This window comes from Microcebus murinus, chromosome 19 (assembly GCF_040939455.1).
Source record: "Microcebus murinus isolate Inina chromosome 19, M.murinus_Inina_mat1.0, whole genome shotgun sequence".
NCBI classification, from domain to species: domain Eukaryota; kingdom Metazoa; phylum Chordata; class Mammalia; order Primates; family Cheirogaleidae; genus Microcebus; species Microcebus murinus.
Genome location: NC_134122.1, coordinates 38,347,607 through 38,408,910, shown reverse-complemented (window position 1 = coordinate 38,408,910; position 61,304 = coordinate 38,347,607). Strand labels below are relative to the sequence as shown.

The following is a 61,304-nucleotide window of genomic DNA, read 5'->3' as shown; positions in this document are numbered from 1 at the left end:
CTATATTTGTAAATGTCTTCTGCAACATTCAAATGTGCAAATGTTTTTACTGCAACAGTCTAGAGCTGAGTAGCATGATAAAATGCCCTCATTCTTTCTAGCAGAAAATCCAATCTTTCTCTCCTAGCCCTCAGGGTTTCCTCACCACCTGCCCCTCCTGTTCTTCTCTACATAATTCTCATTCTTGAGCCTTTAATTTCAGGTAAATTCATTGTCTCTCACTTTGGGGAGTTTCTCATATCTCCTTTTTACCTCTCCAAACCAGCTCATATCTCTGAAGTCCCAATTTTTCCACGAAGCTATTCCTTTCTCTTCTGAACTTCTAAACAATTTATTAGGATGCAAACAAATTAGTCATAAACAAATTTGATGTATGTTACACTTCCAGGGAAGATTTACTTAACAAAATTGCAATGCATCAGGTTAAAGAAAGTAGGTTAAACACATGTATTTACCTCTGTTCTTGCCCCACCCACAATAAAATGCCAGTAAGAGGAGGAATTTTTTTCTAATGTCACAAACCTACAAGAACAGTGAGAATGGGAGAGAATACAATAGGAACAAAAATTTTTAAGCCAGGTAATGATGGAACCATGGTAACTGATTTACTAGAACTGAGGAAATGGAATCTTGAGCTCACATTAGAAAAAAATGAGAAGTCAACATATTTTCTTTGCAGAAGCCACAAAAGACACAGAAATTGGCACCGTCAGGCAGGAGACTGGAAGAGCCTTCTGTAGGGAATACGTTCAACCCAAGAGGAAAGACCTGAAGACAGTGACATCAGGAGCTCCCTGGGAAACCACCAGCTGGTGACCCTCCAGCACAGGCCATGGTGCATAAACCCACCCGCAGTGGAAACCATTCGATCAGCTTTTTAATGGCTCCACACTGAAGTATAAGCAGACACCCAAGATTGACCAGATGTTTGAGGAAAGTAGCCAATATAAAAGACAGAGGTCAAGGCCAGGCTCAGTGGCTCACGCCTGTAATCCTAGCATTCTGGGAGGCCGAGGTGGGAGGATCACTTGGGGTCAGGAGTTTGAGACAAGCCCGAGCAAGAGCAAGACCCTGTCTCTACTAAAAAATAGAAAAGAAATTAGCGAGGCAACTAAAAATAGAAAAAATTTAGCTGGGTGCAGTGGCATGCGCCTGTAGTCCCAGCTACTTGGGAGGCTGAGGCAGGAGGATCACTTGAGCCCAGGTGTTTGAGGTTGCTGTGAGCTAGGCTGACACCATGGCACTCTAGCCAGGGCAACAGGTCGAAACCCTGTCTCCAAAAAAAGAAAAAGGCAGAGGCCAAATGGATAAATGGATAAACAAAATGTGGTCTATCCATACAATGGAATATTATTCAGCCATGAAAAAGAAGGAAATCCTATTATATGCTACAATGTGGATGAACCTTCAGAACATTAATAAGCCAATTCACAAAAAGATAAATACTGGGTATTCTACTTATATGAGGTCCCAAAAGTAGCCAAATTCATAGAGACAGAAAGTAGAATGGTGGCTGCCAAGGTCTGAAGGGAGAAGGGAATGGGGCGTTGTTGTTTAATGGGTACAGAGTTTCAGTTTTGCAAGACGAGAAGAGTTCTGGAGATCGGTTGCATAACAATGTGAAAGTACTTAACGCTACTGAACTGTATACTTAAAAATGATTAAGGTGTGGTGGCTCACACCTGTAATCCTAACACTTTGGGAGGCTAAGGCAGGAGGACATCTTGAGGCCAGGAGTTCAAAACCAACCCAAGCAATGTGGAGAGATCTTACCTTTACGGAAAGTAGAAAAAAATTATCCAGGCCAAGGCAGGAGGAGCCCTTGAGCCCAGGAATTTGAAGTTGTAGTGAGCTATGACGATTCCACTGCACTCCAGGCTGGGTGACAGAACGAGACCCTGTCCCTCCCCCCCAAAAAAGGTTAATATGGTCAATTTGTTTTTGTTTTTTTTTTTTTTTTTTTTTCGAGACAGAGTCTCGCTTTGTTGCCCAGGCTAGAGTGAGTGCCGTGACGTCAGCCTAGCTCACAGCAACCTCAAACTCCTGGCTCAAGCAATCCTCCTGCCTCAGCCTCCCAAGTAGCTGGGACTACAGGCATTCGCCACCATGCCCGGCTAATTTTTTGTATATATTAGTTGGCCAATTAATTTGTTTCTATTTATAGTAGAGACGGGGTCTCGCTCTTGCTCAGGCTGGTTTCGAACTCCTGACCTTGAGCAATCCGCCCGCCTCGGCCTCCCAGAGAGCTAGGATTACAGGCGTGAGCCACCGCGCCCGGCCGGTCAATTTGTTTTTACCACCATTAAAAGTTAAACACAGACAGAGACAGGCCAGGACACACAGAAAGAAGAAGCTTGGCACTGAATACGTAGATTGAGTCCATTCTTATAAAGTCCCAAGATGGCAGAACTAAACTGGATGCTTAGAAATGTATATGTCGAGGTGGGGGAAGGAGACTATAAAGTATGGCAACAAGGTGACCATCACAACAGTCCCCATGGTCATTACCCTTCTCAGGGAGGGGCAGGATTGGGATTGGGCTTCTGGAGATGCTGACAATCTTCTTTCTTGACCTAGGTGATAGCAGCTCTTCACTTTCCACTATTTTGTTAGATTATACATATGCATTTTATACATAATACTACAATAAGAAAAGAAATAAAAACCTCAGGGAGGGCCGGGCGCGGTGGCTCACGCCTGTAATCCTAGCTCTCTGGGAGGCAGAGGCGGGCAGATTGCTTGAGGTCAGGAGTTTGGAACTACCCTGAGCAAGAGCGAGACCCTGTCTCTACTATAAATAGAAAGAAATTAATTGGTCAACTAATATATATAGAAAAAAAATTAGCCGGGCATGGTGGCACATGCCTGTCGTCCCAGCTACTCGGGAGGCTGAGGCAGGAGGATCGCTTGAGCCTAGGAGTTTGACGTTGCTGTGAGCTAGGCTGACGTCACGGCACTCACTTTAGCCTGGGCAACAAAGTGAGAGTCTGTCTCAAAAAAAAAAAAAACCTCAGGGAATGTATTTCCAGAATGAAGGGGTCCGACACAGTGAATGAAAACAGATCTAGGCCGGGCGTGGTGGCTCACGCCTGTAATCCTAGCACTCTGGGAGGCCGAAGTGGGAGGATCGCTCAAGGTCAGGATTTCGAGACCAGCCTGAGCAAGAGCGAGACCCCGTCTCTACTAAAAACAGAAAGAAATTATCTGGACAACTAAAAAAAAAAATGTATATATATATATATATATGTATATATATATATACATATATATATATATATATATATATATATAAAAAATTAGCCAGGCATGGTGGCACATGCCTGTAGTCCCAGCTACTCGGGAGCCTGAGGCAGAAGGATCGCTTGAGCCCAACACTTTGAGGTTGCTGTGAGCTAGGCTGACACCATGGCACTCTAGCCGGGGCAACAGAGTGAGACTGTCTCAAAAAAAAAAAAAGAAAGAGAAGGAAAGAAAACAGATCTAAACCAAGATCTTCAGAACACTGAAGATCCCCACGTGCTTCTGGAGAGCAGTCACGAACTATAACGGGACTGGATTTCTCAGTGGTGACCATGGGAACCAGAAGACAGAGCTGTGCATCCAAAATACTGAAGACAAATGATTTCCAATCTTTTTTTTTTGTGGGGGGGCCAGAGTCTCGTTCTGCCCCTGGGCTAGAGTACCATGGCGTTGCCATTGCAACCTCAAACTCCTGGCTCAAGTGATCCTCCTGCCTCAGCCTCCGGAGTAGCTGGCACTACAGGCACGTGCCACTGTGCCTGGCTAATTTTTTTATTTTTTGTAGAGATGGGGTCTTGCCCTTGCTCAGGCTGGTCTCAAACTCCTGTGCTCAAGCAATCCTCCCACCTTAACCTCCCAGAGTGCTACGATTACAGGCATAAACCACCGTGCCCAGCCTATTTCCAGTCTTGAGTTCTCTACCCAAACTATTAAGTGTCCAAGTAAAATAAAATAAAGACATTTTCAGACATACAAAGCCTCAAAAATCTACTCTTTACTGGAAAATGTACCCACCAAAACAAGGGATAAAGCAGGAAAGAGGAAGATATGGGATCTAGGAAACTAGGGATCCAATGCAAGAAAGTCATGAAGGAAACCCCCAGTAGATGACAAAGGGAGACCCCAAGAAGACAGCTGAGCAAGGGGCCAGGAGAATGGCCACTCCAGATGGAAACAAGCCCAACAGGTAGAGAGAGAGGTGTCTTTAAGAAAATAAAAACAATAGGAAACCTAAAGTGTTTGAATGCAATGAGGGATTGAAGGTAGAATTTAGGACTGAATTAGTGTTACTTACCAAGCAAACAAAGCAACAAAAACACGAAATAGTTAACTCAGTGGGGTAGAGGGGGGAAGGGAGAAACAGAAGGTCTAGGAAAGAAGAAGTAATCATAGTAACTACACGGTTCAGCTGTGGATAGCATTTTCACAGAGTGACGAAAACTCTGAATATCTATGTAACCAAAACTGTGACATAGTAACATGGGAAGAATGAAGACAAGAAGTGTATACACACATGCGAATGCACACACACACACACACACACACAGATACCTATGTATGTCTCAGAAGGGAGGTGAAAGAGAGTTTAAGCCTCAACTTTCAAAATGATAATAGATAATGCCTAAAACCAAAAAATCAGGAAGTAGCAATATGAGCATGCTCTTTAGAGATATGGAGGCAAATATCAAAGAATTAGCTAGACAGGTTGAACGTAGTTGCCTCTGGGGGACAGGAAATGGGTTTGGGGGGAGCCCCAGTTTTCATAATGAGCCTTATTGATTTCCTAAAGATGTGCTTTAGAGAAAGGATAAGTAAAAAACCCACTGGAGAATTTTCCCACTTTCTGTATGTCTGTATTCTTACAAGAAGCATATATTTATTTATTTATTTTATTTATTTATTTTTTGAGACAGAGTCTCACTCTGTTGCCCTGGCTAGAGTGCCGTGGCGTCAGCCTGGCTCATAGCAACCTCAAACTCCTGGGCTCTAGTGATCCTCCTGTCTCAGCCTCCTGAGTAGCTGGGACTACAGGCATGCGCCACCATGCCCGGCTAATTTTTTCTATATATTTTTAGTTGGCCAATTAATTTCTTTCTATTTTTCTTTAGTAGAGACAGGGTCTTGCTCTTGCTCAGGCTGGTTTCAAACTCCTGACCTTGAGCGATCTTCCCACTTCGGCCTCCCAGAGTGCTAGGATTACAGGCCTGAGCCACCGCACCCAGTCCATATATTTATTTTTTATGCAGAGATATTTCAATTCATCAAAAGAAGAAATTGGCTGAAAATAAATATCTCTGGACACTGGTTTGGCAACCTTCCAGGAATGCATACTTTACTTTTATAAACAATTATTTGCAGGCTGTGGTAGTTTTAATATGTGACCATACATTTTTTTTGCCTTTTTTGTTTGTTTTGGGGTTTTTTTGTTTGTTTTATTAATATTTAACTTATAATTCTGTGGATAGGCTAGATAATTCTTCTGGACCATAAATTCTTTGACACTCCTCCCATCAAGGTGTGGGGTCTATGTCACCTCCCCTAGAATCTGGACTGGCCTGTGACTGCTTCCGTAAATAGAGTGTGGTGGAAACGATGTTATGTGACTTCCCCAGCTAGGTCATAAAAGACCCGGCAGTTTTCACTTTGCTGGCTGGAACACTCGTTCCTAGAGTCTGGAACTTCCATATGAGAAGTGTGGGTAAGAACACACATAGGCTCTGTGGCTGACAGTCCCATCTAAGCCTGAGCCTGCCCTCCTGAAAACCAAGCCTAGGCAATAGGCATGTGAGTGAAGAAGCCACCTAGGGAAGGGCTCCTGTAGCCCCAGCTGTCCCCTTCCCATCAGTTAAGAGTCAATCCAGGCTGTTCAGGTCATCCCAGCTGAGACTTAGACATCATGGGGCAGAGTATAGCTTTTCCTACTACTCCCTTTCCAAATCCCACCCACAGAATCAATGAGCATTTGTGTGTGTGCGCGCACACACACACACACACACACACACACACACACACGGGTTGTTTTATTTTTTTTTTTTATTTTTATTTATTTATTTATTTTTTTTTTAAAAAGCTACCAGTTTCATACACGGGTTGTTTTATGCCACTAAAGTTTGGGATGGTTTGTTACACAGTAATAGACAACTGAAGTAAAAGCTAAGGGAAAAAGCAGTATGTAATTTTGTATTAATGTCCTCAGGGTGAACAAGACAATGCCTGTGACTATTTGGATGCTAAATTAATCATAGGATGCTAAACTGATGATGCATAAATTAATCATTGGATGCTAAATTAATGAACGATTATCTCATTGCATGTACTAAATATTTATCTATTTCCAACATTGATTTAATATGTATACTTTCATTTATCATTTCAAGACTATCCAATCCCCACCACCACCAAAAAAACTCATCATTCCTTCATCCCTTTTGGATCCTGATGAAGATGCAATAGGAAGAGCATTTAAAGGAGCCAAAGTGGCTGCACAGGAAATTCTGTGATAAAAGGCGTAAGAGGAGCAACCTAACCCAGGGATAAACACAAAAGACTGGTATAAACATTTAAGCACAGTGTCAGGATGGCTGTAACTCGGAATGAGCTGAGATTACAAAACACGCTAGAGACAAAAAAGGCTTTTATAGCTATATTTGGAGCAAGAAAAGAAGGAAGAAATAGGCCTGTTGCTTAGGGTAGATGGTGTAATACAAACAGATGACCAAGAGAAAGCAGAACCTCTCCATTTTCATCTAGTTTGTGTTTTCTATAAAGAGAATGACAATCAAGATTAAATTGCTTTAAGGATGTAGTTAAGAGGAAATTGAAGCCCCAAAGAAGTGTAGAATGGTAAGAGGACGCTAAATCAACTGAAATGCTCAAGACCCCAGATTTGGGTGCAGTCAATTCCTGCACCATTAATATACCAACATAGACTAATCTCAAAAATGTTATACTAAGTGTAAAAAGTCAAACACGAACACTACATACCGTATGATTCCATTTATATGTAACCCTAGAAAAGCAAAACTAGAGTGACAAAAAGGAGATCGTTGTTGCCTGGATATAGATATAGATATAGCCTGCCTAGAAAGGGGCTTTTTGGTTTGAAGAAATTGTTCTATATCCCAATGGTGATGATTGTTACATAATTATATATAATTATCAAAATTCATCAAGCTGTGTCCTTTGACGGGTGGATTTTGTTGAATATAATTATTTCTTGATTTTTTTTTTTTTTTTTTTGAGACAGAGTCTCGCTTTGTTGCCCAGGCTAGAGTGAGTGCTGTGGTGTCGGCCTAGCTCACAGCAACCTCAAACTCCTGGCTCAAGCAATCCTTCTGCCTCAGCCTCCCAAGTAGCTGGGACTACAGGCACGAGCCACCATGCCCGGCTAATTTTTTCTATATATATTAGTTGGCCATACTGTTTCTGGATACTCTCAAAAAAAAAATAAATAAATAAAAAATATATTAGTTAGCCAATTAATTTCTTTCTATTTCTAGTAGAGACGGGGTCTCACTCTTGCTCAGGCTGATTTCGAACTCCTGACCTTGAGCAATCCGCGGATTACAGGCCTTGATTTTTTTTTTTTTTTTTTTTTTTTTGAGACAGAGTCTCACTTTTGTTGCCCAGGCTAGAGTGAGTGCCGTGGCGTCAGCCTAGCTCACAGCAACCTCAATCTCCTGGGCTCAAGCAATCCTCCTGCCTCAGCCTCCCGAGTAGCTGGGACTACAGGCATGCGCCACCATGCCCGGCTAATTTTTTTTTTTGTATATATATTTTTAGTTGGTCAATTAATTTCTTTCTATTTTTAGTAGAGATGGGGTCTCGCTCAGGATGGTTTCGAACTCCCAACCTCGAGCAATCCGCCCGCCTCGGCCTCCCAGAGTGCTAGGATTACAGGCGTGAGCCACCGCGCCCGGCCCTGATTTTTTTTTTAATAATAAAAATTTGGAGGCCGGGCGCGGTGGCTCACGCCTGTAATCCTAGCACTTTGGGAGGCTGAGGCGGGCGGATTGCTCAAGGTCAGAAGTTCGAAACCAGCCTGAGCGAGACCCCGTCTCTACCAAAAATAGAAATAAATTAATTGACCAACTAAAAATATATATACAAAAAATTAGCCGGGCATGGTGGCTCATGCCTGTAGTCCCAGCTACTCGGGAGGCTGAGGCAGGAGGATCGCTGAGCCCCGGAGATTGAGGTTGCTGTGAGCCAGGCTGATGCCACGGCACTCACTCTAGCCTGGGCAACAAAGTGAGACTCTGTCTCAAAAAAAAAAAATAAAAAAAAAAATAAAAAAAAAAAATTTGGACTGGGCACGGTGGCTCACGCCTGCAATCCCAGCACTCTGTGAGGCTGAGGCGGGCGGATTGTTTGAGCTCAGGAGTTTGAGGTTGCTGTGAGCTAGGCTGACACCACAGCACTCTAGCCTGAGCAACAGAGTGAGACTCTGTCTCAAAATAATAATAATAATAATAATTTGATGTCAATTTAAGAAGACATCTCTTTTTTTTTTTTTTTTTTTTTTTTTTTTTTTTTTTTGAGACAGAGTCTCACTTTGTTGCCCAGGCTAGAGTGAGTGCCATGGCGTCAGCCTAGCTCACAGCAACCTCAGACTCCTGGGCTCAAGCGATCCTTCTGTCTCAGCCTCCCAAGTAGCTGGGACTACAGGCATGTGCCACCATGCCCGGCTAATTTTTTCTATATATATTAGTTGGCCAATTAGTTTCTTTCTATTTATAGTAGAGACGGGGTCTCACTCTTGCTCAGGCTGGTTTTGAACTCCCGACCTCGAGCAATCCGCCCGCCTCGGCCTCCCAGAGAGCTAGGATTACAGGCGTGAGCCACCGCGCCCGGCCAAGAAGACATCTCTAATGATAAGAGACAGTGTGGTCATTCTTTAAAAAATTAATTAATTAATTAAACGAAAAGACATATACCATCTATATATCCTTTTAAGTTTTAAGGCTTCCACATTCAAAATTTCCAAAACTTTACTAGACTACTAACTTTGTGAAGTAGACGGAATCAGTTTTATATTCTCAAATCTGCAATTGAGAAAACTGAAGCTGAGGAATGTTATGTCACCTACTCAGGTTCAAATACAAAAGTATTTAAATCTCAACATTCCTATGAAGTGAATGCTGCATCTTTTTTTTTAGATGAAAAAATCAAGGAAGAAGTTAACTGATTAAGTGGTAAAAGGATTCAAACTCAGGCAGTCTGATTCCACAGGCTGTATTGTTTTTTCAAATTAAAAGAAAGCAAAATGCGGGCGCTGTGGCTCACGCCTGTAATCCTAGCTCTTGGGAGGCCGAGGCGGGCGGATTGCTCAAGGTCAGGAGTTCAAAACCAGCCTGAGCAAGAGCGAGACCCCGTCTCTACTATAAATAGAAAGAAATTAATTGGCCAACTGATATATATATAAAAAAAAAATTAGCCGGGCATGGTGGCGCATGCCTGTAGTCCCAGCTACTTGGGAGGCTGAGGCAGAAGGATTGCTTGAGCCAGGAGATTGAGGTTGCTGTGAGCTAGGCTGACGCCACGGCACTCACTCTAGCCTGGACAACAAAGCGAGACTCTGTCTCAAAAAAAAAAAAAAAAAAAGAAAGCAAAATGACAAGAGCCAAGCAATATACAGCTTCACGCTGAATGTGGCCTTGGGCCACCCATTTACAGCCTTTGCTCTGGAGCCAGACAGACATGGGTTTGAGTCTCTGACACTTGCCGAGTATGTAGTCTCAAGCAAGTCACCCAACCTTCCCATCCCAAACTTTCCCACTCCTGTGAAAAAAGATGACTTCTATTTCACATGGCCATCGTAAAAATCAAATGAGATCATGTGTCCCCCAAAAATCTAGCACTTGGGAAGCATTCGGCTTTCTCCTCCAATGTAGCTATTGCTTATATAGCACATAAGTACTCCATGAATGTATTATTTTGTTTTTAGAGATGGGGTCTTGCTCTGTTACCCAGACCCTGGAGCACAATGGTGCGATCATAGCTCACTGCAGCCTTGAACTCCTGAGTTCAAGCGATCTTCCCCCCTCAGCCTCTCAAGTAGTTGGAACTATAGTTGCTGGCTACCATGCCTGGCTAATTTTTAAATTTTTTGTAGAGATGAGGTCTTACTATGTTGCTTAGGCTGGTCTCGAACTCCTGGGCTCAAGTGATCCTCCCACTTCAGCCTCCCAAAGTGCTGGCGTTACAGGGATGAGCCAATAAATGTATTTTGAAAATTGACAGTGATATACCTTACCTCCACAGTTCTGGGAAGTGAATTCACAGAAGCAGAAAAAGAAGGGATCTTGCAGGCCCCACACTTAAAATCACTGCACTTTCTCACTTCACAAATGAATGTATAATGACAAATTGTGGTAAGTTCCATGAAAGAAAGAACACCAGGAGGGAGGCTTATGAACAGCATGTAGTGTAGACTGGAGGATCAGGGAAAGGCTCTGTGTAGAAATGAATAAAGTATTGGAACACTACCAGGGAAGAGTACTCCTACCATACTCCCACATCTAGAAAATGGTATTCTATTTTGCACACTGCATTTTAACAGGGACACAGTCAACCCCGGGCTCATCCAGAAAATAGTGTCCCAAATGATGAAGGATGTGGAGACTGTGCCATAAATATTCAACTTATTCATTCCACTAATATTTATAAGGTGCAAACCCTCTTGACACTGAAGAGGGTTTAAAAGGGAAGACACCAGCATCATGGGCTTCAGAAAATGGTACAGGCTGGGCGTGGTGGCTCTTATCTGTAATCCCAGCACTTTAAGAGGCTGAGGTGGGAGGATCACTTAAGGTCAGGAGTTCAAGACCAGCCTGGGCAACATAGCAAGACTCCATCTCTGCAAAAAAATTTTTAAACTAGGCTGGGCATGGTGGCTCACACCTGTAAGCCTAGCACTCTGGGAGGCCGAGATGGGAGGATCACTTAAGCTCAGGAGTTCACGATCAGCCTGAGCAAGAGTGAGACCCCGTCTCTACTAAAAGAAAAACAGAAAGAAATTAGCTGGAAAACTAAAAACATATGTAAAAAAATTAACCAGGCATGGTGGCGCATGCCTGTAGTCCCAGCTACTTGGGAGGCTGAGGGCAGGAGGATCACTTGAGCCCAGGAGTTTGAGGTTGCTGTGAGCTAGGCTGACGCCACAGCACTCTAGCCCTGGCAACAGAGTGAGACTCTGTCTCAAAAAAAAAAAAGAATGCTTATACCAGAGAGAGATATTTGGGCATCTCAAATATTCTATAATATATGAAGAAAGTTCCCAAGAAACGATAAAGAGGGTTTTTTGTTTTTCTTTTAAAAAAGAAACAGTCAGGGCCAGGCGGTGGCTCACGCCTGTAATCCTAGCATTGTGGAGGCTGATGCGAGTGGATCGCTTAAGGTCCGGAGTTCGAAACCAGCCTGAGCGAGACCCTGTCTTTACTAAAAATAGAAAGAAACTAATGGACCAACTAAAAAATATATATATATAAAAAAATTAGCCGGGCATGGTGGCGCATGCCTGTAGTCCCAGCTACTTCAGAGGCTGAGGCAGAAAGATTGCTTGAGCCCAGGAGTTTGAGGTTGCTGTGAGCTAGGCTGACGCCACGGCACTCACTCTAGCCTGAGCAACAAAGTGAGACTCTGTCTCAAAAAAAAAAAAAAACAGTCAGTACTTAAATCTTGATAATTTTTTTAATGTGTTCTGAGCCCTCATCCTGCACACACACTGGCTGGTTGAGTTAGTTGACATGGGAATGTTCATTTGTGCTCTTCGATGTGCCGGACCTTGAAATCACAGAAAGATAAGAAATGATTTAATATTTAGTCTGAGTAGCTCCAAAGGACAGAGCTCAACCAAATAGGAGCTATTAGAAAAACTTTAAGAATGCAGTGGGCTGTGAGGTAGGTAATGAGCTACCAGGCAGGGAAAATGATTCCCATCCAGGCCTCTATGGAAATACCAACCTCAGCCACTAGAGGGGAACCTCAGTCGCACTCTCTAAATGAGCCTCCGCAGCAAGAGGTGGCAGGCTCCTCCCCGCACACAGCCGTCCTGTGCCGGGAAACACTCCCACTCAAGAAACCTGGCTCCATGATGAACTTTTGTGGTGTATTCTCTGAGTCACTATCATCTCCCACAGTTGCAAAATGATCTGGCAAAAGCCCCTCAAAGGCTTTTACACTTACTGAGTAACATCTAAACTCCTTGCCAGAATCCATGGCCTTCCTCCATCTGGCCCCAACCTACCCCTCCAGCCTCAACCCCCTTCACCATTTCCACTGCAGCCACACGGGACAGGTCACGCTCCTGCCTCCACGCCTTGGCTCCTGTGCCCTTCCCTTGATGGCTTTCCTGGATCACAGCCTTCTGCAGCCCTCCTGCTTTTTCAACGACTCAAACACCACCTCCATTACTCTCTCCTCACTTCTCTAAGAAAGATTGATCTTGCCCACCCCTGAGCTCACACACCATATAGTAAGTCCTTCTATCTTGTATTAAATTGAATTACGCAAGTGCATCTTGTCTCTTCGATAGATTAGAACCTCCACGAGAGGCCAGCAGGTCATTTGCCTTGGGTAACACAGCCAGGAAGTGGCAAAGATGGGATTCCAAACCAGGCACTCTGGCTCCAGAGAGTTCTTGCTCTTAACCACGAATTCATACTCTGAAATACCCTGTCTTCAGCCACAGTGCCTAGCTCAGAGCTTGGCACATGGTGCCATTCAGTGGTTTGTCAAATGAATAACTAAAAATATCATTGATCTAATGAACACCTCCTGAACCTTCACTGACCTATGGGCTATTGGAAACCTGCAACTCAGCCTCACTACTCTGAGTTAGAATGCCTGGCTGCGGGTGTCATCATGAGCAATTTCAGAATCCTAATTACTGTTCCATTTCGTCTCTCGATCCGTAATGCATACAAGGACCTAACCCCGGCTTCTCAGGGAGAAACAACACCGCGTTACTTACTGAAGCCTAGGAGCTGTGTGTTTTTGTGAGGCCTCCAGCTCACACCTTCACTGTGAAATGGGAGGGATGGGCTGGACAGTCTGAGGGCCCCTCCTCCAGTTGTCACAGTCTGTGACCTGGGACAGCATAGAATTACTGCCTCTGCGCCAGAAGACATCACTCTGAGTCTCCGCCGTCACCGTTACAGTGACCCTACCCAAGTTAGTTAACCCCACTCCCATATCTTCCATCTGTAAAACCTGATTCATTCATTCCAAAGTAATTTGACCTAGGGTGACGTGGGGCCGCGGCTCTGGTCGGGCACCAGTACTCGTTCTCTGGGCCGCCCGGGGTAAGTCCTTCGCCGTCGAGGGGAGGGCGTGGGCGCCCCCGAAACGGCCCTGCGGAGCCTCGCGGCCACTGGCGCAGCCGGGGCGGGGACCGCCGCACCCGCGGCGGGAAGGCCGGGCGCGCCCGGGCCGGGTCACGTGGCGACCGCGGGCCCGCGCGCCAGCTCCGCGGGGCGCGCGGGGGGCGGGGGCGCGCGGGGGCGGGGCGGGGGCGGGGCCTGGCGCGCGCGGCCCCGCGGGTGACAGGGCGGGCGGGAAGGGGCGGGGCCTCGGGCGGGGCCGCCCGGGGAGGCGGGCGGGAGGGGAGGAGTGGAGATGGCGGCGGCGGCGGCGGCTCAGGGGGGCGGGGGCGGGGAGCCCCGGGGAGCCGATGGGGTCGGCCCGGGGGTCCCGGGGGAGGTGGAGATAGTGAAGGGGCAGCCGTTCGACGTGGGCCCGCGCTACACGGAGCTGCAGTACATCGGCGAGGGCGCGTACGGCATGGTCAGGTGAGGGGGCGTTCCAGGGGAGGGGGCGACTTAGGGGGAGTGGGCTTCGAGGGAGAGGGAGGGGAGAGGCCTGAGTGCTTTCTCGGACGCGGAGACTCGCAACATCTGAGGAGGCAGGGGACTCTGGAGGCTTGGGAGCGTCCCAGGGAGGGGGCCTTTGAGAGCTTTCTGGGGGGGGGCTTGGAGGCTTTGAACCGACCCTTCTGTAATGAAAGGAGGGGCATCTAAGTGGATATGGGGGAGCTGTGGGGGCCTCGGGGACCCTGGAGACAAGGGGTGAGGCACAGAGAATAAGTATCCTCGGGGATGTGATGTCCTTAGGGAAGGGTGGGTGAGGGACGCTTTTTGGGGGAAAGGGTGTCTTGAATTCCCCCGGTGAGGCTGTGCCAGGGAGTTGGGGAGAGAAGAGCGGAGCTCAGGATGGGGCAGGGCTTTGGGTCCCTTGGGAGGGGCCCAGTAAGCGATGAGGGGGCAGGAGTGCCTCGCTGCATCTTCTGGGAGGGGTCTCCTTTCTCCTCCATGTGCTCTGGGCCTCTGCTCCTCTGGGACAGCCCACTGCCCAGGTCCCTCACACCAAGGACCACCTCCCATCTTATCCATTCTCTCCATCCCTCCTACGAGTGCCTCCTCTCAGCATTTGCTTCATCCTCATCCTCTCATCTCCACCCACTGGGCCAGTCTTGGGTTGAAGGAGCCCTTCCTGGGCAGGGCAGAGGAGGGATCAGAGCAACTAGAATGGAAGGGGATTGAGGAGAGGGGAAGTCAGTGAGCGGTCAGGCTCTTCCTCTGTTTATGAAGTCACCGAAGGGCTGCCTGGCTGGTCCCCAGCTTTCTCCCTGGAGATCCCAGGCCTTCACAGCAGGAAGGAACCAGCATTGTTTATGACTTGGCCAGAGCTTTCTCTTGCTCCCTCCCCTCCGTGGCCAAGGCCTGGGTGGGGCCACCAGGCCTGGACTCCCCCTTTGTAATGCCACACCAGCAGCATGTCTCTGGCCCTCTCAGCTCAGCTTATGACCACGTGCGAAAGATTCGAGTGGCCATCAAGAAGATCAGCCCCTTCGAGCATCAGACATACTGCCAGCGCACTCTACGAGAGATCCAGATCTTGCTGCGATTCCGTCATGAGAATGTCATTGGCATCCGAGACATTCTGCGAGCACCCACCCTGGAGGCCATGCGGGATGTGTATCCTTCACCTTGGCCAGATGGCTGGCCAGGCACAGCTTCAGAGCTGGGCTGGGGAACACTGGCTTTCTTTCTGTTTCCATCTTCCCTACCACCCTCCAAAACAAACCCAGTAAAAGAAACTTTCCAGCTGAGGAGAGGCCAGAGTGTAACAGGGCTTGGAGGTCTCAGATGAATCCTGGCCTGCTGCAGCCAGGCAGAGTGACCTTGGACAAGTTGGTTCTCTGCTCCCTGCCTCAGTGGGGCAGCTGGGCAAGATAGTCTTTATGGGAGCTTTGTCTTCTGACATCTGTAGTTCTGAGACATGATCCAGTTTATGTCCACAACCAGTTCTTGCTTAACAAACTGATGATTCTTTCCTCTCTGGGTCCCCAGACTAGAATGAAGGCGGGGAAAAAGAAAACTGCCTTTTCTTGAGGTCCTCCTGTGTGTCAGGTGCCATGTGTGCCAAGTGCTTTGACGTTTCTTATTCTACCTCCCAGCTGCCCTATGAGATGGCTTCATCAGCTCCATTTCAAAGATAAGGAAATCGAGTCCCAGAAGTCTAAAATCAAGTGTTTCTGTTGCTGCCTGCTCCCCTCCCCCAGATGGGAATTTGTCCTTTCTCTGGGACTTCCCACTCAGAGCCCCACCTAATCACCTGTAGACATGCACCTTGCCCAGGGAGGGACAGCCTAGCCTTTTCTGCCCTCTCTCAATATTGCTTTCCTAGTTCATTGTCCACTTCCTGCCTGGCTCTGTTGTTGGCACCTTGCAAAACCCATCACCTCTTCCCTATCCTGCCCACTGCTGCCAGTCCCAGTCCTCCACCCAAGAGAAGGGATTGGTACTACAGAGTCTGCAGCCCCCACCACAAATTGGACAGGAAATCTCCATACTCACCCCCAACTGGCTGTGTGACCTTAAGCAAGTCACTGCATTCGCACTGGGACTCCCCATCTATAAAACAGTTGGTCAAGATGTTCCCTAAAGACCCTTTTAAGGCTGACTCTAAAAGGCAGTCCTGACTTATTCTTCCAGAGACAAGCCAAATGGCATTTATTTATTTATTTATGTTTAATGTGTGTTTTATCTTCAAATATGAAAAGACATTTACTCCTCTATCTCCTGATGTATGGCCAAGCATTCTTCCTTGAGTAGGAGTGTGCTGTTGGGAGTGTCTCCTCATTTTTCTTGCACAAACCATTACCATAAGGCAGGCATTTTATTTTTAAGCAAACATTGCATGCCAGATGGTGTTCGTGCATTATCTCATTTAAATCCCTCAACAGCCGTGTGACTCAGGCACTCATATTAGCAATAATAGTTCATGTTTGCTGAGCACTCACAGGGTGCCAAGTGCTGGGCTGGCAGCTTAACGTGGGTCACTTCATCTAGTCTTCACAACCACCCTCTACAGAACAATTATTTTCCCCTACTTTCCAGATGAGGAAGTCAAGGCACAGACAGGTTGAGATCATAAAGCCAGTGAGTAGTAGAGTGGGGATTTCATACATCATTGGGTTAACTCCTGAGCTCTGCTCTTAACTGAAGTTCTCCTGCCTCCCAAGGTTTATTATTACCCCATATCCCCAGTAGGGAAACTGAAGCCACAGAATGAAGTGCCTTGCTGAGGAAGGTACAGCGCCTCAGCTGAGATGCAACAGAGGCTCTGAGCCCTGGTGCTGCATGTAGCCCCTGCCCAGCTCATGATATGGGTTGGCAGATCATTAAGTCCAAGGGGCTCCGGCTAGAGGGGACATGCAGCCTAGTCGCTAGGGCCTGTTTTTCCTTAACCAAGTGCCTCCTACTGCCCCCTGCCCGGGGGTCTCCGGAGCCATGCTCAGCTACATTGTGCAGGACCTGATGGAGACAGACCTGTATAAGTTGCTCAAAAGCCAGCAGCTGAGCAATGACCACATCTGCTACTTCCTCTACCAGATCCTGCGGGGCCTCAAGTATATCCACTCAGCCAACGTGCTCCACCGGGATCTAAAGCCCTCTAACCTGCTCATTAACACCACCTGCGACCTTAAGGTCAGAGGTTGGGCCCCTGTCCCCTTTTCCCCTAGGGTCTGGGGCTTCCAGGTGACCAGTAGGAGCCTCAGGCAGGAGTGCATCACAAGCAAGGGGAACAGTGTGGGCAGAAGCAAGGCAGTGTGAACACGTGGGCTGTGGAAGCCTTGAGCCCAGAGCTCAGCAGCCCGGGTGTGATTCCAGATCTGTGATTTCGGCCTGGCTCGGATTGCTGACCCTGAGCACGACCACACTGGCTTTCTAACGGAATACGTGGCCACACGCTGGTACCGTGCCCCAGAGATCATGCTGAACTCCAAGGTAGGAAAGCTCCCCAGACCCAAAGGGAAGGGGCCAGGTCCCAGGAAGCTCTAGAGCCACCTCTGAGCCAGGTACTGACCCCCATGGCACTGGAAGTCCACCCTGTGGGCCCTGTCACTTCCCTCTAGCACTTGGGCTCTGGAAGAAAGCTGAGCATTGGGTCCTCCAGGCCTCTGCCCTCTGTCTCTCTGGCAGCTGTTGTATCTAGTTTGGAGCTGGTGGCTTAGCCCAGACAACAGGACCCTGTTGAAGCTGGCCCAGGAGCCCACCACTTTCTCCTTCTCCCCAGGGCTACACCAAGTCCATCGACATCTGGTCTGTGGGCTGCATCCTGGCTGAGATGCTCTCCAACCGGCCCATCTTCCCCGGCAAGCACTACCTGGATCAGCTCAACCACATTCTAGGTGAGGGCACCTGGCCAGCTGAGGGGCAGGTATTAGCTTATCTGAGGTGAGATTTCTTGAGGGTCAGAATGAGGGGCACCATCCAATGTGGGACCCCTCCAGCATCTCACAGTAGTTCAGTGAGGTCTGGATACTGTGCATTTGATAGATGGGAAAACAAGGCTAAGCCCCCACCTAAATAAGCATGTGCTAGAGCCAGGGTTTGAGCTAGGTCTGCCTGAATCCAGCCCCTTGCTCTTTTTTTTTTTTTTTTTTTTTTTTTTGAGACAGAGTCTCGCATTGTTGTCTGGGCTAGAGTGAGTGCCATGGCATCAGCCTAGCTCACAGCAACCTCAAACCCCTGGGCTCAAGCAATCCTGCTGCCTCAGCCTCCCAAGTAGCTGGGACTACAGGCATGTGCCACCATGCCTGGCTAATTTTTTCTATATATTAGTTGGCCAATTAATTTCTATTTATAGTAGAGACGGGGTCTTGCTCTTGCTCAGGCTGGTTTCGAACTCCTGACCTCGAGCAATCCACCTGCCTTGGCCTCCCCAGAGTGCTAGGATTACAGGCGTGAGCCACTGTGCCCAGCCAAGCCCCCTTTACCAGCACCCGAGTGGCCTGGAGGTGACGCTGTGAGGGACAGAAGTGAGCTACTGAGCTGGGAGCTCTTGTTCCTGCCTCCTTGCCTGTCTTAGTCCCAGTAGGAGGAGGAGATCTTTCACCAAGTCACCTCCTTATCTGCAGGCATCCTGGGCTCCCCATCCCAGGAGGACCTCAACTGCATCATCAACATGAAGGCCCGAAACTACCTACAGTCTCTGCCCTCCAAGACCAAGGTGGCCTGGGCCAAACTGTTTCCCAAGTCGGACTCCAAAGGTAAGAGAGACAAGGGGGCTGGTATGGCCTAAATGCTGGGTGCAGAGAAGGGTGGGTGACTCAGCAGCCACCTGAGGAGACAGGCCCCTGGGCACAGAGCAGCAAAGTGATGCTTCTAGGAGCTCCTCCAGCCTTCCCTTTGACCCTGACTCCTGTCCTTCCCTAGCCCTTGACCTGCTGGACCGGATGTTAACCTTTAACCCCAACAAACGGATCACAGTGGAGGAAGCACTGGCTCACCCCTACCTAGAGCAGTACTACGACCCGACGGATGAGGTGGGCCAGCCCCCAGCAGCAGGGCAGCGGGAAAGCAGGCCTCCCCCAGCACCTGCCCTGAGCCTCACTGTCTTTGCCACCCCAGCCGGTCGCTGAGGAGCCCTTCACCTTCGACATGGAGCTGGATGATCTACCCAAGGAGCGGCTGAAGGAGCTCATCTTCCAGGAGACAGCCCGCTTCCAGCCTGGGGTGCTGGAGGCCCCCTAACCTGGACAGACGGCCCTGCCCCCTGGGCCTGGTGAGTGTTCCCACGCATATGCTCACCTGACACCAGGGTGCCTGACACGCCTCCACACGGTCACAGGCTTGCGCTGCACCTGTGGCCCATGCGTATGATAGCAACAGAAGTGCCCAGGCCCAGACTTGTGGTCCACCCCGTCCTCCAACCCCAAATATCTCCCACCTGTCAACACACTGCATCTTCTAGCCCCAGTAGCCATTCCAGACATCTTGAGGTCACTGAGGGTGCCTGTCACCCATCTGAGGAGCAGAACCAGGCTTTGGCTCTCCCAATGTGGGCAGAGAGGCAGGTGGGGCTCTGATTTCTTTGGGAGGAGCCCAGTAGCACCCACCCTGACCCAGATGCCAGGCCCCCGCACACCTGCTGCTCAGGGCGGCACATCACACAGCTGTGGGGGACCCCGCTGGGCCTGCCCCCACCTACGCTACCCTGCTTCCCTCCTACAGTCTCTTCCTGTCTTTGGGCAGCTGTGATCTATTAGCAAGAAGGCAGACACACCTGGACTCAAACCCAGGTCTGCCACTCATTAAGCACTGTGTGATATTGTGCAAGACACCTCACCTCTCTGCATCCCCATTTAGAGACAGTTCTAATACAGAGAGCAAGCAGTGAGAGAACTCTAAACATTGTTCTAATAGGCTTACATGTATTAATTCATTTAATCCTTACAGCATTACCTCGAGATAGGTACTATTGTTATCTCCACTGGCTGGCCACAGTGGCCCACATCTGTAATCCCAACACTTTGGGAGGCCAAGGTGGGAGGATCACTTGAGGCCAGGAGTTCAAGACTGGTCTGGGCAACATAGCAAGACCCATTTCTACAAAAAAATTAAAAAATTAGCCAGGTGTGGTGGTACACACTACTTGGGAGATCCCAGCTACTTGGGAGGCTGAGGCAGGAGGATCACTTGAGCCCAGGAGTTTGAGGCTGCAATGAGCTATGATAACGCTACTGTACTCCAGCCTGAGCAACAAAGCAAGACCTCATCTCTAAAAATATATATGAATATACAAAATATATAAAAATATGTAATTATCTGATTTATAGATAAGGAAACTAAGATGCATCTTATCCAGCTGTGAGGATGAAAAGAGGGACATTGAGGTCAGGGCTTTATCAGGTCCTCTCATGAGTATTAACGATTCCTTCCCTGCCTGTCTTTTCCTTTAGGTCCTGCTTCCTGCCTGCCCCTCTCCCGCCAGACTGTTAGAAATGGACACTGTGCCCAGCCCAGGCCCCAGAGGCCCAGGCCGGCCCAGAGGGTGGACCTAGCCACCTTCTCTCCCTTTGCTCAGGCCTCCTGCTTCAAGCAGGCCAAGGAGTCCCTCACCCCCTCCCCCTGGGGCCCGAGGGCTCAAGTGGCCCCAAAGCGAATCTCCCTCTGCTGCTCTGCCTTCACCCACCCCAGCTATCCCAGTCTGGTAGTTCTGGAATGGAAGGGCTCTGGCTGCCCCAGGACCCACTGAGGGGTCGGGGCACTGAGTAAGGACTCAGGGCAAGCCCAGCCCCACTCATCTCATTAAAACCCACCTTGTTTCCCTGAAGGAACATTCCTAAGTCTCAAGGGCTAGTATCCCTGAGGAGTAGGGCCAGGCCCAAACCCCCTCCCCTCAAAGCTGCCACATTTAACGCCCTTGCTGCTTCTGTGTGTGGGTGAGCGGGAGTGAAGCTGGGGGTACGTGGAGCACCCGGTGCCCCCTGTCCACCTCCCTGTGCCTGTATCTAATATATAAATATAGAGATGTGTATACGGATGGTCATGGCTCTGTCTGTGTTTTCCGATGCCCCGACCCTAACCCTTGCTGCTTTGAGGACTGACCAGCCCAGCTGCTGCCCAGCTGTGGCTGTACATGATCCCAGTGGTTCCCAGCTGGCCAGGGTTGAGGATGGGGGTGAAAGGAGCTCCAGACTCCTGGAAAGAGTGGGGTGGGGTCAGTTTTCCCCTTAGTCACTGTCCTCTCCCCTCTCTTATGGCTTCCTGTCTGACTGGCTGGGGGTGATTTGGGGGTGACTCAGGGGCACCCTACACACTCCCAGATTCTCTGGAATAGCAAGGGATAGGTGTGTTATATACCCTGGCCACAGCACTAGTGGGTGTGGGGAAGGCCACAACAGACCTGGTTGGGGGAACTTTATTCCTGCCAGGTGGCCAAGGATGGAGGGGTGCTGGGGCCTGTGAAGGGCCTGGGAGTGTGAGGGCCAGGGCTGCCTGCCTATTCTGCTTCCACCCTGGCTCCAGCTGAGCCCCGCAGCCTGGCTTCTCTCCAGCAGCAGGCTCAGCAGGTCCCAGGGGTGTGGCGGTGGCCAGTACAAGAGCCAGCCCACACCGGCTAGGCAGGCAGCGAGGCAGCACAGTCCTCCTTGGAGACTGCTGAGCTTGTGGCTGCGGGAGCCACGGGATTGTGGCCATGAGTTCCCTGTTGTATTACGCCCTGCCCACCCTGGGCAGCTATGTCATGCTGTCCATCTTCTTCTTACGCCGGCCTCGCCTGCTGCACACGCCCTGGGCTTCAGCCTATCGGGTCCGCCTGGGCGCCCACCGAGGAGGTGAGCTGGGTAGGAGAGGGAAGGGAGGGGCTGGCAGGGATGGGGTGAAGTGAGGATGGCAAGACAGGTACCAAGGTGGACAGCAAAGAAAGGTTAGTCCATGGGCGGGTTGCCAGAAACAGGGCAAGGACCAAAGCAGGAGAGCAAGGTGGCAGGGCAGGGGATGGATAGGGAGGGAGAGTCTGGCTCAACCAGCAGTAACTGGGAAGAGGAGGCCAGTGAGAGGAAGGTGACTAGGCCAGTCCAGGCCCCAGGGACCCACCCAGCTATCCCATACAGGATCTGGAGAGCGGCTGGAGCACACCATGGAGGCCATGGAGAAGTGAGTGTACCTGCCCCCAGTCCAGTTGCCATGTAAGGTTGTGCTGGTTGTGCACTGCATCATACCAAGGGTTCCTGTGACTGGAGTACCCTGGAAGTGAGCCTGCACATCCCACAGTGAAGTCTGCACACCTCCCCCATTCCCCTACATACCTCCCCACCAACCTGCAGTCTGGCCAATCCCAGTCTCCCCCTGCCCCCGCCCCTCCCCCACTGCTTCCCACTGACCTTTGCTCCCATAGCTCCATGACCCAGCGAGCTGACCTTCTAGAGCTAGACTGCCAGCTGACAAGGGATGGAGTGGTGGTGGTGTCACATGATGAGAACCTGTTACGCCAGTCAGGCCAGAATAAGGATGTGAGCAGCCTGGACTTTGAGGTGGGCCTCGCCCTGACCCCCACCCCCACCCAGAGAGTTGCCACATTTCCATGTGTGCCTCTAGTGATGTGCTTCCTGCCCTCCCCAGGACCTGCCCCTCTACAAGGAGGAGCTGGAGATTTACTTCTCACCAGGTGAGAGCAAGGGCTGTGAGCCATGGCCAAGCCGGGCCCACCTTCCCCAGACTCCTGCCTTGGCTTCCCACCCCCAGCCCTCCATTCCTCCTCTGATCTCTCATCCCACAACCGCCACCCCACCCCAGGCCACTTTGCTCACGGGTCAGACCGGCGCATGGTGAGTCTGGAGAACACGTTCCAGAGGTTCCCAAGGACACCCATGAGCTTGGAGGTCAAAGAGGAGAATGACGAGCTCATTCACAAGGTGGGGCTGCAGGCAGAGGGGACAGTGGCCCCGCTGGAGAGAGGCCTGGCTTCCTCTCACCTGCATCTCCTCCTCCCAGATAGCAAGCCTGGTCAGGCGCTATGACCGCAATGAAATCTCCATCTGGGCCTCAGAGAAGAGCACAGTTATGAAGAAGTGCAAGGCTGCCGTGAGTCCCTGTCCCTCCCGCTCCAGGGTCCCCTCCTCCCAGGAGCCAGAGCCCTGAGGGGCCTGAGCTAGAAGAGTCTGGGAGGGTTCTGGAGGAACTGGCCCTTGAGCAGGGTCTCCCAGGGTAGAATTTGGAGAGGTGGCTGGTGAGGGAGTGAGCAACCACATGGTGGTGCCAACAAGGAAGCCACATTTAGGCCTCTAACACTGGGCCAAGATGTGACTTTGATCATGCCGTTAGTGGGACCTCCTGAACATCCACCCCCACTCCCCTGCAGCTCACACCTCCTCTCTGCTTCCCCAAGAGCAGATTGATCTCTTTCTCACCCTCTCCTTTCTCCCCAGAATGCTGAGATGCCACAGTCCCTCACGGTGAGCAGAGCACTGTGGGTGCTACTGCTCTATTACCTGGGGCTGCTGCCTTTCATCCCCATCCCGGAGAAGTTCTTCTTCTGCTTCCTGCCCACCATCATCAACAGGTACCAGGGTGGGGCAGGACCTCAGAAAAACACCCTCCCAAGCCCATTGCTCAGGATCCCCATGGGGGAGGAGTCCTTCTCTCCCCAGCTCCCTGGATCCCCTCCAAGATAACCCCCAAGGCCCTTTGAACACAGTGGTTCTTCCCCAGCATTTGTGAATACGTGTGAAATTATACACAGCTGTGTACTGACAAGGAGTTTCAGGGTAACGCATTCATTTATTCACCCGAATTCATCCAACAGTTATTGAATGTCTCCGCTGTTCCAGCAAATAAGTTATACTAGTAAATAGACCGATGAGGGTAGGGTGAGGCCCCGGGTGAGCTTATAGTCTGGCCGGAGAGACAGGTACTATAATAACTCTTTATAGTGTGGCTCTCTCAACTCTCAGAAGGAAAAAGCCAGCCTTCTCCTGCAGGGAGACAGGGATTAACAAAGTAACAGCTGGGTAAAGTATCAGGAATTTGGATACTTCCTAGCTTTCAGGCCTGACCTCGCCCTTTGCTTTCTAACAACTTCTATGCATGATCCCCTGGGCTCTCTGTCTACTCCTTTCTGTTGTCATGAGAGAATCTCCCACCCAGCCCCCTCAATCCCTTGCTACAAAGAGATCATTATACTAAAAGCTTTGTGTAGGTAACTTTCTTTTTCTTTTTCTTTTCTTTTCTTTTTTTTTTTTTTTTGAGATAGCATCTCACTGTAGCCCTGGCTGGAGTGCAGTGGTATAATCATAGCTTGCTGCAGCCTTGAATTACTGGGCTCAAGTGATCCTCCTGCCTCAGCCTCTCAAAGTAACTAGAACTATAAGCATGAGCCACCACACCTGGCAAATTTTTTAAAATTTTTTTGTAGAGACAAGATTTCACTCTGTTGCCCAGGCTGGTCTAGAACTCCTGGGCTCAAGCCATCCTCTCGCCTGGGCCTCCCAGTGTGCTGACATTACAGGCGTGAGCCCCTGTGCCCAGCTGCCGTGACTTTTTATACAGGACTTGTAAAGTGTTTTTACATCTTTTGGTTTATTTGATCTTTACCTTGCAGCACCTCCAGGAAGTGTGGAAATCATGTTCCCCATGGTAGCCATGGAGATTCTGAGGCTCAGAGAGGTTCTGTAATTTGTCCAAGGTCATACAGCTAGAAGTATAGAGCCCAGGTCTGCCCTGGGTCTTCCTCCAAAGCCTACCCTGGGACAACATAAAGAGCCTCTAAAGGCACCCTGAAGTGGGATAATTAGGGGCGAGTAGCTGAACCATGAAGTGCTGTCTGGTCTCAAGCTGGCCAGACCCAACCAGGAGGCCCTCCATAGTGGGTGTCCAGCTTTGGAATCAAGCTGGGTCCTGGTCCTGGCCCTAACCCCACCACTGCTTTGCTTTGTGACTGGCAAGTCACCTTAGCTCTCTAAGACTCAGTTTCCTTAACAGTAAAATGGCGAGGGGAGGGGCACATCCTCAAAGCATGGATATTAGAGTAAGGTCTCACTGAACAGTGGGTGAATTGTTCATTTGGGCAGCTACAAAGTTTCTTCTGGGGGGGTAGGGTTACACTGGTCAGGAGGTCACTATTACCCCTGCGATGACAGAGGCAGACCTGAAGGGCTGACCCTTCCCCCATCTCTCCACAGGACCTATTTTCCATTTCCCTGCTCTTGGCTGAACCAGCTGGCAGCTACGGTTTCCAAATGGTGAGCTGAGCAACAAGGTTAGATGGAGAATCCCTTAGAGACTTGCCACTGCCCTTCTCTGTCCCATCTCATTGTTGCCTTTGTCACCCACCCAACCCTGACCTGCAGGGTCATCATGAGGAAGAGTCTGATTCGCCACTTGGAGGAGCGTGGGGTGCAGGTGAGGTCAGACTGCCACTCCTGCAGCACATAGGATTGGTAGCAGGGTCCAGTCCCAGTCTGCCACTAACGAGCTGGATAACTTGGGCAGGTCACTCACCTTCTGAGTCTCAGTTTCTTCGTCTGCAAAATGGGGAGAATGTTATATTTAATTCTTTGGGATATGTAACTGGTACTCAGTAAGGGCATGATAAACATTAGCTATGATGTTGAGGATGATGTATTGAACCTACTATCCTGATCCCTGCTAGGGAGGCTAGGGAAGGACCAGAACAGGGACAGCCCAGGCCCAGCACCACCCCCTTCCCTGAGCATCAGCTTTGACCAGGTCATTTAATTAGTAAAGCTTTGTTGAGAATGTTCCAGGCACTGTGGTACTGAGGAAGGGAGCTTAGCATCAAGGGCAGGAGAAGAAATGAAGTTGTCATTGCAAGGGCAACGAGTGGGCTCAGAGGCCTTCTGGAAGTAGTGAGGGGTGAGCAGCCATATGAAGGATGGGAGGAAGCTGGCTCTGGGGGAAGGAAGGGAGAACATCTCAGCCAGGAGCCCCAGCATGTGTGACTGCTGGGGGAGCCGGCAGAGGGGCTGAGAGGGGCCCCCAGGCTGCAGCCTGGAGGAAGTAGCCCAGGGGAGCTAGAGAAGGCAGCAGAGGCTGAGGCTGGCCCGTGGACTTCAGCCCAGAGGGAAGGGAAGCTTTTGCGGGTCTGAAGCAATGGAGAGACCCAATCCAGTTAAGGTTTTCTGAGTGAACAACATGTGGAGAAGAGATTGTGGGGACAGCTGTGGAAGCAGAGTCTCATTAGCAGGCGATGCTGCCACTGACAGGACTTGGCTCCGGGCGGCAGCAGTGGGGATGGATGGCCTCACAGACAGGCCAGGCCAGGCTGCTGATTGGCTGTGGGGGGAGTGCGGCATGGCATGACAGAGTTCTTTCAGCTCAGCCCTCTCTCTCCTCACATCTTCACCACGAAGCTGAAGGTGTGGGCCACCGCTCTCATTTGTCAAATTAGGAATTGAGGCCAGGTGTGATGGCTCACACCTGTAATCCCAGCACTGTGGGAGGCCGAGGTGGGAGGATTGTTTGAGATCAGGAGTTCGAAACCAGCCTGAGCAAGAGTGAGACCCCATCTCTACAAAAAATAGACGCAGGCATAGTGGCATGGTGGTGCGCCTGGAGTCTTAGCTGCTCGCAAGGCTGAGGCAGGAGGCTCACTTGAGCCCAGGAGTTTGAGGTTGCAGTGAGCCATGATGATGCCACTGCACTCTAGCCCAGGTGACAGAGTGAGACCCTGTCTCAGAAAAAGAAAAGAATTGAGAGATCAAGAAACTTGTCTGGGATAAAAATACTATCTCCATCTACCTTGGTGCCCACAGGAGAAGACTCAGGAAGGCAGGGAAGGCAGACACAGGGCAGGCTGGGAGGTACTGGTGTGCTGGTACATGGTCAACAACTGGTTCTCCAGGAGGAAAAAAATAAAAGCCCTGATTTGAGCATGGATTTCCCTCATTTAAATACTCCCACTTTGGCCAATTTCAGGCTACCAACATGAGCTCACCAAATGCAGAATGGGAAGAGACATGGGGTAACACATCATTACACGGTATTTCCTTCCTACAGCTGCAGCAGACATATAACCTCAAGAACATAAGTTATAATTAGAAAGTGATAAGTTTTGAGTATTTATTACCTGTGTTGTTAATATAAGTTTACATATAATTTAATTTTTAATTATGGCTGGGTTTAATAACCACTTTGCAAAATTCCTGAAAATTTAACAATCAGCTCCAGCATAACCACTGCTGGGAGGTCTCCATGGAGGAGGAGTGCTCCCACCAGCTACATGTAAGGGGAAGTCCCAAGTACAATTGTTTGGAAACTACAAGCTCCACTCCCTGCTCAGGTGGTCTTTTGGTGCCTTAATGAAGAGTCGGATTTTGAAGTGGCCTTCAGCCTGGGAGCCACAGGTGTCATGACCGATTATCCCACAGCTCTGCGGCGCTACCTGGACAACCACAGACCAACTGCCCATGCCTCTTAAGTCCAGAGGCCCCCACCTCTCCTCTGTTTCTCTTCCTGAAAAATAAATATTTGTTTTTTCAGTTACATCATTGTGCTTGGGGTGAAGGGTGGGGGTCGTCCTGAAGACTTCAAGGATGGAGAGGCCAGAGCCTGAGCCTCTAACAAGCCTGACCCACTGGTTCCACTGCATTCCAGACCCAGAACAGTACCACACCAGGTGCCAGCCTGGCCACCACTTTCCTCAGGAATGTCCCTTGCAGGGCCAACCCTGGTGTCCTGGCCCCCAGCCCCTTGAGAGCCACAGATAATGGTTCCATTTTCCTGAGGCCATCAAGAGCCCCAGACACATGACCAGGTACTTGACTTATCCCACCTCCGGCCCCTGTGGGCCTGGGTGGGACAGCTGAGTCCACAGCACCCCTCTGTTGCCTCTAACCTTCCACTCCCAGGTCTCCTCCAGCAAACTCCCTGAATTCCTCTGCCCTCTGCAGCCCTGGTACCTAATTCATTTGATGAATTACATATTCACAATACAGAAACATTTATTGAGTGCCTGCTCTGGGCCAGACTGGGAACAGTGCAGTGAACAAGACAAGTCCAAGTATGGCAGATGCATGTTTAAGCAGATATTTTCAACTAAGTTCGCACCTAACCCGGCCTGGAGGGTAGGGGCATCAGAGGAGGCTGCCTGGAGGATGTGATGCTCAACAGTAGGGATTGGCTTATCCCAAGGCTGGGGCTCCCAGGGGTCTACCTGGGATACATACCTTTAGCTCTTCTAAGAGGTGAACTCAGTCTGCCCCCCGTGCTATGGAATTGGACCAAAGTGAAAATTCCAGCTTTGCCTCTTACTAACTGGATAATCGCGGGAGAGCTGCTAGACCTTTCTGGGCCTCAGTTTCCAAAATGGAGACAATAGGAGCAATTGCCTTATAGGATTGATCCAGGGATTAAGAGAGTGGGACACCGGCGGCGGCTAACCGCAGATAATTATGACTAAATTTCTCAGGGGCGTGCGTGCAAACCCCAGCCTCCTCCTAACCCGATCCTCGGTCAGGACCCTCGGATGCTTGCCCCTTCAAGGACCGCGAGAAGCCAAAGCGGCGGCCAGGCCTGGACGCGACGGGCCGCCGGGCCGCAGCCGCATTTCCGGGCTGGCCGAGCCGGGAGCAGGGGGAAGGGCAGCCCAGGCCTGCGCTGGCCGCCGTATGACGCGCCCCCTTATTTGCATGCCGCACGCCGATTGGCCACGGCGGCCGCCGGGACAGGAGGCGGGCCCCCTCCCCCTCCCGCCGCAGCGGCGGCAGCAGCTGGTCTCGGTGTAAACAAGTCAAGGCGGCTGCGAACCCGGGCCGGGGGGGACGGCGCCCACCAGGAGCGCCCCCCACTCCCAGGCCAGGCCACTCCGGCGGACTGGGCCCCCGCGCGCCCAGGCGAGGTGAGGCCCGCATCTTCAGGGCTGCGCGTCGCCCCGCGCCCCCGCCCCGCCAGCGAGGACTGCCCCTTCCCCCGGCGCCCGCCCCCAACCCCCGCGCCCCAGGTGAGCCCCGGGGCCCCAGGTAAGGCTCCGCGAAGCAGGTAAGATCCTTTCGGCGTAGATAAGCCCTCAGTGCCCCCAGGTAAGAGCCCCTCCCCTCCTAGGTGACTGTCCACCTTCAGCGAGGCCTCCTGCCTCCTCCAGGTGAGGGACCCTCTCCCCAGATGAACTCCCTGCACCTCAGGTGAAGCCCCCGGCGCAGTCCAAATGAGGTCCTAAGGACCAACCAATTCCTAACCCCTCATGCTCCTCCTAAACTGGGAACTGACTGCCCATCCACTCTAAAACTCCTTCCTCCAGCTTCAGCTGCCAGGTCAGCACGGGTGAGGCTGGAAGCAGGTGGGTGACTCACCCTGGGCTCCTCCTAGCCTCAGTTTCCCCACTGATGCAACCTGAGGCCTCCTCACTGAGTCAAAACTGAAATGACTCTAGTCCCTAGAGAGGCTGTTGGCTCTGGGGAAAGTAGAGAGCAGCCAAGTGTGACCAAGAGACTCCCTATCACTCTGGGAGTGCCTGCATGTGTGTGGTCCAGGTCCTCACAGCCCACCTACTCCCTCCCCGGCAGGCACTGGGCTCCCTCTGCTCCCCGTGGGCCGCTCCCCGCGTGGGGCCACTGCCCCCGGCCCCCGCCATGGTGCGGATTTCAAAGCCCAAGACGTTTCAGGCCTACTTGGATGATTGTCACCGGAGGTATAGCTGTGCCCACTGCCGCGCTCACCTGGCCAACCACGACGACCTCATCTCCAAGGTAACCAGGCCACAGTTGAGGCTGGAATGGGAGGCTAGAGAGGCTGCCTGGCAGCTCCCCACCAGTACCCCTGATCCCCTTCTCTCTTCCCACCCTGTAGTCCTTCCAGGGCAGTCAGGGGCGTGCCTACCTCTTCAACTCCGTGTGAGTATTCAGCCTCCCTCCTTTCTTTCCCTGACCTCTGTTGTGATCTGTAGCCCCTGGCATCATGCTGAGACTCCCAGAGTTCCCTGTTCAGGCAGGAAGCTCTGATCACCCTTCTCTTGGATGCTAAGAACAGACACAGTGAATACAAGCTTGAGGGGGGCTCTGTGATGGTGGGACCCTCCCTGGGACTGCCCCATGTCCCCACAGGGTGAACGTGGGCTGCGGGCCAGCCGAGGAGCGGGTGCTGCTGACAGGCCTCCATGCTGTCGCTGACATCCACTGCGAGAACTGCAAGACCACTTTGGGCTGGAAATATGTGAGTTAGCAGCCTGTGACCCCAGGCTAGCCTTTGACTTGACCTTACATCACCTCCTCTTCACAAGCAGTCATCTGGTAACCTTTCGGAGTGCATAGGCCCAGCTCACACAAACCAATCTGTCTTTTGATCCCCTGACCGAGTTCTCTTCTCTCACATCCTACAAGGGCTTTTAGAATTTTTCTCTTAACCCATCCCTTCCCTCACAGGTACTTGCATCCCCATTTTAGAGAAGAGGATATAATCAGAGTTAACCTTTATTGAATGCTTATGTGCCAGGAACTGTTGTGTGCGTGGCATATATTGTCTCATTCAATCATTACAACAGTCTTGTAGGTAGAATCCATTATTATTTCCACTTTACAGAAGACAACAGGGAGGCCCAGAGACGTTAGGTAGCTTGCCCAAGATCATACAACTGGTAAGTAACAGAATAGGCACCAGAATCCTAGTTGATTTTTTTTTTCTTTTACTCCAAACCCTTGGCCACCAGCTTAGGTTATCATTCAGAGGATCAGAAAAGTTGCCCAAGACTCCACAGCAACGTGGAGCTTGGGTTCATGGGCCTCCTTTTCACTGCCCTCATTGCCACTGCTGCTGTCCAGGGTCTGATTTCACCGTGAGTCTCATTTCCTTATCTGGCAGTGGAAGATAAAGCCACTACCTGGCACCCAAGATTGTTATGGGGATCAGATTAGATGTAGCAAAGGAAGATGCTCTTGAGAAACTGCAAGGGAAACGATTCTTCAGGCATCGCTTAGAGCTGTGGTGCCTACATGAAGTGGGTGGACAGAGATAGCCAGCCAGCCCTAACCTGAGTTCACCCTTGACCCTGCCATAGATTTGCTGTGTGTCTCTGGACAGGTGGCTTGGCCTCTCTAGACATCTATAAAATAAAGGGGTGGCCTACCTAGTCCAGAGATCAAAAACTCAAGTACCTGCAAGGCCAAGCAGATACTGTGGATTTTTAAAAGGTGCAAAAAGGATTGGAGGTGGTCGGGAGCAGGCTGGGGCCAACTGGAATGAGTATGGCCTGCCTATATTTTAAAGTTATTTTTATAAAACTTTCTCCTGTCCAAACAAAACATATGTAGACCAAAATGGCCCTCAGGCCATCAGTTTGCAACCTCTAGACTATGAAGTCTTTTAGACACTTCCGTATCCTTTTTGTTGGAGCCATCATTAGTACTTAAAAAGTGCCTATGGGCTGGGCTCAGTGGCTCACACCTGCAATCCTAGCTCTCTGGGAGGCCGAGGCAGGCTGATTGCTCAAGGTCAGGAGTTTGAAACCAGCCTGAGCAAGAGCGAGACCCCATCTCTACTATAAAGAGAAAGAAATTAATTGGCCAACTAATATATATAGAAAAAAATTAGCTGGGCATGGTGGTGCATGCCTGTAGTCCCAGCTACTTGGGAGGCTGAGGCAGCAGTATTGCTTGATTCCAGGAGTTTGAGGTTGCTGTGAGCTAGGCTGATGCCATGGCACTCACTCTAGCCTGGGCAACAAAGCGAGACTCTGTCTCAAAAAAAAAAAAAAAGTGCCTATGATTCAGAGTTCTGTGTACCCCCTGTTAGTGAGAAACACAGCCCTGCCGTTTACCAGCTGTGTGTCTGTGGGCAGGTGGCTTGACTTCTCTGGTTCACAGTTTCCTCATATGTAAAATGGGGCCAATCGTATTTACTTCCCAACTCCTGTGCCTTGTGGTAGGGCTTTTGCTCGAGGGATGACGGCCCCTCTTCTCCTTTCAGGAACAGGCCTTTGAGAGCAGCCAGAAGTACAAAGAGGGGAAGTACATCATTGAACTCAACCACATGATCAAAGACAACGGCTGGGACTGACCCCTGCTCCTGGCACATGTGGCTCCAGCCCGGCCTGGCCGCCAGGGGGCGCCACTGGCTTCCCTCCGCCCGAAGGGAGCTCTGAAGCCTCAGGGCCCCTGTGGAGGAAGGACCCAGTTCCTGTACATATATTTTATTGCATGCACTGTGACCTTGGGGGGAGATCAGAAGGGGGACGACACCCCCGCACCTCCCTGCGATCTGGCTGGCTTGGATCTCATTTTTAACCCGTCCCTGCCCCGCCTGCCCTATAGATAATGGCCTGTGTGCTGCTCTCTTGGCCCCAGTGCACTGTCTGCTCTGTGAACTTCTCCCACCAGGCCCCTCTTACCCTACGCGTGTCTGTTCCCCTTGTTCTGTAGCGTTTGTACATAATAAAACAATGGAGTGGAGACAGCCCCAGGCTCATGTGGAACCCCGGAAGGGGGAATTCAAATGTAGATTCCTGCCCCTAACGAGCTGCTTGCGGTTCTCTGCCCCAGCGCGGCATGGGGTAGGCACTGCCGTCCAAGCTGGGCGTTTAGAAACCAGGACAGGTCTCACAGCCGGTGGGAATTCTCGCGCCCACGCTGGCCCCCCAGGCCTTGACCTCGGCTGATCTGCGTCTTCTTGGCTTCAGCGTTTGGCCACCGCCTAGGGGTAGCTCTCCCAGGAGGCGATTGCGCCCCCGGCTCGGCTGCCTCTCTCGGTGGACTACGACTCCCAACGGCCCCGGCGCGGCCCGTCCGCCTCCCCGGGCGGGTCTCCGCGATGGGCCTGCTGGGAAGTGTAGTTCCTCGGGTTCCCCGCCACAGGACCTCTGGGAAACCCTGCGCGAGTCGCCAGACTGTGGAGTCTGCGCGCCTCTAAACTTTTGAGATTTGGCCTAGGATGGAGGTTTTACAGAATGGGAACCGGGGAGGACTCCAGGGTTCGGGCCTCCGCTGCGGACTCCTCGAGGCCCAGAGCACCCCGCGTCATCAGCTCTGGCCGCGTCCCTCCAGCCATGCACTTTCCCTCCAGTTAGGTTTTTCCCCTCCAAGGCCTGTCCTCCAAATGGAGAGGGGCGGGGAGGGGGTCACCTGCCAGAAAGTCTAGGGTGCCGGGGTCTGCCCCAAGACTCCAGGCTCCGTCCCAGGGTCCAGGCCCCGCCCCCCAGCTTATCCCTCGCCGGGGCTCCCCCCGTGGGAACGGGGACCAGCTGGCCGGAAGCACCAAACTGCGTCCCTGTCCGAGCCCCCGGGGATCAATCAGGCCGAGGAGTTAATTATGTAATGAGGGGGCAGGGGGTCGGGGCTAATGAAGCCGCCCTGGGAGGGGTGGGGAGGGTACCCAGGTATCCGGCCCCCTCTTGGACCCCATCGAGGCCCCAGGGGTCTCCACCCCAGCCCAACTCCAGGGCCCCAAAGAGGGGAGGGGCTGTGATCCTGGGTCTGGAAGGGGCTGAGCTGTGAGCTATAAAGGGGGCATCTCAGCACTGGGGGACTCTAGGAAGCAGGACCCGAAGCCAGAGGGAACTACAACATGTACCATCCACGAGAGTTGTACCCCTCCCTGGGGGCCGGCTACCGCCTGGGGCCCCCCCAGCCCGGGGCTGACTCTAGCTTCCCGCCTGCCCTGGCAGAGGGCTACCGCTATCCGGGTGAGCTTTGGGACCAGCTCCTGGGTAGGAGTCTGGGGTTGCTGTGGCTCTCCACTGGCTCCTCATTCTTCCTCCATCTCCAGATTTGGACACCCCAAAACTGGATTGCTTCCTCTCTGGAATTGAGGCTGCTCCCCGCACTCTGGCTGCACCCCCACCTCTGCCCCTTCTGCCCCCAGCCATGGGCACTGAACCGGCACCATCAGCCCCAGAGGTCCTCCATTCACTCCCCGGGGTCAGCCTGAGCCTGGAGAACCGGGAGCTGTGGAAGGAGTTCAGCTCTGTGGGGACAGAGATGATCATCACCAAAGCTGGGAGGTGAGGGGCTGGCCAGGATCAGTGTTTCTGGAGGGGGTCTCTTGGGGAAGGCAGGATTCCTGGGATGGGGCTAGGTTTGGAAGTTTCCCTGAGGGCTGGGGCTCTGCCTAAGTTCAGAATCTGAATATGGCCTGGGCAGAAGTTACTCTGTGGCTGGAATCAGGGGTCATTCTGTGGCAAAGGTCAAGGGTCAGTCTGTGGAGTCTGTGGCTGGGTTTGGGGACCAATCTATGTCAAGGGTCATAGGTCAGTCTGCTAGCTTCAAGAAGTCTGGCTGGGTTATAGGTTAGTGTGTGGCCTAGATCCTGGGTCAGGCTGGACCTGGAATCAGGATTCAGACTGACTGGGGTCAAGGGCCAACCATTGACTAGCATCGGTGAAATCTGGCCAAGATCAGAGGTCAGTATGTGACTGAATAAGAATCAATATATGACTAGGGCTGGGCTCGGTGGTTCACGCCTATAATCCTAGCACTCTGGGAGGCCGAGGCGGGCGGATTGTTCGAGGTCATGAGTTCAAAACCAGCCTGAGCAAGAGCGAGACCCCATCTCTACTATAAATAGAAATTAATTGGCCAACTAACATATATAGAAAAAAATTAGCCGGGCATGGTGGCGCATGCCTGTAGTCCCAGCTACTGAGGCAGGAGGATTGCTTGAGCCCAGGAGTTTGAGGTTGCAGTGAGCTAGGCTGACACCACAGCACTCACTCTAGCCTGTGCAACAAAGCGAGACTCTGTCTCAAAAAAAAAAAAAAAATATATATATATATATATATGACTAGGTCTGAGGTCACCCTAGAGGCAGGGATGTGGTCATTGTGTGGCCTGTGTGGAGGTCGTTATCTAGGGCGGGAGGAAGTTTTCTGTCTCACTGAAGACAGAGAATGTTTTTTCTGAGGTAAATTTGTCTAATAGCTGCAGATGCTGGTGCAGATCAGTTGAGGAGACCAGGGTAGGCTCCTGGCAAGATTTCTCCACTGCTTCTGCAAATGGACTTTGAGGGTCTAGGAGTCAGGAGTCTGGGCTCTGCTCCTTACCTGCTGTGTGATCCTGGTCAGATCGCCTAACCTGTCTGTCCTGTTTCCCCATATATAAAGATGGGAGGAGACGACTTTCCAGCTTTAGGATTCTGCCCTCTGGGTTCTGATTCCACCTCCCTTGGTGTCTCCCTGACAGCACAGGGGGCCTGTTGCTCTGCCCCTTTGCTGGTATTGTGCCCACTCCTGGCCTCTCCCACGCCCTCCCCTGTGCAGGCGCATGTTCCCTGCTTGTCGAGTATCAGTCACCGGCCTGGACCCGGAGGCCCGCTATCTGTTTCTTCTGGATGTGGTTCCGGTAGATGGGGCTCGCTACCGGTGGCAGGGCCGGCGCTGGGAGCCCAGCGGCAAGGCAGAGCCACGCCTGCCCGACCGGGTCTACATTCACCCTGACTCTCCTGCCACTGGCGGTCACTGGATGCGGCAGCCTGTGTCTTTCCATCGTGTCAAGCTTACCAACAGCACGCTGGACCCCCATGGCCACGTGAGGCCTAGACTGGGACCCCAGGACAAAGGCTGGGGGTGGTGCTGGATGGGAGACCAAGGCTGGGGTCCAGGACAGGGAGTCACTCCCATTTCTTCCCTCCTAGCTGATCTTGCACTCCATGCACAAGTACCAACCTCGGATACACCTGGTGCGGGCAGCCCAGCTTTGCAGCCAACACTGGGGGGGCGTGGCCTCCTTCCGCTTCCCGGAAACCATATTCATCTCCGTGACAGCCTACCAGAACCCACGGGTGAGTGACCCTGCTTGGGGGGGTGTGGTGCCCTGCCCAGGCCACAGGAGCTTTGACCCTGGGTGTGTGCCCCCAGATCACACAGCTGAAGATTGCAGCCAATCCCTTTGCCAAAGGCTTCCGGGAGAACGGCAGGAACTGTAAGAGGTGGGCGCTGTTCATTCACTCATTCAGTCAACAAATGCTTATTAATTATTCACTATGTCCAGGCACTGTGCTGGATTCAGGAACACAGTGGTAAGTAAAAACATTTACTCACTCGTTGATTCAATAAATACTACCTGCTATGTACCAGGCACAGTTGTAGGCCCTGTAGATAGATACATCAGGAGACAAAGCAAACCAAAGCTCCTGCCCTCATGGAACTGATATTCTAGTGGGCAGAATAGACAGGTAAACAAGAGAAATAAATAAAATACTATGTGTTAGGAATATGTTCTAAAGAACTAAAGCAGGGAGGAAGGATAGGAAGGACTGGGGTGAGGTATTAAGAAGAGGACATCTGAGAAAAGACCAGAAGGAAGTAAGGCAGGAAGCCAGGTGGATGTCTGGGGAGGGCATGCTGTGGAGTGGGACCTCCCGCCACCTGTGGTATGGCTGGAATGAGGGGACGGGAAGCCAGATGTTGGTTTAGTAAGGACTTGGTCATGTGCTTGGAGTACAGCACCTCAGAGCTGGCCCTGCCCTCAAGGAGCCTCTAGTCTGTCAGAAGAGACAGACATTAACCAAAGGGTCACCCTATGAAACGTAAAAGCAGAAACATGATAAATGTTTTGTGGGAGGGTGTATGGCATGCTTAGAGGTCAGGGAGGTCTTCCTTGAGGAAGTTGTGCTTGAACAGAGAAGGATGAGTTAAGAGGTTAAGAGGGGGCGGAAGAGGATTCAACAGAGGCTGAAGGACACTAGTGGAGATGGGCAGAGGTGAGCTGGGCTCAGCCTGCACCTGGCCCTGCAGCTTGGGAAGGAGTTTCTATTGAGTCTAAGGTCTAAGTGCCATAGGAAAGCATTGGCAAGCTTAAGTGGGGACTAAACCTCAGCTTTGCCACTTTCTAGTTAATTTTTGACCCTTAGTACCTTCATCTGTAAAATGAGTATAATGATGCATACTTGATAGGGTCCCTGGGAGGGTGAACTATGTGGCACCTGGTAAGTACTATTATTACCATCATCATCACCGTCACCATCATCATCATCACCATCACCACTATTCCCCAGGGAGCGAGATGCCCGTGTGAAGAGGAAACTGCGGGGCCCAGAGCCAGTAGCCACAGAGGCCTATGGGAGTGGAGGTGAGTGTAGTCCCAATGGTGATCAGGCCTGAGACACTGATCCTCCCTAGCCCAACCTGTCCCTTCTGTCTGCCCAGAAGCACCAGGTGGTCCCTGTGACTCCACCTTGGGTGGGGACATTCATGAGACAGACCCAGAGAAGGCCCCAGCACCTCGGGAAGCTGCCCCTGTCCCAGTTCCTCCATGCGGTGGCCCCAGCGCTGAAGCCTACCTCCTGCACCCCGCGGCTTTCCATGGGGCCCCCAGTCACCTTCCAACCAGGTGAGTGGGACAAAGGCACAGGGCAGAGCTGTCCCAGGCTTGAGGGTCCCTCTCCCCTGTTCTGACATCTCTCTTCACTTTAGGAACCCCAGCTTCCCAGAGGCTCCAGACTCTGGGCACCCAGCCCCCTACTCAGCATTCCTGGAGCTGCAGCCAGGACCAGGGGGCTCAGGGTACCCAGCAGCTCCTCCTGCAGCATCCTTTGCCCCCCACTTCCTCCAAGGAGGCCCCTTCCCCCTACCGTACCCTGGGCCTGGGAGTTACCTGGATGTGGGCTCCAAGCCGATGTACTGAGACTGCTGGGCCCCTCAGCCTCCCTCCATCTCCCATCACAAATCTCCAGTTCCCTTCCCCCAGCCCTGTAGCCCCCTCACTTCCACTGGCCCCATCCCCCACACCAAATGGCTGGCTTGGCCCTGCCCCCTGCCCCCCCTTCACACCTTGATTTCACTCCCACCCCCCTCTGGCTTCAAAGCTTAGGCTGGGCTGCTGGGAGTCCAGCTGGGGCCAGCTTCCCCTTCCCGGCTCTCACCTCGGTGTGAATGGAGGGGGGCTCTGCCTGGCCAAATGGGGCCACAGACCAGCATCCCCACCTCCTGGGCCTCCTCATCACCATCACCACTCGTGCAAGCCACACCAGTCTGTTGTTCTCAGGGCCAGAGTATTTTTGTTAATAAAACTCAAAAGCCATCAGTGCTCAGGAAACGTTGGGCTAATGGTGTTTGGCCCTGGGCAGGGCTAGGTGAGCAGAGGGTTTGTGGGAAGACCCAGGCCCAGACCTGCTAGTTTCCAGCTGCTTGACCTTGTGCTCAGAAATCCTCTTATACACATAAATCAACCAGCTGTGGGCCTGTTTCCTCATCAGGAAATTCGGGGAATCTGAATCTGAGGAAAGCCTTTGGGAGGTCACTGGCTGGGCCCTGCGGGCTCTGGGCAAGCTGATTGGCCTGAGCCTCTGAAGGCCCCGAAGTCCACCCCAGGTCCCAGGCCATCAACCCTGCACATCCCCAGCCAGGTCTGACACAAACCCAAAGACCATTTTTCTTCTTTTATTAGAACTTTTTTTTCATTTTTTTCTCAAAATTTTTATCTAAAATCAAACAAAAAAAGAAGGAAAAAAAGAAAAACAAAAAAATTATTGGAAACTTCATGGTTCAAGTGGGGAGAAAGGAGAGGAGGAGGATGGAGCGAAGGCCCCAAGCCTCTCCAGAGAAAGTCCTCACCCTTGAAGCGCCCTCTGGGGGGCAGAGCAGAGCCAGGGATGGGCCCACACCCAGCCTCCGTCTGGGGAAGAGGGCAGAGTCACAGTGGTCCGAGGGCCAGAAGGGTTGGAGGGGGCAGGGGCCAAGGGGTCACAGGAAGTAGTCAGCCACAGGCTTCTTGGAGGGGATGCCCCGAGTCTCTTGGGGAGCGGCCTCAAAGATGATGAAATCTTTCTGGAGATGCTCGTCCAGCTCCAAGATGGCAGCCACGTTCCCACAGCTGGAAGTAGGAGGCAGCAGCGTTAGGAATGGGTCAGGCCTGGATCCCCAACCCCGCCTGGCCCATACAGCTCACCGGTAGCAGTAGTTGGGTGCTGACCACACAGTGAGCACGGTCTCATTGAAGTGCCACTTGTAACCTTCCATCACTAGTTGGTGGGCCCGGCAGATCATGTCAATGTCATTGGCTGCATTGAACTGGGCCACCACGTCACTGCCAAATAAGTAGCCGGCCCCACGGGGGCTCACACCCCAGCCTGTTGTGTCTGATGAGGAAATAAGGTAGGGATGGGGAGAGGACGGCCTCAAGGCTCCCCTGATTGCCCACTGCCCCTTGAAGGTGAACAGCCTGTCTCCCCCCTCCACCAACCAGAAGCCTGTGGAGCAGGAGCATGGGGCCTGACTATGGTATGGGAGATTTGGGGGGCCAGCACAGCAAATGTTGGGCAGATAGGCTCCAAAGGAGAAAGAACCTCGATGGCTGGGGCCACCTCATAATCACAGTGACCATACGATCTCCTGTCCTAACAGGCACACACAGAGTGAAGGAGACGCATAGTACATGGGGACGTAAGGTCACCCTATGCCGTAACAGGGCAGTCTGGGAATGGCAGTGATGGAGTGGAGGCTGCATGTGTGCGTGCATGTGAGAAAGAGACAGCAGGAGCCCTGGACTGGTCCTCAGGAGACCTGGATTTAAATCTCAGCTGAGCTCCACACTGGTGGGGAACCTCACAAAATGAGGGAGTGCCGGAGGAACCTCGCGAAATGAGGGAGTCCCAGGGGGGCTATCATTCTGGGGGTCTGACCTCTGAAGAAGCTGTTGTCACGTTCTGAGCCCCTTCGCATTCAGGAGCCAATGACCTGGTCCTCAACAGCCCTCTGAGCCATGATATGCACGCTCCAGGCCATTCTCTGAGCTTGATGCAGGCCTCCCTGCGCCTTCTCGAGGGTTGCAGCCAGTTGGCAGGTCAAGGGCGGAAGCCAGTGAAGACCAGCCCTGCTCCCGTTCTTCCCTGACCCCCCGGCCTGAGTGTCCCTTCGCGGCACTTGCTTTAATCAGTCTTGACAAATGAAGGGTGGAGCCAGCCTGCCCCTGCCCACCTGCCCTCACCTTCAGGGTCGGACCAGAGGAGGTCGCACATGGGCCCGTCATGAGGCACCTCTTGCTTTCGGTCAATTGTCCGGATCTGGTCCAGGGTCTGGATGGAGGGGGATAGGCCCCCATGCACACAGAAGATCTGCAGGGGAACAGGGAAAGGAGGAAAGGGCTGAGGCCCAGAGCCTCCTCACCTCTCCCAAGCCCGGGCAACCCCGCAGCTGGCCTACCTTGCCATCGATGATGGCAGACAGGCTGAGGTAGTCAAAGATCTCGGTGCAGTAGCGCCACACAGTCACCGAGCCATATTTGCGCAGGCACTCGTCATAGAAGCCGTAGACCTGGGTGATCTGGCGGCTCTCGTGGTTGCCCCGGATCAGGGTGATGCGGTCAGGATAGCGAACCTGGGGGAGCCACCAAGGAGGGCTGGTGCCCAGGCTGTCCCTCCACCTGTGCCCCAAATCTCCTCAAAACCGCTTCCCTGGCCCAGACTCATGTCATCTCTTACCTGATGTGTGTGGCAACAGCCACCTCACAGGCCCCCAGTCCCTCCTCCAGAGAACATAAGCCCGACCCCTCCCTATCAACTGCGAAACCAATGAATCCTCGTTCACCCACTAAATACAGGCAAAAGTCCTTAGTAAGACACTCCAGGTCCTGTGTCACTTGGTCCCTCACCACCTCTCCCACCAAGAGATGCTGTACCAAGTCATACTTGCCACTTTGTGAATGTAGCGAGCCTCTATTCCCTCCCCCAGGACGCTGCCCTGCCAGCCTCACCCTCTAGGGGCCCAATCAGGAGTCCCAGGTCAAGGGAACTGGCTCTGACCACCCTGCCAAGCAGAGTCGGTCCATCACCAGCAGCACAGCTCCAAGTTGGGGTGGCTGCAGTTAGAGACAAGGGTAGAAAGGAAGCAGGTGGGCCAGGCCTGAGGTGGCTCAGGTGTGGGGTCCAGAAGCCAGGGGTTCTCACCTTAAGTGCCAGCAGCAGGAGAAACGTTTCAACGCTATAGAAGCCACGGTCCACAAAGTCCCCCATGAAGAGGTAGTTGGTCTCAGGGACGTCACCACCCACCTGGGGGGGAAGGAAAAGGTTCTTCTTGGTCCTAAACCACCCACTACCCACTTCGGTGGCTCATGTTCCAGTGAGGCCCTTCTTTCACAAAGGGCCCACCTCACTAGGGGCCTCTTGCCCCCACTCTACTCACTAAATTAAGGCTTCCACTCTCCCTAAAAGGGCCTTCCAGTCATCCCCCCATCACACCCCCCAGTGTTTCTCCCACACTCACTCTGAACAGCTCCTTGAGGTCATAGAATTGTCCATGGATATCACCACATACCTGGGGAGTAGGACGGTGGGTTGCAACTCTCACAGTGGAAAGCCTTTGTTCCCAGGAACTATCCTCTAAAATACCCACTGCTTTAGGAGCCCGATCGATCTTGGCTATGCTTCTGCTTCTCAGGGCCAAAATACTGCTCTTTCACCTCAGGTTATCCCAGTCTGGAATCACCCACCACCCCACACTGAATGCCAACTATTCTGTGAGTAAATGCTAGACCTGCAGCCTCTGGAGGACCTGGCCCTCCTCTCTCCCTACTCCCCCCTTAAGCTACCCAGAATGAAGTTACCAACACAGAGGCACAGAGTGAGTAGAATCACTCAACAAATGAAGAGTCCTTCTGCCCTGGCCAAGAGTCTCCCCACCAAAAATTGAAAGACCCTTCCCACAACATTCACTTTTTATAGCAGGGCACCCTTGAAGATGGGGGCAGAGATAGATACAGGGAGCTTTCCAGGATCCCAAGAATGAGGAGTGAACTTACAGAGCCCACATGACTAAGAGGAAAGCCCATGTGGCTAAAAGACCTAGCCAGGCTAGGCAGGGACATAGGGTACTCACCGTGACTGGTGAATCCACCCTCTGCACGTTGCTCTCCTCTACCAAGATCTCTCTGGAGACAGGAGAAGACCAGGGTCACCACAGCCTGGCCAGCCCACCCCAATTTCTGACCTTTTTTCTTTGGGACGGGGGGAGGTGAAGATATGAAGTGGTCCTTGAACCTCCACAGGACAGCAGCAAAATGTGCAATTTCCCCAAGATAGGCTGACCACGGCCCTGCACTGCTCAATACCCTTCCATGGCTCCCTGCTGCCAGAAGGACAAAGTCCAAGTTCTTTGAATCCCAGCATTCAAACCCTTCCAAGCAAACTGTGACTTCTGTAGCCTTGACACCCCCTGCTGCTCCCTCTCTGGCTCCCAGCACTGGCAAGCAAGGCTCCTCCTCTCCTCATAGAACCCTCTGCTCCTAGAGCATACCCTGAGCCTGTGCTCTTGGAGCACATAACTCTCACCAATCACAAGGCCTCCTCCCAGACTGTCCAAAGACAAGGGTAGGGCCCAAGGCATGCCAACCATTAGATGCACCTTCAAATGACACATAGCTGTTATGTTTTCAGTGTTTCCTCACAGAGAGTGAGGACTTTATTTGAGACAAGGTCTCACCCTACTGCCGGGGGTAGAGTGTAGTAGAGTCATCGTAGCCCACTACAACCTCAAACTCCTGGATTCCAGTGATTCTTCTGCCTCAGCCTCCCAAGTAGCTGGGATTACAGTGCATGTCACCACACTCAGCTAATTTTTGTGTTTTTTTGTAGAGATGGGGTCTCACTATGTTGCTCAGGCTGGTCTTAAACTCCAGGCCTCAAGTGATCCTCTTGCCTCAGACTCCCAAAGTGCTAGGATTTCAGGCATGAGCAACCGTGCTTAGCCAGGACTTTATTTACTTATTTCTCCTTATGGTGCAGTCTACTTCTACTTGAGTGAGCATGAGATAATATCACGTGGTCAGTCGGCCACCCAATTTAAGCAGCACTGTATTTCTAAATTTTGCTCCAATGACAGCAACAGTGAGCATTCGAGCTCATACCATGTGCCAGGACTGTCATCAAGAGCTATGCACAGATGCATGCCATCAAACCACCACCTCAAGAGGCAGGTACTGTGGTGATCCTAGTGCAGAGGAAGAAACTGAAGCACAGGAGGCTGCTAGCTTGGCTGTGGTCACACAGGGGGGATCTGAACCAAGGAAGCCTGGCTCAAGGGTCTGACTCTATCAAGCTATTCAGATGTGGGAAGCCCAGACACTTGCCAGGCCCACATTCTTTCTGCAAGTTTCTTCCCTTAGACTGAGTCTCCTGAGCTCAGCTGACAGGATTGACTTATGTCCCTTTGCTCTAACAAAGGCAGCATGAAAGAGGTCTGCCTTAGCTGTCTGGGAATGGGAGGCAACACTGGCAGTGGTCCATGATGCCATAACAGCAACTGGGCTCTCCCACCTGTACTGTACCTTGTGCTTAACATCCTTCCACATCAACTACTTACAAGGATCTTTCTAGGGAGGTCCTTTTCATCCTAATCTGACAGATAAAGAGACCAAGGCTTAGAAAAAAGTGGAGGTATCAAGGTCACAAAACTAAAGTGACTGACTTGGAACTCAGGAACCCAATTTAGAATTTATGACAGCCCCTTACACAAACCCTGAGTCAAAACTTGAAACCCACCAGCCCTATCATGACTTGCAACTGCTCTCCTTTACTTCCACAACTACCAATAGGGGAGGCCCTGTCCGTGGATATCTAGAATCTCATTTATACCTCATAATGATTTCAGAAACTCACAGAGGTAAAGTGACTTGACCAGGGTCATACAGCTTATGGGTGACAAAGCAGAGATTCATAGTGAAGACCACTTGATTCAAAAGCTCTGCTCTTTCTAACATGCTAATATTTTTAATAGGAACAATTTCAGCTCAGACACCACAGGCCCCCATGGTTCCAGGGTTTGATGTAAAAAGTCTATGTGCCTCTGAGCAAGCTGACCACTCTTGACACTACTGAACTCAGCCTGGGTCCCTGGTGGGTCCCCAGGAGGCCACAGAGAAGTGCTAAGAGTTGTTTCCTCTTCAGAATGAGCCCAGGAAATTGTGGCCAACTCAGGCCTCCGCCTAGTCCCTCCTGTTTCCATCCCAGTTTAAGCTGGGCAGGACCCTCTGCTCCTCCATCCTCCACAGCTCCCCACTCACCCCACATCAAAATCTAAATGTCATTGCCTGGCTATCAATGACCATGTGACATCGAGCAAGACATTATCTACTCTGAGGCTCAGTTTTCTCTTCTGTGAAATGGGGTAAATACTCACCCTCATCCTGCCTATTCCATGGGACTGCTACAAGAAGCAATGGAGTCTGAACACATAACTTCTCTGTTATTCTGAAAACTCCAGCATGCTATCCAAGCATTATCTATCATCACCACCACACCGATCCAGGCCCTGTCAGGGTGATAAGACTTACAGGGAAAACTCAGAGAGGTGTGCCCCAAGGAGCAATTGGTTTAGGTTCCCAAAAATGCCAATCAGGACTGAGAGACAAGGGACTACTAAAAACACTTTAGGGCTCATCTGTTCAAGGAGAGTTCCTTGAGCTGGCAGAAAAGAAGAGCCACAGGCTTTTAAAAAGGACCTAGCCTGTTAATCAAACCTCTGCAGGCGCTGTCTGGCTGCAGGGAGTTTGTCTATGTGAGGCAGTCTGATGCCACAGATACAGAACGCAGCTCTACTACTTCCTCACTGGGTGACCTCAGTCAAGTCACTAGGCCTCTACGACTCATGGCTTTCTGTTCTGTAAAATGGAGCAGATGACTCCAATCTCAACAGGATTGATGGGTGGAGGAAATGGATATAAGTTTTTTGCCAGTACAAGGCCAGGCCAATAGTGGGCCTATTGTTCAGTAAACAGGGGAGGAATTTTGCTGGCTCTTCTCCTACAATTCTCCAGCCTGGTGAAAGCCAAAGTCAGTTCCCCAGAGAAAGCAGGTAATTAGCCTCCTCACTGCTACCCACAGATCTCAAGGCCTCCACTCCTACTCTTATCCTGCTTGGAATGCTCCACCTTCTTGCAATATGGCCTGAAAAGGGACAGGACACGGAGAAAAGGCTTCAGACTCCATTTCTTACTTGCTGGTAACTTTGACCATGAGAGTCCTCATCTGTAAAATGGGAATAATACCACCTACCTTTAGGGACTGCTGTTAGAATTAAACGAATTTTAATTACAGGGTCTTTAGCTATCCTGCCTCAAACCTTGATTCTTGTTAATACTCTCTTTTCTTGTACCACCTTCTTATTCTTCAAGGCCTATGCCAGAGTTCAGCTCCTACAAAAAGCCTCTGTTCCCTGAGTCAGAGGGGCTTGTTTCCCTGAGTTTCCTAAGTACTTCCTGCAACACTCTAACTCCACTGGAAACACATCATCTAAAACTTTTAACTGTCTTAATCCTGGCCTGTCTTCCCCCAGCAGCAGGCTAGGCGTTCCTGTTGGGAAGTGGTCCTATTCTGCTCCTCTCTGGGAAAGCTTCCAGGATGGGGCAAGCCCAAAGTTCTCGGCTGGGTTTGCCCCAGGCTGGAACCACTGGGCGGTGGCTTGGCGCCTTTCCTCGGCGCTACAGGGCTCACCTGGCCTTAGCACACAGGGCCTTGACTTCGCTCTCCTTAATGAGCTCGCAGCGCCGCAGCTGCTCGATCTGCCGGTCCAGGTCGCTGATCTCCGCCATGGCCCACCCCCCGGCGCGGGTCAGAGTTGGGGCCGCCGCCCCCTCCGCACCGCACAGGGGTCTCCTGGGGAAGGCCAAGACGAGCCCGCGGATCAGAGTGTCCGTGCAGGGCGCGCGGGTGGGGGGCAACTCGATTCTAGGGCTGACCCGGCGCCCCGCCCCCACCCCGCCTCCCCTCACATCGGCCCCCGGAGCCCCAGAGTCCCACGGCCTGGCCGCAGCCCCGCTAACTCCCGTCGAACTCCGCGGTCCTGCGCTAAGGACGGTGGCCTAGAGGGGCCTCAGACTTTACCGCCGCTACGACTCCGGCTCCGGCTCTCGGACTCCTTGCCTTCTTCCTTCCCTCCGCTTTGGGCCGCCGCCACCGCCGCTTCTACTTCCGTCCCCGCCGCGGAAGCAAAGGGAGGCCAGTTCCGCCGCGCGCCGGATGTGGCGTCATACACACTCCTCCCCCTCCCTCGCCGCACCCCTCGGCACATCCTCCCAAGCGGAAGAAAGGGCGAGAGCCGGAGGAACCGCGGACGGGTGATGTGTGGGTGGAAGTGTGCGGACTCAGCCAAAGGGGGACGTGAGGGCTGTTAGAGACCCCAGACCAATCCCCTCCCATTTTAGTTAGGGAAATAGACTTAGGCTAAGCTAAGAATAGGTCTTGTAACTTTACACATTTTTGTTTCCGTGTTTGAGTCTGCCTTCGCCATCACAATCCTCGAGAGATTTCTCTTGTTCACCATTGCAGCCTCAGTGCTTAAAATAAGGCCTGGCACAGTAGTCATATACAGGTACTTGTTGAGTGGCTGAGAGGATCCCAATCCAAATCTCTTCCCATGGCCCCACAGAAATCCTAGCCGTGGAGGACCTCCGAAGTTAGAAGCAGAGAGGAGGACACCTTTCCCACACCAAGCCCGTGCCTACGTCAGCACGAGTTCTCTGATTTCGAAATGGTTCCCTTGACACTCCTCAGTTGCTTACTATTTCCTGAAAAGTTTTATTCCTTCTTTAATTGTAGAAAACAGGCTCAGAGAGGTTAAATAACTTGGTCATTGGTTGTATAACTAAGAATTTGGAATTTGAATCACAGTTGAAATTTGACTCCAGAACTGTGTTCTCTGTTCTGGTTTTCTCCTATCACTCATCTTCTGGAACTCAGATTGTCATAAAATTGAGGAGTCCAAAACGCTCCAAGTCTCTTGCTGTAGGAGAGGGAGATATTGATCTGTAAACAACTCTCCAGTCTCTGACCTTTTGCACATGATGTTCCCTTTTGGAATGTCCTTCGCCATATTTTATTGACACTTTAATTTTTATTTGCTTCACTTCAGATTTTGTTTCCCAGAGAGTTGAGTGAGGCTAGACAGAGAAGTGAAGCCAAAGTTTGGAGGGGTAGGGATGGGTTTGGTTTTGGATGTAAGCAACAGGTGCCAATGTACAGAGAAGGAAAGGACCAAGTTTTTAAACTCCTAGAAGGCCCGAGGTCAGTCAGTTCTAGGTGGATCACTGCAAGGATTGTTGGTTCAGTGAGATCAGAAAGGTCAACATTATTTTGAGAGAAGAGCTCAGAGAGGAGAAAGGACCCATACTAGGGAAGGCTGCAGAAAGGTTGCAGTTAATTTAGAAAATGGCAGGACTAACTAGTTTCCTAGATATGGCTAGGATGTATAGCAACTAAGACCTTGTGTAGTTACTGCCACATATACCTAGCCTGGGTTATTACGGAAGGGTTCAAGGCATGGCATAGGGGCCCCATAAGTGTGGAGCCCCCATTCTGGCTTCATGGAATGCAGCAGCTAGAGGCTAATCTTAACCTGGAGCCTAAGCTCTGCAGTTGAACTTTGTGTACCTGCATTGTTGAAGAGGGTGTTGGGAAGGATTCAAATTTTTCATGGACTTCCACAGCCCAAAGGAGACTAAGAAGCCATTTTTAATTCCATCTCCTATTAAGATGGGGAATCAGGAAACTCAATAGCATAAATTAAGGAGTTATGCATTGACAATCCCATTTCCATCAAGAAACAGTGCAGTCTTGGGCAAACGAGCCGTAAGCATAAATTGTGAATAATACCACCTGTTCATATAGAACATCTATTACATTGCCTGGCTCATGGCACTCAAGAAAGGTTAGGTTTTATCAGTGGCTGTATTGTCACAGGAGCCTTCTACATCCTTGAGTTCTGGGTTTACACGTGAGACTGATGCTGTAGCCGCCTCAAACTTGAGCCCTATCAGATGCTGCTAGTAAGAGTGAAGCCTGTAATGGCTAGAAGAAAACTTCACAAGCTCTCTGCCTTTCTCAAAGCCATGGGCAAATATCAAACAGAAAGAGGTCCTTTCAATCTTACCCCTTTCCTGCCCAGAAAGGAAGAACACAAAACAAGGACTCTCCTTTTGGGCTCTACCACCTCCCCAGGCCCTCCCTTGCCCTAGACACCACAAGACACAGACAAAAGACTCCCCCTTAAATAGTTGTTTATTGGCAGTGGGCTGGAAAGAGTGATGGCATTAGCATACACAGACAACACCACACACCAGTGTCACATGGCAGGTAAGAGCGATGGGCAAGACAACCTGGAGCCCTGGATGAGGCCCCCTCTCCAAGTGTGGGAGGGGGCAGGGCCTAGAGTGTTGAGGGGGGCAGCCTTAGAACACCTCAGCTTAGTAGGCGTGGTTAGAGACGAAGAGGGACTCGCTGGCTGCAGCCCCGGCCTGACCACTGGGAGTGTACTTTCCTTGACAGGCGAGGCTGTTGGCCTAAGAGGGGAGAGGAGCCAGAGTGAGTTCTTTTCTCAGAGTCCTGTCTGCCCAGGCACCCTGCCCACCTCCTGCCCCATCCTTACCAGGGCTCGCTTCACATACTCCTCTTGGGCAGCCTTCAGGTTCTCCTTCTTTCCACCCCAGGCCTTCAGGGCAGAGGCCTGCAGGGCGCGGCCATAGGAGAAGGTCAGGGCCCATGGCTTCAGCAGGGGGCACTTGTTGATGGCGTTGAGATTGATGGATGCCTCCTCCTCACTCTGGCCTCCAGACAGGAAGGTGATCCCTGTAGAACAAGGGCAGATGGGAGGAGGTTATAGTCAGAGACCCAGGGTCTGCCAGGAGCCCCTAGAAGCTGCCCTGAAAATCAGAACAAATGGCATAATGGTTGTGGGTACAGTCTATCTACCTCCCAAAGGCCAAGATGAGGGTGTGGGCCTCACCAGTAACAGCTGGGGGCACTGTGCGGCGCAGTGCGGTGACAGTTGCCATGGCAATTTCCTCATGAGAAAACTTCTGGGTGCAGGCATGGCCTGGGGTTACCATATTGGGCTTCAGCAAGGTGCCTTCCAGGTAGATGTGATGGTCACTCAGAGCCTTGTAGACAGCAGCCAGCACCTGGAACAGGGCAGAGTTAAAGAGAGGTGGAGTAGAGGGCAGGGGTTAGCCTCAGGGCCCCCAGCCCCAGCTGCAAGCCCACCACACTGGCCAGATAGGCAAACACTTACCTTCTCGGTTACATACTGACAGCGCTTCAAGTCATGGTCCCCATCAGGGAGGATCTCAGGCTCCACGATGGGCACAATGCCATTCTGTGGGGTGAGGGACAGGGTAGCTGTAAGGCCTCCTAACATGGAGTCCCACCTACATGCTGAGATCTTATCTTGATGATGATACGGACTCATGGCGTCAAAGCCCTCAGTGGATGACAGGAGACAGGCATCTCCTCAGATCCACCCTCACAGTCCCTATTCTGCCCTTTTGCCTCACAGAGCCCTCAAGTGTCCTCCATGGGCCAAGGCTGATGCTTGGTGAGTATCATGAACAGTTGCTTTGAGGAAGTTAGGCATCCTGGCAGGTGGATGGCAAACTAGCAACACTGGAACCAAATGAGGCGGGAGGTGGCCTACTGGGGACTTGCAGGCCCCACCTGCTGGCAGATACTGGCATAACGGGCCAGAACGTTGGCATTTTCCATGATGGCAAGGGCTGAGGGGGTGTGTTCCCCAATCTTCAGCACACAGCGCCATTTGGCAAAGTCGGCTCCATCCTTCTTGTACTGGGCACAGCGCTCAGATAGCCCATCCAGCCCTAAGACAAGACAGAGGAGTCAGAGCATGGTGGGGGAGGGGGAGAATGTGGCTCCCACTCACCCCTGGCACCCAAGAGGTGAGTTGCCTTGGGTTGGTAGGGGAGAGAGCCAAACGGTCTCACCTTGGGTGGTAGTCTCGCCATTTGTTCCTGCCAAGGGCACCACACCCTTGTCTACCTGTTGGGGGGGGCAAAAATATGAGACAGGAGAAATGACTTCTAGTGCCCTTTCCTCCTTTTTAGCCCCATGCTTCCCTCTACTTAATCACTCAAGCAGCATCTCAGGGTTTGCAGGTATTTTCGTTTAGTTACAGCATCCAATCCTATGAGGCAGGATACACTGGGTATTATTTGACACCACGAATGTTAACTGTCAGGAATGCTGGCTGTCAGGAGACCTGCACTCTGCCACTTACTAACTGTATGCAGAACACTTCTCCCTGAGCTGCTGGCTTTTCATCTGTAAAGTGAAATATGCTGCTCTTAGAATTGTGAGCATTAAAAATGCCAAGTAGGTACCATACGTCTAGGGCAGACTCCATCCAAGTCTTTAGGCTTCCAGTCCTATATTCACCCCCTGCCTCATTCATTACTCTGGGTTTCTTCCCCCCCAGATCCACCTCAGATCTCAATTCTGAGGCCCTGCCCCCTCACCTTAATGCCCACAACCCCACCCTTGGATTTGATAACTTGGGGGAAGGGACGCCCATCATCCGCCTTCTGGTAGAGTGTCTCATGGAAGAGGATGACACCCCCGATGCAGGGATTCACGCGGTCATCGGCTGTCAGCAGCAGCTGGCGGTAGAAGCGCCGGTTCTCCTCTGTGTTCTCAGTGCCGATGGACTGCAGCCGCTTGGCAATACTCCCTGAAGGGGAGCATCAGGGAATAAGGGGACCAGCTTGCTACTCCCAACCCTGGGCACTCCTCCCACTCTGTCTCCTGCCCATACCAGTGGACTCATCTGCAGCCAGGATGCCCTTTCCCGGAGCCACAATGCGGTGAGCGATGTCCGACAGCTCCTTCTTCTGCTCCGGGGTCAGTGCTGGATATGGGTAGGGCATGGTGCTGGTGATAGCAGGTTCCTGGGTAGAAGAGACAGATGGGGGAGGACTTGTAAACTGGGTCTTCTCATGGTTGCTCAAGGGGCAGGGCCCCTCACACCTGGAGATCAGGATAAATGTTCCCTATCTTTCCTGCCCCACACCCAGCAGGCCCTGGGGCACTTGTCCCCAGCTCTGTACACCCGACTTCCCTATGCTAGGCCTGCCTCCTGTACCTTTCCTAACTCTGTCTGTTGCTGGGTGTTGCCCAGCTGAGGGTCGAGTTGCCCACTGGCAACTGGGGGACAGGAAAAGGCCATAGCCATGGACAGGCAAGTCATGGTGAAGCTGGACCCTTCTGGCTTGCGCCCTGCCATGGGGTCACCTTGCCTAGAAACAAAACCGAACCAGAGTATTTTAGAAGTTAAAGGTCTTGAATAAGATAGAAGGCCCAATACCTTCATTTAAAAGGGCCCAGAAAAGGGAAAGTTCTGTGCTTCAAGCCACACAGCAACCCAGGGGCCAGATCTGAGATTAGAACCCAGATCTTCTGACTGCCATCAGGGTGTTCCTTCCAATCCACCCAAGATCCTAGGGCTGGCCCAGGGTCCAGTACTTCAAGGACATCACAAGGTCAAGCTTCTCCCGGCAAGGTGAAGGGAAGGTGTTAGGAAAAGGGTGCTAGGAAAAAGGCAGGAAGGCAATCAGAAGCTCAGGAAAGGGCAGTAGAGCAAGCCCTTAGCCGGAGATAGAGGGAAGTGGTTAAGGTTGCCGTAGTCCCTGGTCATTCGGAGAAAGAACGTGGAGGAGAGGCAAGCGCCCCACCCCTTCCCCTGAAAATTGCTCCTGTCGTTCACTGGGCTGCAGCTGTTCCAGGCTCAGAATCAAGGTCACCCGATAAGGAAAGATAAGGAAAGTGTTAATGGGTCATCACGTGCTGCCAAGGGGATTCCCCTCCAAGCCAGGGGCACCCCGTCCGCCCAGCGAGGTCCCACCTCCCGCTTGCAAGAACCCTAAGTATATGAGCAGGCCCCCACCCCTCGCTGCCTCTCGGGGTCCCTGCCGATGCCGAGAGGCCCTAATCCTCTGCATCAGGAGTCCCTGCGAGGAAAAGGGAGGGGGAACGGCCCTCCAACTCGTCCTGCTTCCTCCACCGCCATGACTCAGCGCTGGGAGCCGTTGCATTGCACAGCAAACCCAGGGAGCTCGCACTACCGAGGGCCGGGGCGCCAAGGCGGGGAGCTTGTGTGCTGGGGGTGGTAGTGGGGAGAAGCTCGGATGGGGTGGGGGTGGGGCTCCGCGACGACGCCCGACCCGCCACTGCCCCCAAGATCCTTCTCCGGGGTCCCTAACCATCGCTTGTGAAAAGGGGCGCTCACCTGGCACAGGAGAGAGCGGGTGTGCGGGGTGCCGCGGCGGAGGGCGGCGGGCTGGCGAGCGGACCAAGAGGGCGAACGCGGCGTTCGTCACCAGCACCCCGTTCTGCGGCGCGTTCCAAGAGGAACACAGCCTATTCAGCTCCGGAGGGGGCGGCACAGGGGGCGGGCAGGAGGGAGGTGGTGCCCGGCCTTTTAAAGGCACCGCTCCAAGCTCCGCCGGGTTTTTTCCTTTGCGGGGAGCGGGGGACGACCAATGGCAGGCGAGGAGCTGCGCAAGAGGCCGCCTCCGGGAGGCAAAGCCAGAGGTGGCGCTTGGGAGAGGGCGGGGCGGCGAGAACATGATCTCTCCCGCCTCCCCTCGGACGTGACTCGGGCCACATCCCGCGGATCGCCAGCGCTCCCCCCCCCTTTCTCGCTTTTTCCCCCGCCTGGCGCGCTCTGGGGCGTCGTGACTCAGCCAGAATGTTGGCACAGGAGGAGATAGGGATTGGGGGTGAGGGGGAAGGAAAGCCGGTGGAACAGTCAGAAAAGATGAAGGCTTGGCTTCCCCTCCCAGGCCCAGCCGGAGCGGCCCGGCGCCGCCCCAGCTTCCGACCTGTGCGGCTGCGGCGCGCGTCACATTGTAACCTAATCGAGAAGTCGGGTGTGTCTGCCTGCCTCACCCGCTGGCTGGGCTGCGCAGGATGCGCACTCCCTGTCACTAGCCCAGGCGTAAGAGAGGCGGAGGAAAGGGCGGCGAGTGGACGCACAGGGAGCACCTGGGCTGCGGGGGCTGGCGGGGCGCGGAGGCGAGGCCTCCCAGCCTCGGAGTTGAGTCCTGGCAGCTGGGCTCTGGGGCCGCGAAGGACACCTTGGCCTGCGCATGCGCACGCGCTTCCGCCCGAGGCCGCGACTGCCGGGCGAATTGTACCCGGCCACCACCGACAACCAAACTACGCGGAAATTGACCTGCCACGGCTCTGCCCAAGCCAAGTCTCTGGGATGGGGGGGGATGGGGTGGAATCTCTGAGAAATGTCTTTCTTGGACCTGACTTCCCCAAAATAAAAATCCTTCCCGGACTTGACCCACCTCCTAGATACTTTCCGGACCCCCACCCCACCCATGCTTCATCCCGACCCCTTCGTCCATTCACTTTTCCCCCACCTCCCCATCCCAGCTCGGTCCTGCTAAGTGGCCCACCTGCAGCAAGACTGGAGGAGCCGGCAGAGCCTGGTCAGCAGCGAGTGAGCCAGGCGTGCCCCGGGCTGGGTTATAAGGCAGCTCCTGCCCTCCCCCCAACCAGTGTCCCCGACCTTCTCCAGTGACCCTTGCCCTTTCCCCGCCACAGATCCCCTAGCGGGGACCTATATTTAGGGAAACCTGAAGCCCCTGACATTCATGCCAGCATAGGGACCGGCATGGGGGAAGGGGGAGGAAGCCTTAGGTCTGCCCTACTGGGGGGAAATGAGGGCCCCCCTGCCCACTCACCAGTACTTCAAAGGAAATTTCTTCCTTGGAAATCCAGGCTGAGGCCCTTGGTTGTCAATACAAATAAATCTTGGCCAGGGATCTGTGGGAGGGAAAGGGGTAAGGGGACTCAGATAGTGTGGCCCTCCCTACCTCCTTCCCACTGGCTCCTCCTCTGGTGCCCCTCCTCCCCTGACTCTGGGCCTTGATGATGGCTGTTGCACCATCTGGAGCCCATTTGTTTCAGAGGGAGGGCAGATACAGGCACTGTACTCACCTCTTAAAATAACCAAGAGTCTGTGGACAGGGATGTGGCTGGGGCCCCTTATATATCCTGATATTTAAGGTCCAAGCTCCTGGGATAATGCTGTCTGGTGAGCAGTGCCTCCCCTCCCCTTAGAGAGAGGAGAGTTTACTTGGAGAGAGGAGAGGGGGCAGGACACCTGCTGGAACACCAGCCCCCTCTCTTCTGGCCCTCCAAAGGAGCTGCAGCCCAGCTGGCCAAGAGTGCAGCCCAGCGAGGGGCCAGGCCCCCCACTGCCAGTTCCAGTTCCCAGGCCTGTGAGCTGGGCAGGCCATTTGTGTGGTTCCAGTAGCCTGGAGAAAAGTGTCCTGAGGCCCCTTAGGAATGAGGGTATGTGGGTCCTGGGGGCTGGCCGCTCCCCAGAGGACAGGGACCCTGGATCCTCATCGGAGCTTGATCTCAAAGCAGAGACAGTTGAGGCTCTGGCAGTCGGGAAGTTGGCAGGCGCAGGCACAGTCGCAGAGTGGGCAGCAGCGAGGGCAGCGAGGTGCCCAACCCTGAGGGAGAAGAAAGAGAGGTGAGGGAGGTGGGACCGGAGCCAGAATCTTTTTCCCTCTATGGGGAGAAGGGAACAGAGAGGCCTGGGAAGTCCCATTTGCCCAGTGGAACAGAGGGAACAAAGCAATTCTCTGTGCAGTTGAAAAATCAGTAATGAGGCAATGTTCTGAACAACGAAGTTCAAGAGCTGGAAGCAATTATGCAGGGGTTCTCTCCTTCCCATTTTATAAGTGAGGAGACTTGAGGACCAGAGAGCAACTGGCCCTGGGTCTCATGCTAGAATCTGGGCTTCCCTATGTCCATTTCGAAGATGGCTCTGGTACATCCTCACGGCCTCATGCAATTGAGAGTCAGTAGACAGAGAAAGCACACACATTTTTCTGTCCATCATGAAAATAACTTTTAATTTTTATGGACTTCTTCCTTGGCATGAGACCAAACTACACGATCTCATTCATAATTTTTGAGTACCTACCTGTGCAAGGCACAGACTGTATTTATGAATGATTAATCTTTGTCATTTTCTTTGAAAATGGCAATTTCCATACTTTTTAAAATTTTAATGTTTTAAAAAGAGTTATATCTCTTTTAATTGTCAGAACTCTGAGTAGTGGGCCTCTGTTCAAAAGAGGAAATGGAGGTGCAGAGGGGGAGTGATTTGCCCAAAGGAATCTGCCCTAGGGAATGGAGCTAGGATGAACCAGGCTCTGCTTGCTTCCAGCCCTGTGCTATCCCTCAAGCCCTCTGCCTCCCAGGGCCAGGAACATCAGCTTCTTTCTGGGTCTGCAAGAACAGGGACTGTTCATCTCACGTTCTCCACTGAGACAGCATTGGGATTCATGCTCAGCAGGTCTCTGAGATATAGATAAATGTTGAATGAATGGATGAATCTAAGCATATCATTTCCCCCTCTTTAGGCAAAGAAGAAAGGAGGGGGCTTCTTGGCTCCTGGGAGAAGCAGAAAGTCTGTCTTTTGGAGAACAGGGACAGCATGTCCTTAGAGACAGGAAGAGAGAACCCGCCCCCTTCCTGGGAACTCACTGCTCCCCTAACTTGGCACAGGGATGACCTGCAGCTGCCTCAGGCATGGACTAGAGTCAGGCCAAGTGGCTGGAGTCGGACACACTCAGGATGGCTGTGTGACACAAGATTGGCTCCCTGAGGCCAGAGGCCAAGGTAGTGACAGTCACAGTTGTACAGCTCAATCAGAAATCAGGCCAAGCCAGGAATAGGGGAATGACCTTTCCAACAGCTGAGGTTTCGGGGTGCTGTGTCAGATGACTGGTGAGATCAGATATCACTAGGGGCTCCAGTGAGGGGAGGGCACCTGCCATCTGCAGGAAGGGGGTCCATATTGGGCTATGCCACTGCCCACAGAACTGCCTCTTAGGGGGAGGCTTGAAGCCTCCCCTAAGGTAGAGGGGGGAGAGAGGTGGTTTTTCTTCTGTTTGATGAGGGTGTGGTTTGGGGCATCTCTAGGGAGTCCAGGTTTGGGGATGAAATTGACTCTGTGGGTTTTTGGAGGACCACACTGTCATTCTGTGCACAGAACTGGTGGCTGAGAGAGGCTCTGCTGCCCTTACCTCAGAGAAGAGGGTATTAAAAGCATTTCTTGGCTCTGTGCACTGGAAGGGTTTAGATCTAGTCATTAATAACTGGCTAATGGATTTCTCGACTCTTACAAGCAGCCATGTGGCTTCTGGAAGGAATCTGCTGTTTAAGTACATTAAACAAGGACTCCACAAGACTGTTAACCCTTGTGTTTCTTTAGGCTCTCGGGAGAGTTTGTACTTTGATTTTTTCCCCCTGACTTTGTGAGGGCCAGCCCTTTGCTGGTGAGAGCTCAGTCCCTTGAGTCAGTAAGGCCCAAGTTTGAATATCAGCTTGGCTAATTCATGTTTTGAGCCTCAGATTCCTCATCTCTGAAGCACATATAATACCTACTTGACAGGGTCATTGCGGGGAATCAGTGGAAAGAACTAAGCACAGTGCCTGATACGCAGTGAGCTGTTCTTTCATCATCACTTAATTTCCCCCTACCAGTGTGTATCAGAATCATGTGAGAACTTGTTAAAAATTTCACAAACTCAGTCCCATCCCAGACCTACTGCGTGTGGGGCCTGGTGCCTGGCTTTCCTTTTACATCCATACTTGCTTCTTGATCACACACAGGGCTGACAGTCAACCACTGTACCATATCACATCAGTTCTCTATTATAACAGCCTATTTCTAGGCCAGGTGTGGTGGCTCACGCCTGTAATCCTAGCACTCTGGGAGGCCGAGGCGGGAGGATTGCTCGAGGTCAGGAGTTCGAAACCAGCCTGAGCAAGAGCGAGACACTGTCTCTACTATAAATAGAAAAAAGTTAATTGGCCAACTAACATATATAGAAAAAATTTGCTGGGCATAGTGGCGCATACCTGCAGTCCCAGCTACTCGGGAGGTTGAGGCAGGAGGATTGCTTGAGCCCAGGAGTTTGAGTTTGCTGTGAGCTAGGCTGATGCCACAGCACTCACTCTAGCCTGGGCAACAGAGTGAGACTCTGCCTCAAAAAATAAATAAATAAATAAATAAATAAATAATAATAAATAATAAAAACAGCCTATTTCTTTCTTTCTGTCCATCACCAGAATGGAAGCCCCCTAAGGCCTGGGACCTTGTCTATCTGGTTTCTACTGAGCCTCCAGGACCCAGTATAGTGCCTTAACAGTGACTCCGTAAATCTTTGGTGAGTGAACGAATGAATGAATGAATTAGATCCTTGCAACATGCCTGTGAAAGAAGCAGGGAAGGCAAGGTTTCTTCCTCAGAAAAGAGAAGAAACCTGGGTTTGTGTTCTGGCTGATTCAGCCATATAACCTCAGGCAGGTCACTCAAGCTTGTTTAAGCCTCAGTGTCTACAATTGTAAAATGGGCACGAGCTTTGTAACCTTCGTGGCTCTTATTGTTGTCACAAGGAAACTGAAGAACAGAGAGACTTAAATGTACTTTGTGGAAAGACAGCTCAAGGACAGAATGAGCCTGCCCCACCCTCCGCCATTCTAAATCCCTTCCTGGCTCCAGTAGAAACTGGATAGGATCAGGCCCCAAGTCTCCAGATTTAGGAGTTCCTGCAACCCTGGAGGGGTAGGTGGGAGAACCCTGTCCCTCTGTAGTACACCTCTCTCCCAAGGAAGAGAAGATGGGTCCTTGACTGTTCACTTTGAGTGGACAGAGGGGACAGGGGGCTGTATCCCCAGGATAGGGGGCCAAAAAGCACTTTGTAATTGAACACCTCCTATAAGATGGGAGTTTTTAGAACCCTCCATTTTCCCCTTTCTCCCTCGGCCCCAACCCTGGGACCCCTCCCCTGGCTACCCCTGGGAAAACAGAAAGAAGAGAGCTCCTTGCCCCACAATTTATTTCAAAATTGAAAACATCTTCCAGGGATTTGTATCAATCACAGTCAGCCCAGTTTTATGAATTTGCTGGGCTTGGTCTTTTATCCTTGCCTTCCCTCCTAGGGAAGGTCAACACGCCAAGGGCAGGAATTTTGCTGTCTAAATCTCTGAGCCCAAAATAATCATTGCATAAGAAGGTGGTCGATTACATCTAACATCTTTAAACCCACAAATGCAAAAATGGCCTGTCTTCTGTGAGCCAGGCTTCTCCCCTGAGGATTCTGTTTCAACTAACACTATGGAGCAATTTGCTATGTGAGGCTCTCCTATGTAACACTGGAGTAGTGACCAAACTTCCCTAAGCAGTTTACTCCCCTGCAAAAGGAGGATACTAATATTTACCTATCTACATGGACATGGACAAGTGGCCAACATTTGATGTCAAGTTAAAAAGGCAAGTAGCAGTTGTGATGAAATAGTCAACATGGTATAATTCCGTCTTTGCCAAATAATATTAAAATACAGCAATGATAGTACTTGTATAGTGGTACATGAGGGATATAGACAAAACGTAGCAACTTTGGGTTAGAGAACTGATTCATAAACTGATTTGATCTATTTTTTTTAAAGACTAGTCAAGTGGGGGGGGAGAAGTAGTAGAACAAGGAGTTCAATCTGTAACTGACTGTGAACAATCAAGTGAGATAACTCACTACCTTCGGATCACCCTTTTTTTTTTTTTTTTTTTTTTGAGACAGGGACTCACTATGTCACCCAGGCTGAATTCGAAGTCTTGGGCTCAAGTGATCCTCCTGACCCAGCCTCCTGAGTAGCGGGAACTACAAGCACACGCCACTGCACCCTTTCTGTGTGTTTCTGTATGCGTACTTTGTAAATAATACTTTTGTAATCAGAAAAAAATATATAGGTTTTTAAAAATACCCAGGTCTGTAGGATGGTAAGGAAGAAAAAAAATAGCCAGTTCTCAGGTTTGTTGAGAAAAATAATGTCAGAATAAAGTGGCACTGTATCTGGAACATAGTATTCACTCAATGAGCAGTAGGAACTCTGTGAACTGTTTTTGCTTTTAGCTACCATTTTCAGAAGTGCTGAGTATGTGCCATATGTGTTATTCACATCACCTTTCTCAGGCTGGCACCCTATTTTCTTTTCTTCAAGTAGCTTTCATCACCAGCTTTTATCTGATATGTTGTTTTTGCTGGTTTCCACATAATTCAGTATCCTGAATCCTACCTGGCTTAGAGTAGGTGCTCAATAATAAATGTTGAACATCAAAAAAAGAATGCACAGATCCTACCTAGATCAGGGCTCAGTGGGGCAGAAGGTAGGAATAGAACTCACAGCTTCGGTGGGCTGGGGGCAGCAAGCATCCAGGCAGCGGGCTGGGCTAGGCAGAGGGAAGTCACAGGCTTCTGCACAGGTCCAGCAACAGTCTTGAGGCCGGAAGGCACCTTGTTTCCTACAGGGGGAGCTGCAGTCTGTGCAGCAGCCCTGGACCTAGGCGATGACAGGGCTTACTCAGGATCTGGGCCAGGCAGCAGATAATGACAGCCAAGATTTGGCTTTCTCAAAGGGACAGGAAAAGGTTCGGCTGGGGACAGGAGAGGAGGGACCTCTTGGTTCCACAAAATGGATAGATGCGGGGACTAAATGGCAAAGGAGCCTCAAGGTAAGAGCCTGCAGATGAAGGGTCAGGTTAACTGGGTTCCTCTTCCCCAGAGCCCACCCTTCATCCCCACCAGGCCCCTCACCCGCAGGCAGTGCCTAGCCAGCAGCACTAGGGCCAGCAGCAACAAATAGATGCCCACAGCGATGAAGACGATGGCAGGGATGGGGAGCAGCAGGTGAGGGCTGCTGACGAGAGCCGGGGTTGGATTCCATGGGCTAGAGGAGGCCTGGACAAGCACAGGAGGAAGGGATGACAAGGAGTGGAGGGGCTGCAGGAACACAGGAATACCAGGAGGGACACAGAGATGGCTGGGGGAGGAAAAAACCCCAGACAATGGGGAGTCAATAGGACTATTCCCTGACTCAACTATCTTATTACCCCAGACCTGCCTTTTTTCCTATCATCCCCATTTCAGCACCATCAAGTACTTGTATTTTGTTTTTTGAGACAGAGTCTTACTTTGTTGCCCAGGCTAGAGTGAGTGCTGTGGTGTCAGCCTGGCTCACAGCAACCTCAAACTCCTGGGCTCAAGCGATCCTTCTGCCTCAGCCTCCCCAGTAGCTGGGACTACAGGCATGCACCACCATGCCAGGCTAATTTTTTCTATATATATTAGTTGGCCAATTAATTTCTTTCTATTTATAGTAGAGATGGGGTCTCGCTCTTGCTCAGGTTGGTTTCGAATTCCTGAGCTCAAACAATCTGCCCACCTCAGCCTCCCAGAGTGCTAGGATTACAGGTGTGAGCCACCGTGCCTGGCCAAGTACGTGTTGATCATTCTAGAATCTTCTTAGACTAACTGCTCTTCCTTTCAGAATGTCTCTCCAAACAGACCTCTTGTCTCTGATCCCACTACCACTACTTTGGCATCCCACATTACTGGCCCAACTATCTTCCAACCTGCACTTTTGCCCCATTCCACCCCAGCTGTCCTTGTGTAGCCCCAGCCCTCCCTTCATTACAGTTCATCGATGGCTCCGCTCAGAATAACTCAGTGAAAACTTTCTTAGTGACAAAGTCCCCAATCTTGCCCTGCCTACCTCTCCCTCCCGCCTCTCCACTCCTGCCTCACTAAAGTCCTAGCAGTTCCCCCAAATGACCCATCCTCTCTCTCACACCCAGCCCCTATGCTTTCCCTCTGCCTGAAATGCCTTTTCTCCTTGATTACTTGGTAAACTCCTCTTTATCTTGCCAGGAATACCAGACATGTGCCCTGCCATGGGAAGTCCCTCCTTGGCACTCTCTTTCTCACAGCTTTTGTCCTGAGCTGGAAGGATCTGTGCTGGGTAAAAAGCCCCCTCCCCGGTCTGGGCGGGAAGGCAGGCAAAACCAGGGTGAGGATAGGGAGCAGAAGGGGCCGCGGCAGACTCACGTCCATGGGGCAGGGCTGCGCCAGTCAGTACGGGAGCTGCAGGGGAGAGAAGGTCCTGGGCCTCAGAGGCTGAGAGGGGCTGTTAGACCCAGGTGCCCACTCTCCTCCTCCTCCCGTGTCCAGTTTGGGGAAAACTGAGGCCCAGCGATGGTCTCAGTTTCTCTCTGGTTCGAACAGTTTGAGTTGGCGGTCTGGGGATTCGAAGGCGGCGCCCTCCTCGCAGACCCCAGCCAGGCCCAGGCCACACTCCTCCGCTGTCCCCACACCCCAGCTCCCTCCATCGACCCATCCCCATCACCTGCACCCTCGTGGCCGCGGGCAATTCACGGATTCCGCGCCGCGCTGGCTCCAATCGGCCGTGAAGCCAGCTCCGCCCAAAAGCCTTTGGCTGCTTCTTACTGTTGCCATGGGGATCAAACGTTGTTTTTACGGCGGCCGCCGAGGCCCAAACTCCTTCTTCCCGCCCCGCTTCTTCCGCCCGATGTCCTGCGAGTCCTTCTAAACCGTGGTCCTCGGGGCTTTCCCGCGGAGGCTAAAATGGAAAGAGCGAGTTCCCGCCACCACCGGCCTGGGGCGGATCCTCATCAGATGCTGGAAGTTGGAGGAGGCACTAGGGCCTGGGACGCTGCAAAGGGACGACTGGACCCTAAACCCCTGGTATACACCGCCAACTTGCTGTGTGACTTAGCCAAGTCATTGAGCGTCACTGAGTCCATTTCCTTATCCGCAAAAGGGGGAAACTCCTGCCTCTCAGGCATATTGTAAAAATCAAAGCTACTTGTTAATTGTATAGAATTATCAATATTTTTTCATTCTGACCCCACTTCTCCATTTTTGCAGTCTTCACATCACCATCAAAGTAATT

The 61,304-nt window shown here is 51.9% G+C and overlaps 7 protein-coding genes and 1 long non-coding RNA gene across 13 annotated transcripts; 4 read left to right on the top strand and 4 right to left on the bottom strand.

Moving 5' to 3' along the window:
- Positions 1-11,693: 11,693 nt before the first annotated feature.
- LOC105871126 (uncharacterized) lies at positions 11,694-13,453 on the bottom strand. The gene is made up of 2 exons (XR_001153900.3): positions 12,995-13,453; positions 11,694-11,805 (listed from the first exon to the last, which is right to left on the bottom strand). It is a non-coding gene; the product is annotated as an uncharacterized LOC105871126 (long non-coding RNA).
- Positions 13,454-13,627: 174 nt separating this feature from the next.
- MAPK3 (mitogen-activated protein kinase 3) lies at positions 13,628-20,853 on the top strand. Its single transcript, XM_012764318.3, has 9 exons — positions 13,628-13,811; positions 14,814-14,996; positions 16,823-17,012; positions 17,196-17,312; positions 17,602-17,716; positions 18,446-18,577; positions 18,744-18,853; positions 18,939-19,092; positions 20,270-20,853. The coding sequence occupies exons 1-8, from the start codon at positions 13,639-13,641 to the stop codon at positions 19,059-19,061; spliced, it is 1,143 nt and encodes a 380-aa protein (XP_012619772.1). The 5' UTR covers positions 13,628-13,638; the 3' UTR covers positions 19,062-19,092; positions 20,270-20,853.
- A 63-nt stretch (positions 20,854-20,916) lies between these two features.
- On the top strand, positions 20,917-27,314 carry GDPD3 (glycerophosphodiester phosphodiesterase domain containing 3). The gene is made up of 10 exons (XM_012764319.3): positions 20,917-21,646; positions 21,926-21,968; positions 22,210-22,345; positions 22,434-22,479; positions 22,608-22,726; positions 22,806-22,895; positions 23,240-23,373; positions 24,992-25,051; positions 25,160-25,211; positions 27,112-27,314. Exons 1-10 carry the CDS (start codon positions 21,508-21,510, stop codon positions 27,247-27,249), a joined length of 957 nt encoding a protein of 318 aa, XP_012619773.1. The 5' UTR covers positions 20,917-21,507; the 3' UTR covers positions 27,250-27,314.
- A 1,221-nt stretch (positions 27,315-28,535) lies between these two features.
- YPEL3 (yippee like 3) lies at positions 28,536-32,213 on the top strand. Of its 3 annotated transcripts, none has more exons than XM_012764317.2 (5): positions 28,536-28,668; positions 29,333-29,515; positions 29,616-29,659; positions 29,870-29,978; positions 31,728-32,213. In XM_012764317.2, exons 2-5 carry the CDS (start codon positions 29,399-29,401, stop codon positions 31,815-31,817), a joined length of 360 nt encoding a protein of 119 aa, XP_012619771.1. In that variant the 5' UTR covers positions 28,536-28,668; positions 29,333-29,398; the 3' UTR covers positions 31,818-32,213. The 3 variants fall into 3 exon arrangements, with proteins under 3 accessions (XP_012619771.1, XP_075851557.1, XP_012619770.1); XM_075995442.1 differs by lacking the exon at positions 28,536-28,668 and adding an exon at positions 28,790-28,808; XM_012764316.2 differs by lacking the exon at positions 28,536-28,668 and having other exon boundaries at positions 29,270-29,515.
- Positions 32,214-32,516: 303 nt separating this feature from the next.
- On the top strand, positions 32,517-37,776 carry TBX6 (T-box transcription factor 6). Its single transcript, XM_012764306.2, has 8 exons — positions 32,517-33,438; positions 33,522-33,756; positions 35,011-35,278; positions 35,385-35,531; positions 35,608-35,678; positions 36,747-36,820; positions 36,898-37,081; positions 37,165-37,776. The coding sequence occupies exons 1-8, from the start codon at positions 33,321-33,323 to the stop codon at positions 37,373-37,375; spliced, it is 1,308 nt and encodes a 435-aa protein (XP_012619760.1). The 5' UTR covers positions 32,517-33,320; the 3' UTR covers positions 37,376-37,776.
- A 338-nt stretch (positions 37,777-38,114) lies between these two features.
- Positions 38,115-45,694, bottom strand: PPP4C (protein phosphatase 4 catalytic subunit). Its single transcript, XM_012764315.3, has 9 exons — positions 45,564-45,694; positions 45,174-45,335; positions 41,563-41,614; positions 40,951-41,001; positions 40,635-40,736; positions 39,892-40,065; positions 39,677-39,803; positions 38,639-38,828; positions 38,115-38,563 (listed from the first exon to the last, which is right to left on the bottom strand). Exons 2-9 carry the CDS (start codon positions 45,269-45,271, stop codon positions 38,434-38,436), a joined length of 924 nt encoding a protein of 307 aa, XP_012619769.1. The 5' UTR covers positions 45,272-45,335; positions 45,564-45,694; the 3' UTR covers positions 38,115-38,433.
- A 2,023-nt stretch (positions 45,695-47,717) lies between these two features.
- Positions 47,718-53,431, bottom strand: ALDOA (aldolase, fructose-bisphosphate A). Of its 4 annotated transcripts, none has more exons than XM_012764312.3 (9): positions 53,216-53,431; positions 50,278-50,410; positions 49,982-50,193; positions 49,451-49,505; positions 49,167-49,327; positions 48,745-48,828; positions 48,460-48,634; positions 48,103-48,302; positions 47,718-48,016 (listed from the first exon to the last, which is right to left on the bottom strand). In XM_012764312.3, exons 2-9 carry the CDS (start codon positions 50,387-50,389, stop codon positions 47,921-47,923), a joined length of 1,095 nt encoding a protein of 364 aa, XP_012619766.1. In that variant the 5' UTR covers positions 50,390-50,410; positions 53,216-53,431; the 3' UTR covers positions 47,718-47,920. The 4 variants fall into 4 exon arrangements, with proteins under 4 accessions (XP_012619766.1, XP_012619764.1, XP_012619765.1 ...); XM_012764310.1 differs by having other exon boundaries at positions 52,928-53,224; XM_012764311.3 differs by lacking the exon at positions 53,216-53,431 and adding an exon at positions 51,748-51,916.
- A 101-nt stretch (positions 53,432-53,532) lies between these two features.
- On the bottom strand, positions 53,533-60,808 carry LOC142862451 (uncharacterized). Its single transcript, XM_075995443.1, has 5 exons — positions 60,738-60,808; positions 60,440-60,475; positions 59,150-59,293; positions 58,740-58,895; positions 53,533-53,995 (listed from the first exon to the last, which is right to left on the bottom strand). The coding sequence occupies exons 2-5, from the start codon at positions 60,443-60,445 to the stop codon at positions 53,882-53,884; spliced, it is 420 nt and encodes a 139-aa protein (XP_075851558.1). The 5' UTR covers positions 60,446-60,475; positions 60,738-60,808; the 3' UTR covers positions 53,533-53,881.
- Positions 60,809-61,304: the final 496 nt, after the last annotated feature.

Bases quoted from the DNA above. Each gene is read 5' to 3' on its own strand.
- GDPD3 (XM_012764319.3), top strand. From the start codon at position 21,508: ATGAGTTCCCTGTTGTATTACGCCCTGCCCACCCTGGGCAGCTATGTC. The intron at 22,896-23,239 runs GTGAGTCCCTGT...CTTTCTCCCCAG, and splicing joins TGAAGAAGTGCAAGGCTGCC to AATGCTGAGATGCCACAGTC. The intron at 25,212-27,111 runs GTGAGGTCAGAC...CTCCCTGCTCAG, and splicing joins TGGAGGAGCGTGGGGTGCAG to GTGGTCTTTTGGTGCCTTAA.
- PPP4C (XM_012764315.3), bottom strand. From the start codon at position 45,271: ATGGCGGAGATCAGCGACCTGGACCGGCAGATCGAGCAGCTGCGGCGC. The intron at 41,002-41,562 runs GTGAGTACCCTA...CCTACTCCCCAG, and splicing joins GGGTGGATTCACCAGTCACG to GTATGTGGTGATATCCATGG. The intron at 38,829-39,676 runs GTGAGGGCAGGT...TTTCCTCATCAG, and splicing joins CCTCTGGTCCGACCCTGAAG to ACACAACAGGCTGGGGTGTG.
- ALDOA (XM_012764308.2), bottom strand. From the start codon at position 50,745: ATGGCAGGGCGCAAGCCAGAAGGGTCCAGCTTCACCATGACTTGCCTG. The intron at 49,506-49,981 runs GTGAGGGGGCAG...CCCCCCCAACAG, and splicing joins GTGGGGTTGTGGGCATTAAG to GTAGACAAGGGTGTGGTGCC. The intron at 48,635-48,744 runs GTAAGTGTTTGC...GCCCTGTTCCAG, and splicing joins GTCAGTATGTAACCGAGAAG to GTGCTGGCTGCTGTCTACAA.
- LOC142862451 (XM_075995443.1), bottom strand. The intron at 58,896-59,149 runs GTGAGGGGCCTG...GTCATCGCCTAG, and splicing joins TGGCTAGGCACTGCCTGCGG to GTCCAGGGCTGCTGCACAGA. The intron at 53,996-58,739 runs GTGAGTTCTATT...CTTCTCCCTCAG, and splicing joins GCCCCCAGCCCACCGAAGCT to GGTTGGGCACCTCGCTGCCC.
- TBX6 (XM_012764306.2), top strand. From the start codon at position 33,321: ATGTACCATCCACGAGAGTTGTACCCCTCCCTGGGGGCCGGCTACCGC. The intron at 35,532-35,607 runs GTGAGTGACCCT...GTGTGCCCCCAG, and splicing joins CAGCCTACCAGAACCCACGG to ATCACACAGCTGAAGATTGC. The intron at 35,679-36,746 runs GTGGGCGCTGTT...ACTATTCCCCAG, and splicing joins AACGGCAGGAACTGTAAGAG to GGAGCGAGATGCCCGTGTGA.
- YPEL3 (XM_012764316.2), top strand. From the start codon at position 29,285: ATGTGTGTGGTCCAGGTCCTCACAGCCCACCTACTCCCTCCCCGGCAG. The intron at 29,516-29,615 runs GTAACCAGGCCA...CCCACCCTGTAG, and splicing joins ACGACGACCTCATCTCCAAG to TCCTTCCAGGGCAGTCAGGG. The intron at 29,660-29,869 runs GTGAGTATTCAG...ATGTCCCCACAG, and splicing joins GCCTACCTCTTCAACTCCGT to GGTGAACGTGGGCTGCGGGC.
- MAPK3 (XM_012764318.3), top strand. From the start codon at position 13,639: ATGGCGGCGGCGGCGGCGGCTCAGGGGGGCGGGGGCGGGGAGCCCCGG. The intron at 17,717-18,445 runs GTGAGGGCACCT...CCTTATCTGCAG, and splicing joins TCAGCTCAACCACATTCTAG to GCATCCTGGGCTCCCCATCC. The intron at 18,578-18,743 runs GTAAGAGAGACA...GTCCTTCCCTAG, and splicing joins TCCCAAGTCGGACTCCAAAG to CCCTTGACCTGCTGGACCGG.